At 34.4% G+C, this 72089-nt stretch overlaps 3 protein-coding genes across 7 annotated transcripts; 2 read left to right on the top strand and 1 right to left on the bottom strand.

Annotated features, from left to right (window-relative positions):
• The first annotated feature begins 18467 nt into the window (after positions 1-18467).
• Positions 18468-23085, top strand: LOC112800903 (fumarate hydratase 1, mitochondrial). 2 transcript variants are annotated; one of them, XM_025843356.3, is made up of 17 exons: positions 18468-18804; positions 18900-19017; positions 19259-19408; positions 19678-19788; positions 19985-20068; positions 20410-20508; positions 20640-20690; positions 20781-20830; positions 20918-20999; positions 21112-21206; positions 21321-21387; positions 21523-21573; positions 21747-21842; positions 22137-22235; positions 22332-22361; positions 22445-22510; positions 22709-23085. In XM_025843356.3, the coding sequence occupies exons 1-17, from the start codon at positions 18647-18649 to the stop codon at positions 22793-22795; spliced, it is 1494 nt and encodes a 497-aa protein (XP_025699141.1). In that variant the 5' UTR covers positions 18468-18646; the 3' UTR covers positions 22796-23085. The 2 variants fall into 2 exon arrangements, with proteins under 2 accessions (XP_025699141.1, XP_025699146.1); XM_025843361.3 differs by having other exon boundaries at positions 18505-18804; positions 19692-19788.
• A 7104-nt stretch (positions 23086-30189) lies between these two features.
• On the top strand, positions 30190-31823 carry LOC140181132 (serine/threonine-protein phosphatase 7 long form homolog). The gene is made up of 4 exons (XM_072223843.1): positions 30190-30258; positions 30770-31293; positions 31405-31492; positions 31587-31823. Exons 1-4 carry the CDS (start codon positions 30190-30192, stop codon positions 31821-31823), a joined length of 918 nt encoding a protein of 305 aa, XP_072079944.1.
• A 1614-nt stretch (positions 31824-33437) lies between these two features.
• On the bottom strand, positions 33438-44127 carry LOC112800894 (peptidyl-prolyl cis-trans isomerase PASTICCINO1). Of its 4 annotated transcripts, none has more exons than XM_025843345.3 (22): positions 43759-44127; positions 42886-42955; positions 42473-42610; positions 42305-42389; positions 42141-42210; positions 41637-41734; positions 41236-41358; positions 40570-40602; positions 39670-39728; positions 39489-39573; positions 38653-38811; positions 38075-38132; positions 37666-37814; positions 37390-37487; positions 37211-37280; positions 36844-36903; positions 36215-36271; positions 35070-35138; positions 34891-34968; positions 34408-34509; positions 34254-34325; positions 33438-34061 (listed from the first exon to the last, which is right to left on the bottom strand). In XM_025843345.3, exons 3-22 carry the CDS (start codon positions 42547-42549, stop codon positions 33792-33794), a joined length of 1872 nt encoding a protein of 623 aa, XP_025699130.1. In that variant the 5' UTR covers positions 42550-42610; positions 42886-42955; positions 43759-44127; the 3' UTR covers positions 33438-33791. The 4 variants fall into 4 exon arrangements, with proteins under 4 accessions (XP_025699130.1, XP_072052676.1, XP_072052672.1 ...); XM_072196575.1 differs by having other exon boundaries at positions 42473-42613; positions 43759-44124; XM_072196571.1 differs by having other exon boundaries at positions 42886-43092; positions 43759-44117.
• Between the last annotated feature and the right edge of the window lie 27962 nt (positions 44128-72089).

The following is a 72089-nucleotide window of genomic DNA, read 5'->3' as shown; positions in this document are numbered from 1 at the left end:
TGATGAAGCTTCCACCTCTGGAACTAAAAATGAATTAGAAATAGCTAAGTTAGAAGAAAGTTTTCATAATTGGAATATACCTATAATAGATAAAGATAAAGTATATAAAAAGAGAAACTTCTGGGAAGGAAGAAATTATGAAATTCATATGTTAGAATATTGTAAACCAGGAACAAGTAATAATAAGATTATTACCATCTTAGAAGAGGATAAATTGAAAGAACATAGTAGTAAAGGATATAACTTCATCCATATAGGATTAATACAAGTAGCAGTAAAACCTAATTTTAGAATAGGAATTAATCTGCCTATATTATTAACTTTAAGAGATACCAGATTCCAAAATTTTAGTGACTCATTAATAGGGATATTAGAAAGTAACTGTCATGATGGACCAGTTTTCTTTAATTGTTACCCAAATTATGCTATGAATTTAAAAAATGAATACACATGGCAAGCGTTAAAATTACAAGTAAGATCTGATGAAACAATTATAAATGAGAAATATGATCCATTCGAAATAATCTATAGAATATATTATAAAATTACTAAGGTTAATAATTATGACTTTAAAGCATTAAGACAATTCTCAAAAGAAGAAACGATAATCATGCATGCAAATCTAAAAAGATCTAATATACAAACACCTAGAAGATTAAGACATGAAGAATTAAAAAGTAGAATGCCTGAAGAATGGATAATACCTGATGGTATTGAAGAACCACAAATACAAAATACTAGGATAAGAGAAATAATAAGAGAAGGACCTGATATTAGAATCAGGATGAATAGATCCCAATCATTAAGAATTCCTGATAATGTTGAAACTATTAGCCATAGAAATTCTATAGATAATTCATCAATAGGAAATATCGATGATATTGTAGGAATTGACAACAGAAGGCCACATATAGCCACTGCTTTATATAAATCACCGTCAGAATTTGATCCAAGAGAATCACAAGTTTTATCAGTAATTATAAAGGAAGAACCATTTGAAATTGATAAAGAGTGGATAAGACAAGATTTTAATGCTGATTATAATAAACCACTAAGAGATTGGTATTTTACCAACCATTCAGAAAACGAAGTTATTAGACTAAGAGAACTATTTTATGATTTTATGAAAGAAAATAGAATTAGCTTATACTTCTTTGACTGGTACGTTAATTATTACTCCAAACCCGATAAGAAATTATGTCCTTTAACAAAACCAACTGTTGTTTGGAAAACAAGCTCAGGATCAGTGATAGAATCTGAATACCCTCCTAAAAAAACTATTAAAATACCAATTGGAAAAGACCTAGAAGTTGAAGCAACACCCTATAAAGATAGCAATGCAGATGGAAATATAGAAAAAAGAGATATTAAGAAATTACATCAACAATTAAACTTTACTAATACCATGTTAGATATAATGAAAAATCAATTAGGAAGAATGGAAAATATGGAAAAAGTCCTTAAGGTGGAAAAACCCATAGAAAAACCTATATATAAATTACAAAGTTTAGATAATATTAGCTTAAAATCCAAAGTAGAAACAGAAGTTGAAGAACTCAAAGAAAAACTCAGAAGTATTAGTCTAGGAAAATTGACAATTAATACATTACAAAAGGAAGAAGAATTAGAACTAAATAAAATATCCTATAAAAGAGATTATCCTAAAACCAGAAATTATTATCCTAGACCATCACCAGTAGATGTAGGTCTAGAAGAGCGAACACAATTAGTACAAAATAGTCTTTCAGGATCAGACTTAGTAGAATGGAATATAGATGGATTAAGTGAACAAGCCATTTTAGATCAAATGTGTAATATGACTAGGGCTGCAACTGCCTATAAGATGAGAAAAGCCTCTGATAAAGAAGCAGCAATTATGATAACCCAAGGATTTACAGGACAATTAAAAGGTTGGTGGGATAATTTTCTCAGCCTCCAAGAAAAAGAATTAATTATTAACAGTATTAAACAAGAAGATCAGTCACCAGACGCTACATCCACGTTAATATATACCATTATTAAAAATTTTGTAGGAGATCCCAGTATTTTTAAAGATAGGATACATACTCAATTAATGAATTTAAGATGTCCAACTATGTCTGATTATAGATGGTATAAAGATATTTTTATGTCAAAAGTTATGATAAGAGATGATGCACATGCACCTTTCTGGAAAGAAAGGTTCGTAGCAGCCTTACCAAAATTATTCTCTGAAAAAGTATTACAAAAATTACAAACACAGTTTGGGACCCAGATTCCTTATAATTCATTAACTTTTGGACAATTGCATAATATAATAGTACAAACAGGTATAGAAATATGTACAGATACCAAGATACAACAGAAAATAAAACAAGAAAGTATCACGGGAAAAAGAGAGCTTGGCACTTTCTGCTATCAATATGGAATAACTCCTGAAAAAGCACCTAGTGGACAGCTTAAAGTTAAAAAGAAAAAATTTTATAAAAAACCTAAATATAATATAGACAAACCCCTTTATTATGAACAGAAATATCATAAAAAATTCCATAAAACCCCTAAAGGAAAACCTAAATTTTCTAATAAGAAAAAACCAGTAACATGCTGGAAATGTAAAAAACAAGGACATTATGCTAATAAGTGTACGACGGAACAAAAAATAAATAAAATAGAAAATAAAGAAATTAAGAATGCTTTGACAGTTATACTAATCAATTCAGAGTCAGAAGAAGAATCAAGTTATGAAGGTTCTTCTGAAACTGAAGACTATTTTATACAACAATTAGACTTTATGTCAGAAGAAGAGAGCTCAGGAGGAAATAGTGGAAAGGAGGAACAGGATAATAATAATTGTTTAGGAATAGGATTATGTAATTGTAGAAACTGTGAAAAAACTGTAAATGTTTTAACTAAAGAACAAACCTCTACACTAGTCAAAATAATTGACAAGTTAGAAGATACACTATTAAGGGATGAGTTTATAAGACAATTAGCTGAATTAGTTAAAAAAGAAGAAGAAAGTAAGCAAGAAATAAGACCAATAGAAATAAAAGAAATCTATAATCGTTTTAAAAACCCACAAGAAGAAGTTTCCCTTAATTCTCTCAAAGAAGAGATAAAAAAGTTAAAAAGAGAAGTTTCAGAATTAAAACAACAAAATATTAATATGGACTACAGATTACTAAAAATAGAAGGAGAAAACATAATAAAAATCCAAGAACAATCTTTGCAAAATAATGAAGGGACTAGTAATATAACAATTCCCGAGAATTATATTAACCTAGGTACAGAAAATTATATAAATATTTTAACATTATTAGTAAGTCAAAAATGGTTCACTACGATAACTTTGATAGTAGGAGAAGAAAAATTTGATTTAATAGCTATGGTAGATTCAGGAGCTGATGTTAACTGTATACAAGAAGGATTAATACCCACAAAATATTATGAGAAAACCACAGAAAGAGTCTTAATGGCAGAAAATGACAAAATGACTATAGACTATAAGTTATCTAAGGCAAAAATTTGTAAAAATAGGGTATGTTTTGCCACTACATTCTTTTTGGCAAGAAATATATCTCATCAAGTTATATTAGGAAATCCTTTTACTTTATTATTATATCCCTTTAATGTCGACATCGACGGAATAACCTGTACAAGAATCCCCAATCATCCTGTCCATTTTGAATTTCTCACAAGACCAAAACAGCATGAACTCAATATGTTACAACACCTATCTACACAGGTTAGTGTAACGGAAACAGAAATAAGACAAATTAATTGTTTGAGCCTAGAGAAAATTTTACAACACTTACCGCGTCAAGTTAATATTATAGAAAGGAAGACAAAACAAATTAACTATTTAAACTAAGAAGTTACACATAAAAGAATAGAAGAACAATTACAAACTCCAGAAATACAAGATAAAATAAAAACAATTGAAGAAAAAATTAAAAAAGAATTATGTAGTTTAAATCCCACAGCTTTTCAACATAGAAAATTACATGAAATAGCTTTACCATATGAAGATGGATTTAATGAAAAAGATATACCAACAAAAGCAAAACCGATACATATGAACAAAGAGTATTTAGAATACTGTAAAAAAGAAATACAAGAATATCTAGATAAGGGACTAATAAGGCCTTCGAAATCACCCTGGAGTTGCACAGGTTTCTATGTGATGAAAGCATCTGAAATAGAAAGAGGTGCTCCAAGATTAGTTATCAATTATAGACCTCTAAACAAGGTATTAAAATGGATTAGATATCCTTTACCAAATAAAAGTGATTTAATTAAAAGATTAAATAAAGCAAATATCTTTTCAAAATTTGATTTAAAATCAGGATATTATCAAATTGCAGTAAAAGAGGAAGATAGATATAAAACAGCCTTTATAGTACCTTTTGGACATTATGAATGGAATGTAATGCCTCAAGGATTAAAAAATGCTCCAAGCGAATTTCAAGAAATAATGAATAATATATTTTACCCACATATAGAATTTACTATAGTATATCTTGATGACGTATTAGTATACTCAAAAGGAATAAAGCAACACCTATATCATCTAGAAAAATTTATGGATATTATAAAAGAGCAGGGATTAGTTTTATCAGAAAAGAAAATGAAAATTTTTACAACTAAAGTAAGGTTCTTAGGATATGAAATTTATCAAGGAACCATAATACCTATTAAAAGAGCTATTGAATTTGCAGATAAATTTCCAAATGAAATAACTGACAAAAAACAATTACAAAGATTTTTGGGATGTTTAAATTATGTAGCAGAATTCTTACCTGGTATAAGAATTACTTGCGAACCTCTTTATAAGAGGTTAAGAAAAAACCCACCTCCATGGACAAAAGAAATGACTTCTATAATAATAAAAATAAAAAATGCAGTAAAAGAAATACCTTGCATAAGTATACTAGACCCCTCGGCCAAACTAATTGTAGAAACAGATGCATCAGAATTAGGATATGGAGGAATTCTTAAACAAATACCTCCTAATAGCTCAAAAGAACAAATAGTAAAATATCATTCAGGGATCTAGAATCAAGCTCAAAAGAATTATCCAACAGTTAAAAAAGAAATACTTGCCATAGTATTATGTGTTTCAAAATTTCAAGAAGATTTATTTAATAAAACCTTCTTAATAAGAGCTGATTGTAAAGCAGCTCCAAATGTTTTAGAAAATGATGTAAAAAATCTGGTCTCAAAACAAATATTTGCAAGATGGCAAGCTATTTTATCATGTTTTGATTTTACTATTGAACATATAAAAGGAGAACTAAATTCACTCCCTGACTTTCTTACTAGAGAATTTTTGCAGGGAAAGAATGGAGCAAAAAGCAGCCTCCAGTGAAGATTATGGTCAACCCTTTGACCAAATAAAAGAAACAAAATTATCTATTACGGTTGTACCAGCGAAACAATTATCATTAAGGCCTATGACAATGTCACAGGTTGTAAAAGCAGCACCATCATCGTCATCACCTTCTAAGAGCCCTTTAATTACTACTAATAATAAATTCACATTATTACAACCATCTGACCTCTATAATACTCAACCCTTGAAAGAACATTTTTCTTACTATGAGAAACCCAATCCTATGAAGATATTAGCTATTGAAAAAGAGTGGTTCAAGAAAGACAAAAAAACCTTATACAAGACTATCTTCCCAAATACTTTCCATTATATTCCTATTAACCCACAAAAAATCCAAAAATTTTATGAATTCATATTAGTAGACACCGGATCTATTGAATTAACACATTACAAAGATTCCAACACTAAGCAGCCTATTTATTCAAAAATAAAAATTATAAAAATATTATCCTTGCAAGAATGGGAAATACCCCCATATCAGTCTAAAAGCTTCTCATTAAAATTTGAACCTCAGAACTATACCTACTATGATTACCAAGAAGCCTGGAATCATATTTTATTTCTATCACCAAGTCCCCATTCCTGGTTCATTTGGTTTAGAAAGGGGATATCATTACAATTTCCTAAATGGTTTCAAGCATGGTTCCAAAACTTTGGACCAATAGAAGCCTTCTTCCCAAAAGAAGCCAGTATGGCATATGAATATTTTAAAAGCAAGTCATCATTCCTACAAGAATATAAATTTATTTCATTCATAGCAGCCATGGGAATAAGCTGGATTATGACCTAGGAATATGATTCAGCAGCATATGAAGAATCTCCAAGCATACAATATCTAGTAAGAGTAATAAAAATTAAATGGTGGAACAAATATGATATAAATTTGCTAAGAAGAGCAGCTATTGATCAACGGTTAACAGCATCACAAAAGCGCCCAGCAACAACAGCCTCAAGCACCACCAAAGAACAAATAGCGTATAAAAGAGAAACTCAATTCTTAGCACAAAAGAGACAAATTATGGCAGCTTTAGCTGCAGCAACTTCAGAAGAAGATATCCAAAACTCTTTACAAGCAATACAGACCGTGCCTCTTGGAGAAGATGAAGAGGTCCAGTCCAGTCCAGCTCATTATTATCAAGACTCACAAGACCCATTTGAGATGTAACAAAGTACTGTATATGTAATCAATGTAAAAGCCCAATCATGAAAAAAAAAGAGAGTAAAAAGTAAAAAGTAAAAAGAAAAAGTAAAAAGTAAATGTTGGCAAACAGTAAAAGCAAATAGTGAATGTCGGCAAACAGTAAAAGCAAACAATAAATGTCGGTAAACAGTAAAAGCAAACAGTACTGTCGGCAAATAGTACCCAAATAGTCACCATTTTGGGTCTATAAATACCAAAGCCCTCACTCATTTAAGATCATCAAATACTTGAAAGCTCAAGAAATCTCTCCACTCTTATATCTTCTTACTTCATATATTCTCTAAATATTTGTAATCATCTTCAAGAATTGTATCAACTTTGCAAGCAATAATAGTACAAGTCCATTTCTGTAAGCTTTATTCATCCTTTAAATCTCTTTATTATTATATTCTATTTTCTTTAAATATAATGTCATTACTGCATAGAAGGCTTAAATCTTTAAAGTTTCTTAGAAGAAATATGAAAATGAGAAGATTAGCCTTAGCAAGAAGATACATAGAAGTAATAGTTGAATCTTCTGAATTAAGTCAAGAAATAGAAAAGTTAGATAAAAAAATAATCAAGATGAGAAGTATGTTAAGAAATATTAAAGTAGTAAGATCCGTAAAAAGCTTAAAAGAAAACATTAAGAATAAAAGGATTCATCATGTTCGTAAATTGCATTATCTTCATAGACAAAATATGATAACTTTACAACAAATGGGTCAACCATTAATACAAGCTCAACCCCTACCAGCTCAACCTTTACAAGTGGTATCAGAGCCTGCCCAAGGGGAAGGTATCTGATAACATTTATAAAGAAATTATTGAGAACAATATTATTTATCCCTTGGGCAGGCTCTGTTATTGAGAACGATGAGTAGTTTAAATCTAGGAAAAGATAATTCTTTAGTGATAAAAACAGATAATGATGAAGCTTCCACCTCTGGAACTAAAAATGAATTAGAAATAGCTAAGTTAGAAGAAAGTTTTCATAATTGGAATATACCTATAATAGATAAAGATAAAGTATATAAAAAGAGAAACTTCTGGGAAGGAAGAAATTATGAAATTCATATGTTAGAATATTGTAAACCAGGAACAAGTAATAATAAGATTATTACCATCTTAGAAGAGGATAAATTGAAAGAACATAGTAGTAAAGGATATAACTTCATCCATATAGGATTAATACAAGTAGCAGTAAAACCTAATTTTAGAATAGGAATTAATCTGCCTATATTATTAACTTTAAGAGATACCAGATTCCAAAATTTTAGTGACTCATTAATAGGGATATTAGAAAGTAACTGTCATGATGGACCAGTTTTCTTTAATTGTTACCCAAATTATGCTATGAATTTAAAAAATGAATACACATGGCAAGCGTTAAAATTACAAGTAAGATCTGATGAAACAATTATAAATGAGAAATATGATCCATTCGAAATAATCTATAGAATATATTATAAAATTACTAAGGTTAATTATGACTTTAAAGCATTAAGACAATCCTCAAAAGAAGAAACGATAATCATGCATGCAAATCTAAAAAGATCTAATATACAAACACCTAGAAGATTAAGACATGAAGAATTAAAAAGTAGAATGCCTGAAGAATAGATAATACCTGATGGTATTGAAGAACCACAAATACAAAATACTAGGATAAGAGAAATAATAAGAGAAGGACCTGATATTAGAATCAGGATGAATATATCCCAATCATTAAGAATTCCTGATAATGTTGAAACTATTAGCCATAGAAATTCTATAGATAATTCATCAATAGGAAATATCGATGATATTGTAGGAATTGACAACAGAAGGCCACATATAGCCACTGCTGTATATAAATCACCGTCAGAATTTGATCCAAGAGAATCACAAGTTTTATCAGTAATTATAAAGGAAGAACCATTTGAAATTGATAAAGAGTGGATAAGACAAGATTTTAATGCTGATTATAATAAACCACTAAGAGATTGGTATTTTACCAACCATTCAGAAAACGAAGTTATTAGACTAAGAGAACTATTTTATGATTTTATGAAAGAAAATAGAATTAGCTTATACTTCTTTGACTGGTACGTTAATTATTACTCCAAACCCGATAAGAAATTATGTCCTTTAACAAAACCAACTGTTGTTTGGAAAACAAGCTCAGGATCAGTGATAGAATCTGAATACCCTCCTAAAGAAACTATTAAAATACCAATTGGAAAAGACCTAGAAGTTGAAGCAACACCCTATAAAGATAGCAATGCAGATGGAAATATAGAAAAAAGAGATATTAAGAAATTACATCAACAATTAAACTTTACTAATACCATGTTAGATATAATGAAAAATCAATTAGGAAGAATGGAAAATATGGAAAAAGTCCTTAAGGTGGAAAAACCCATAGAAAAACCTATATATAAATTACAAAGTTTAGATAATATTAGCTTAAAATCCAAAGTAGAAACAGAAGTTGAAGAACTCAAAGAAAAACTCAGAAGTATTAGTCTAGGAAAATTGACAATTAATACATTACAAAAGGAAGAAGAATTAGAACTAAATAAAATATCCTATAAAAGAGATTATCCTAAAACCCAGAAATTATTATCCTAGACCATCACCAGTAGATGTAGGTCTAGAAGAGCGAACACAATTAGTACAAAATAGTTTTTCAGGATCAGACTTAGTAGAATGGAATATAGATGGATTAAGTGAACAAGCCATTTTAGATCAAATGTGTAATATGACTAGGGCTGCAACTGCCTATAAGATGAGAAAAGCCTCTGATAAAGAAGCAGCAATTATGATAACCCAAGGATTTACAGGACAATTAAAAGGTTGGTGGGATAATTTTCTCAGCCTCCAAGAAAAAGAATTAATTATTAACAGTATTAAACAAGAAGATCAGTCACCAGACGCTACATCCACGTTAATATATACCATTATTAAAAATTTTGTAGGAGATCCCAGTATTTTTAAAGATAGGATACATACTCAATTAATGAATTTAAGATGTCCAACTATGTCTGATTATAGATGGTATAAAGATGTTTTTATGTCAAAAGTTATGATAAGAGATGACGCACATGCACCTTTCTGGAAAGAAAGGTTCGTAGCAGCCTTACCAAAATTATTCTCTGGAAAAGTATTACAAAAATTACAAACACAGTTTGGGACTCAGATTCCTTATAATTCATTAACTTTTGGACAATTGCATAATATAATAGTACACACAGGTATAGAAATATGTACAGATACCAAGATACAACAGAAAATAAAACAAGAAAGTATCACGGGAAAAAGAGAGCTTGGCACTTTCTGCTATCAATATGGAATAACTCCTGAAAAAGTACCTAGTGGACAGCTTAAAGTTAAAAAGAAAAAATTTTATAAAAAACCTAAATATAATATAGACAAACCCCTTTATTATGAACAGAAATATCATAAAAAATTCCATAAAACCCCTAAAGGAAAACCTAAATTTTCTAATAAGAAAAAACCAGTAACATGCTGGAAATGTAAAAAACAAGGACATTATGCTAATAAGTGTACGACGGAACAAAAAATAAATAAAATAGAAAATAAAGAAATTAAGCATGCTTTGACAGCTATACTAATCAATTCAGAGTCAGAAGAAGAATCAAGTTATGAAGGTTCTTCTGAAACTGAAGACTATTTTATACAACAATTAGACTTTATGTCAGAAGAAGAGAGCTCAGGAGGAAATAGTGGAAAGGAGGAACAGGATAATAATAATTGTTTAGGAATAGGATTATGTAATTGTAGAAACTGTGAAAAAACTGTAAATGTTTTAACTAAAGAACAAACCTCTACACTAGTCAAAATAATTGACAAGTTAGAAGATACACCATTAAGGGATGAGTTTATAAGACAATTAGCTGAATTAGTTAAAAAAGAAGAAGAAAGTAAGCAAGAAATAAGACCAATAGAAATAAAAGAAATCTATAATCGTTTTAAAAACCCACAAGAAGAAGTTTCCCTTAATTCTCTCAAAGAAGAGATAAAAAAGTTAAAAAGAGAAGTTTCAGAATTAAAACAACAAAATATTAATATGGACTACAGATTACTAAAAATAGAAGGAGAAAACATAATAAAAATCCAAGAACAATCTTTGCAAAATAATGAAGGGACTAGTAATATAACAATTCCCAAGAATTATATTAACCTAGGTACAGAAAATTATATAAATATTTTAACATTATTAGTAAGTCAAAAATGGTTCACTACGATAACTTTGATAGTAGGAGAAGAAAAATTTGATTTAATAGCTATGGTAGATTCAGGAGCTGATGTTAACTGTATACAAGAAGGATTAATACCCACAAAATATTATGAGAAAACCACAGAAAGAGTCTTAATGGCAGAAAATGACAAAATGACTATAGACTATAAGTTATCTAAAGCAAAAATTTGTAAAAATAGGGTATGTTTTGCCACTACATTCTTTTTGGCAAGAAATATATCTCATCAAGTTATATTAGGAAATCCTTTTACTTTATTATTATATCCTTTAATGTCGACATCGACGGAATAACCTGTACAAGAATCCCCAATCATCCTGTCCATTTTGAATTTCTCACAAGACCAAAACAGCATGAACTCAATATGTTACAACACCTATCTACACAGGTTAGTGTAACGGAAACAGAAATAAGACAAATTAATTGTTTGAGCCTAGAGAAAATTTTACAACACTTACCGCGTCAAGTTAATATTATAGAAAGGAAGACAAAACAAATTAACTATTTAAACCAAGAAGTTACACATAAAAGAATAGAAGAACAATTACAAACTCCAGAAATACAAGATAAAATAAAAACAATTGAAGAAAAAATTAAAAAAGAATTATATAGTTTAAATCCCACAGCTTTTCAACATAGAAAATTACATGAAATAGCTTTACCATATGAAGATGGATTTAATGAAAAAGATATACCAACAAAAGCAAAACCGATACATATGAACAAAGAGTATTTAGAATACTGTAAAAAAGAAATACAAGAATATCTAGATAAGGGACTAATAAGGCCTTCGAAATCACCCTGGAGTTGCACAGGTTTCTATGTGATGAAAGCATCTGAAATAGAAAGAGGTGCTCCAAGATTAGTTATCAATTATAGACCTCTAAACAAGGTATTAAAATGGATTAGATATCCTTTACCAAATAAAAGTGATTTAATTAAAAGATTAAATAAAGCAAATATCTTTTCAAAATTTGATTTAAAATCAGGATATTATCAAATTGCAGTAAAAGAGGAAGATAGATATAAAACAGCCTTTATAGTACCTTTTGGACATTATGAATGGAATGTAATGCCTCAAGGATTAAAAAATGCTCCAAGCGAATTTCAAGAAATAATGAATAATATATTTTACCCACATATAGAATTTACTATAGTATATCTTGATGACGTATTAGTATACTCAAAAGGAATAAAGCAGCACCTATATCATCTAGAAAAATTTATGGATATTATAAAAGAGCAGGGATTAGTTTTATCAGAAAAGAAAATGAAAATTTTTACAACTAAAGTAAGGTTCTTAGGATATGAAATTTATCAAGGAACCATAATACCTATTAAAAGAGCTATTGAATTTGCAGATAAATTTCCAAATGAAATAACTGACAAAAAACAATTACAAAGATTTTTGGGATGTTTAAATTATGTAGCAGAATTCTTACCTGGTATAAGAATTACTTGCGAACCTCTTTATAAGAGGTTAAGAAAAAACCCACCTCCATGGACAAAAGAAATGACTTCTATAATAATAAAAATAAAAAATGCAGTAAAAGAAATACCTTGCATAAGTATACTAGACCCCTCGGCCAAACTAATTGTAGAAACAGATGCATCAGAATTAGGATATGGAGGAATTCTTAAACAAATACCTCCTAATAGCTCAAAAGAACAAATAGTAAAATATCATTCAGGGATCTAGAATCAAGCTCAAAAGAATTATCCAACAGTTAAAAAAGAAATACTTGCCATAGTATTATGTGTTTCAAAATTTCAAGAAGATTTATTTAATAAAACCTTCTTAATAAGAACTGATTGTAAAGCAGCCCCAAATGTTTTAGAAAATGATGTAAAAAATCTGGTCTCAAAACAAATATTTGCAAGATGGCAAGCTATTTTATCATGTTTTGATTTTACTATTGAACATATAAAAGGAGAACTAAATTCACTCCCTGACTTTCTTACTAGAGAATTTTTGCAGGGAAAGAATGGAGCAAAAAGCAGCCTCCAGTGAAGATTATGGTCAACCCTTTGACCAAATAAAAGAAACAAAATTACCTATTACGGTTGTACCAGCGAAACAATTATCATTAAGGCCTATGACAATGTCACAGGTTGTAAAAGCAGCACCATCATCGTCATCACCTTCTAAGAGCCCTTTAATTACTACTAATAATAAATTCACATTATTACAACCATCTGACCTCTATAATACTCAACCCTTGAAAGAACAATTTCCTTACTATGAGAAACCCAATCCTATGAAGATATTAGCTATTGAAAAAGAGTGGTTCAAGAAAGACAGAAAAACCTTATACAAGACTATCTTCCCAAATACTTTCCATTATATTCCTATTAACCCACAAAAAACCCAAAAATTTTATGAATTCATATTAGTAGACACCGGATCTATTGAATTAACACATTACAAAGATTCCAACACTATGCAGCCTATTTATTCAAAAATAAAAATTATAAAAATATTATCCTTGCAAGAATGGAAAATACCCCCATATCAGTCTAAAAGCTTCTCATTAAAATTTGAACCTCAGAACTATACCTACTATGATTACCAAGAAGTCTGAAATCATATTTTATTTCTATCACCAAGTCCCCATTCCTGGTTCATTTGGTTTAGAAAGGGGATATCATTACAATTTTCTAAATGGTTTCAAGCATGGTTCCAAAACTTTGGACCAATAGAAGCCTTCTTCCCAAAAGAAGCCAGTATGGCATATGAATATTTTAAAAGCAAGTCATCATTCCTACAAGAATATAAATTTATTTCATTCATAGCAGCCATGGGAATAAGCTGGATTATGACCTGGGAATATGATTCAGCAGCATATGAAGAATCTCCAAGCATATAATATCTAGTAAGAGTAATAAAAATTAAATGGTGGAACAAATATGATATAAATTTGCTAAGAAGAGCAGCTATTGATCAATGGTTAACAGCATCACATAAGCGTCCAGCAACAACAGCCTCAAGCACCACCAAAGAACAAATAGCGTATAAAAAAGAAACTCAATTCTTAGCACAAAAGAGACAAATTATGGCAGCTTTAGCTGCAGCAACTTCAGAAGAAGATATCCAAAACTCTTTACAAGCAATACAGACCGTGCCTCTTGGAGAAGATGAAGAGGTCTAGTCCAGTCCAGCTCATTATTATCAAGACTCACAAGACTCATTTGAGATGTAACAAAGTACTGTATATGTAATCAATGTAAAAGCCCAATCATGAAAAAAAAAAGAGAGTAAAAAGTAAAAAGAAAAAAGAAAAAAGTAAAAAGTAAATGTCGGCAAACAGTAAAAACAAACAGTAAATGTCGGCAAACAGTAAAATCAAACAGTACTGTCGGCAAATAGTACCCAAATAGTCACCATTTTGGGTCTATAAATACCAAAGCCCTCACTCATTTAAGATCATCAAATACTTGAAAGCTCAAGAAATCTCTCCACTCTTATATCTTCTTACTTCATATATTCTCTAAATATTTGTAATCATCTTCAAGAATTGTATCAACTTTGCAAGCAATAATAGTACAAGTCCATTTCTGTAAGCTTTATTCATCCGTTAAATCTCTTTATTATTATATTCTATTTTCTTTAAATATAATGTCATTACTGCATAGAAGGCTTAAATCTTTAAAGTTTCTTAGAAGAAATATGAAAATGAGAAGATTAGCCTTAGCAAGAAGATACATAGAAGTAATAGTTGAATCTTCTGAATTAAGTCAAGAAATAGAAAAGTTAGATAAAAAAATAATCAAGATGAGAAGTATGTTAAGAAATATTAAAGTAGTAAGATCCGTAAAAAGCTTAAAAGAAAACATTAAGAATAAAAGGATTCATCATGTTCGTAAATTGCATTATCTTCATAGACAAAATGTGATAACTTTACAACAAATGGGTCAACCATTAATACAAGCTCAACCCCTACCAGCTCAACCTTTACAAGTCGTATATATATATATATATATATATATATATATATATATATATATATATATATATATATATATATATATATATATATATATATATATATATATATATCACAAAAGCTAAACGAATATGTTATATTTTTATTTGTGAATATTTTTAGATTTTTTACTTTTTATATTTTGATACTAGTATATATTTTTTATATTTATATATTATTATATTTTATATCAAATCATTAAAAATTTTATCTCAAAATATTACATGATTCTTGCAATAGTGAATTTGACAAAATATTACATAATAATGCTTCCAAAACATCATATACAAATTCTTAAAAAATCATAACACTAAAAATTAATGATTCAATATGATTAAATCTCAAACATCAATCCAAGGTCAACACTGTATAAAATATAAATCCATCTATGAAAATAAAAACAAAAATAAAAGATATCACGTATGATTATAGCAAAAGAAAATAAAAGTTGCGTTGATTTTGTATAATTGACTTTTCATATATATATATATTGAAAACACAAAATAGATAAAAAAAAGATAGCACGAAGAGAATCAGAGATTACCAGGGGAGTTGCGGTTTAAGTTGGAACTTGGTTCTGAGGTTCAAGGCATGAAGGAGATATTGAATATATAGTACATTCATCCATGAAAGAAAGGGGGTAAAAAGTGTCTTTTTAAAATTTTAGTAAAGATATTTTTGTCTATCAATGATTACAAAACATTTTTTTTAAAGAAAAAAGATCTTTTAAAAAAAGATGTAAATTGTAACTTCTCAAAAAAGATATTTTTTATATTTTTTTAGTGCTTTTACTTTTACGGCTAAAAATTTGTCAAACACACTAAAAAATAAAAAAAAATTATTAAAAAAGATATTTTTAGATAATTTTTTTGTGTACATGTGATGTACAAAAATATTATTAACTCTATTAAGACATAAGAGTTTAAAATTTTATCTTTTAAATACCTATACATTTTAAGAAAAAATGTATATCATATCGTTATTTTTGAAAATAGTTATTAGTTTAATATTAATTAATATATTATTTATATTTTTGTGTTCTTGTGTCTCACAATTATTTAGAATTAGTGTGTGACGCATGTCTCATGTTGTGTGGTATTTTATATCTTATTTTTGTCTATATTTTATAGCATTTATGTAAATAGACAAGAACGAATGGTATTTTATTTTAAAAATAAATGAATAATTGTAAAAAGATTAAATTGTATAAAATAACAATTTTTTTTTACAATAATGCTATAAATACAAATTTTTTTATTAATTAAGTCGAATCAAATTAATATAACAAATATCAGTTATAAGTTATAACTATTATTCTAAGTCTTATAGTTTAATTTGGTTCGTAAAAGAATTTAGGTGCCAAATATTTTTTTTTCATTATTGTAACTAGTGTATGTTCCCGTAGTTTGTACGGGATAATACATAAAATTATATTAAAAATTAAATAATATATAATAATTATTATTATAAATATTTTATAAAGTTATAATTAAAATCAAACTCTCAAAATTTTTAATATTAAAATATTAAAAATAATTAGTATTTATCTTAATCAATTTGAGTTTGTTAAGTGATCATCTCACTCGTCCGCTTAAACAACTATTAGGAGTTAGAATCTCGCCTTGTGTATATAGCAATTCATTGGCTATCGATAAATCCTTAATAAAAGGAGTCTCAATACATGGTTAGATTTGGGAAGAGTTTTCGAATACGCAGGTACCCGACCTGTCCATACCCGAATGAAAGGGTAATAACTTGACTCGAGTCGGGGCAGATTTTGGTCAAGATAGGTATCGTCGGGCTTAGGGTGTACCCGCTCCAAATATATACATATAAACATTTTTTAGGAATTAGGATTTGTCTCATATCACACATGATTCATAGCTTCAGTCTATACTCTATAGCCATGCAAGATAAACTCAATCATCCTCACCCAAAATCTTCTTCTAATTAAATACAACTTAAATTATTAGTAATTTTTTTAAAATTGTTTAAGATATAAAAATATATTATCTATGTATTAATATACTGTAATTATTTTGGTTAAAAAATTTATTTATACTATAAAAATTATAATAAGTAGATTTGACAATTAAGTAAAATAATTGTTTAAAAATATATATAAAAAAATAATATTTAATCATGTTAAAAATTAAAAAAAGGTCTTTATAAATATTTTTTTGTTATTTTAAATATTATATTATGCGTATGAAATTATATTTTTATTATTTTAAATATTATAATAATGATTGTGTGTATATTTCTAGTTCTTATCAATATGTATTAGATAGTTCTAATTTTAAATTTTGAATATATCTAAACCAATTTAGATTGATCAAGTGATCGACTTAGTCGTCAGCTTAAATAAGTATTGAGGGTTCGAATTCTGTCTCGTATGTATAACAACTCGTTGCCGGCCAATTGTAGATTCTTAAATGGAATTCAAATTCATGACGGATTAGTCCTTAACTTTTGAATATCGTGGGAAGCAAAAAAAATATCTAGACCTAAATTTTATTATATTTTTGTCTCCATTACTAAATTTTTCTGGGTCCGTCACTGTTCACAACTTATGTCATCATCGCTGCTCATCCCGTTACCGTTGTTGTTGAGCACGTCGTCACCATTCTCATGCGAGTTTTTTTTCTCTAGGTAAATTGTTAAGTTCTTCTATTCAAACATTGATATTTAAATTATAAAAAAAATGATTTTCATATTTTATAAAATATCATACTGGCGGTAATTGTAAATATGACGCTACTTAAAATTAAATAAAGTAACATAGATAAAACAAATAAAAAAATAACTTAATCTTGTATAAAATTTACCTATAAAATTCGGTACCAAAAAATGAATTTAATTTTAGTATATTAATAATATAAAATATTTTATATAATCATTCAATTCAATTAGATTTATCTATTTAGGTCATTATTGAAAATAAATTTAAGATACCAACATACAATTACTTTAAATTAAACAACAATTATCAATACTATATAAGAAATACACTATTCCACTAAGAATGATTGCCATAAGGAATAATTTTCCAATTTTCTATACTAATATTAGAAAGTTTATACAATACTATATAATAATATTATCATGATCAATACTATATGATATCAAAACAAAAAAAACACCGTGCTAATATAATATTATTAATATTATATAAATCATCTTTGTATTTATTTTTCTGTACGTATATAATATTTAATTAACACATTAAGACGTATATAATATTTTGTTAATACATATAAAATATAAAGTGATTTATAAATTATTATTAATTCGTATATAATGTATAATTAAATTTAATGAATTCAATTAGAATAAATAATAAATTATTTATTTTATTTTAGACTTTATAAATGAATAAATTAATTAACTAATATAACAAATTACAATTAATGTAGTAAATTTAATTAAGTAATATATATTATAATAAATTATATTAATATTTAAATATCTAATCAAATCAATTAGCTGATATAATTAAGTCATGGTAATAAATTGTATTGAATGAGTTAAAATAATTAAATCGAGAAACATTCTCCAGAGCATGTCACGTCAGCTCCATCGTTTAGTGCAGACATCCGATTTTTATATAATAGAATAGATGTTAGAAAGTTTATATAACACTATATAATAATATTATCATGATCAATACTATATGATATCAAAACAAAAAAAATACTGTGCTAATATAAATCATTATTGTAATTTGGTTGGGAAGCGAGCCTAACTAAAGTCACCCATTCGCCCACTTGTTTTATAGCATTTGATCAGAAGAACAAAGTATTTCATTCTCCCGTGCGGTGTAACACTGATTCAATCCCAAGTCTCAACCATGGCGTTGTACGTGCTATCTCGCCGTTCATCACATCCCTCCACTTCCCAATTCTTCCTCGCTCTCCGTTTCGCCGCATCCTATTCCAGATCCTATTCCTCTTCCTCCTTCAGGGAAGAAAGAGACACCTTTGGACCCATTCAAGTTCCTTCCGACAAGTTCGTTTTCCTCTTCTTCTTCTTCTCTTTACCTCTCTGTCCTTTATTTATAAATCTAACTTGTTCGTTTTGTGTGTGGTTGCTTGCGCTGTTAGATTATGGGGAGCTCAAACTCAAAGATCCCTCCAGAATTTCGATATCGGTGGCCCCCGTGAACGCATGCCTGAACCCATCGTTCGTGCCTTCGGCATCTTGAAAAAATGCGCTGCTAAGGTTTACCATCAGTTAATTATACTCTTCACTAGTTTCTCATGTTCTTGTTTATTATTTTTGTGAATTTTTTCCTTAGCAATTGTTTTTTTTTTCGGATCTAATTATATGCACTATAAATGCCAGCGTAAAGTTTCTGTATTTTTATATTTTACACAGGCATTTTTAGGGTTTGTTCATATATTTATTTGTTTGTTTGTGGTTTGGATTTGAACCTGAGTTTCTTTTCTTTGTTGTAATCCAGGTGAACATGGAGTACGGTCTTGATCCCACGATTGGGAAGGCAGTGATGCAAGCAGCTCAAGAAGTGGCAGAGGGCAAGTTAAATGACCATTTTCCCCTTGTTGTTTGGCAAACTGGCAGTGGCACGCAGAGTAACATGAATGCTAATGAGGTTGGTGCAAACCTGATCATCCTTGTTTGGCTTAGTGGACTTGTGACTATGAATGTTAATCTTCATTGTTTGTGATGATTGCTAATTAAATGAAAACCTGAGACAATTAAGTTTTGGAACATTTACGGAACTGTTATCTTTTTGAAATTTGTATTTTGGGTGTTGTATGAGTGTATTATGACTTACAAGTTACATGAAGCTTTGTATCCATTTGATCATTGCAATGAACAGTTCTTTATGGTGAAAGTTTTTGTGTTGGACTAATTCAGGTTATTGCTAACAGAGCGGCAGAGATTCTTGGTCATAGGCGGGGCGAAAAGTTTGTGCACCCAAATGACCATGTCAACAGATCACAATCTTCCAATGATACTTTCCCAACTGTAAGAACTAGAAGCATTTTTGTATGTCTGTTGATTTTAGTTTCTGGAAAAATCTTATTTAATCGGATCCCTATGTTGGGGTTGCAATGGCTAGACTAAATTGTTCCTTTATTTTCTTTACTCCCTGGTTTAATGTTTATGCTTAAAATACTGATTCTCTTTTATTTCATATAATCCATATTTTTTCCCTTTCCAGGTAATGCACATTGCAGCTGCCATGGAAGTAAACTCAAGACTAATCCCCAATTTGAAAACCTTATATTCTACACTAAATGCGAAGGTTTGTTCATACTTTAGACATTTTATACTACATAGTAGATTACAGGCTCCCTTCTGCAAATCCATGTGTCATCTTGTTAGGTGGGATATTGAATGGTTTACATCATTTTTGCAATTTTTTACATCATATTTGCATCCTCTCTTCATATTATATGAGACATGGTTTCGTTTGACCCCCTTTCTTTTTTGGGCTATCAAGTATGCAATTATGGTGACGCAACAATTTTAGAAACCTCCGACATTTGCCTTTGTTTGCTTTACAGTTAATGACATCTATTTTTTGAACTTCTGTTGTCTGTGTTATTTTTTTTTTCTCGGCCTTCTCTTTTAAACAATTACCAGTCAATCGAATTCAAGGATATTGTCAAGATTGGACGCACTCATACTCAGGATGCAACACCTTTGACACTTGGACAGGAGTTTAGTGGGTATACTACTCAAGTAAGCTTGCTTTCTGGTGGCTTGTGTAGTTTGGTATTCTGTTTACTATTTTTGTTGAAGGGGCTACAAAATTTGTACCATTTGTGGGGATTTTCCTTTTCTTCATTACCTTTTTCCTTTATCTGCTGCAGGTGAAGTATGGCATTGATAGAGTGATTGGCACTTTGCCACGAATGTATCAGGTTAGACATGCAACACAGATATGAAATACTAGTTTTTCACTCATTTGCTTTTGGATTTCTTCTAACCGAGTAGAGATGATTCTTGAGCAGCTAGCGCAGGGTGGTACAGCTGTAGGGACTGGATTGAATACAAAGAAAGGGTATGCGTCCTTTCTGCTAGTGAAGTGGTTTTCTTGTATGGTCTTCTTTTTGGTTTGTTTAAAGAGTATTTTCTGGACGGTAATCAGGTTTGATGCAAAGATTGCAGCGGCAGTAGCTGAAGAAACAAGGCTGCCTTTTATCACAGCAGAAAATAAGTTTGAGGCCTTGGTTTGTTACTGGAACTTATTTTTTGAAGTTAAATTCTTCGTGTGCTATGTCATTGTCCTAGCTTTTTCCATCAATCTTTGCATTGGCTTACGTTCATATTCTCCTTTTGTAGGCTGCACATGATGCCTTTGTAGAAACAAGTGGTGCCCTCAACACCATTGCAGCTTCTTTAATGAAGATTGCTAATGATATACGGTTATTGGGAAGGTATAGTGTATACTTATACAGCATTGATTGCCATTTCTTTTTGTTTCCTTTTATTCTTATTGAAAAAATCACTCATGTTCTTTCATTGACTTTCTCGATGCTATCCTATTATAGTGGTCCCCGTTGTGGCCTTGGTGAACTCATTCTTCCTGAAAATGAACCAGGAAGCAGTATCATGCCTGTAAGATCCTAATTCTCGGTGACTCTATATACCTGTTACAGAAACTAGCTGATTTCTTGTTTCTAATAATATTTGATTGTTTTATTTGTCTTACAAATGGGACTAACTCTAAGTCACAATCATTTTTTGTTTCAGGGGAAGGTTAACCCCACCCAGTGTGAGGCTTTGACAATGGTCTGTGCGCAGGTAAACATCAGTTCACTTCTTCAATGTCATGAATAATTGAGTACTGATTAGCTAACAGTTTCTTCAATGCTTGGAGCTTTGGTATTTCATTCTTAGTACTTGTAATAAAGCTGTGCACTTTTAATTTTATGATGACCAGCAGTTTCTGAATTGTTACAATTTACCTATTGCAGGTCATGGGAAACCATGTTGCCATCACAGTGGGTGGATCAAATGGTCATTTTGAGCTTAATGTGTTCAAACCAATGATTGCAAGTTCTCTGCTGCATGTATGTTCTATATTCATTGTCATGTTATTTCAAGTCTATAAATGATGCAAAGCTGGAACTTCTTGCTATCTTTTGGCTGATATTACACCATTTATTTTTTAAAATAAATTTGAGGCACCATATTTGATATAAATAGTGATTACCCCAAGAAGAAAATAAGGATGGCATGTGTGCCGTTTAATGTACCCTGTTTGTTTTATGTTGCGTACTAATCCATGCTTCTAGGATGATATATCGCCTATAGTAATACCATATTAATGTTCAATAACCTATTTTTGTTCTGATTTATGATAGTCGTTGAGACTGCTTGGAGATTCATCTGCTTCCTTTGAAAAGAATTGTGTTAGAGGTATTCAAGCTAATAGGGAAAGAATTTCAAAGTTGCTGCATGAGGTTAGTTGATGACTATGATTCAGATCTTGCGAGTTTGCCACATAAAATCCCTTGGCTAATGTGCTTTGTCGTTTTCTGTTTTAACTCATTTTGCAGTCATTGATGCTTGTCACATCCTTGAATCCAGTAAGTTTTCACTCATAAATTCATTTTTTCCACTATATATTTCATGTTCCTTTTCATATTGGATGTAATTTGGCCTGTTCCAGAAAATCGGTTATGACAAGGCAGCAGCGGTTGCAAAGACAGCCCACAAAGAGGGGTCTACTCTGAAGGTGACACCGTGTTTTTATTTTTATCTTGTATACTTGATTGAGTATTTTCTGCAACTATCATCATTTCAAAACATTTTATTGGTTTGTCTGACATTAATAGTAGTATTGTCTTCACTGATTGATTCCCTTTGAATATGAAATTTTTTTCTCTTGCATATCCAATTATTTAATGCTGAATTGTTTAAAATGGTTTTTTAGGAAGCTGCATTGAAGCTTGGAGTATTGAGCTCTGAGGAATTCGATAATCTTGTGGTACCTGAGAAAATGATTGGCCCAACTGATTGACATTGCATATAGAGTTGGTTAGTAATTACTCATTTGATAATCTACTACATTGAGGTAGTAGTATTTTTGAACCATGATTTTATTACACTGAGAAATGGCAATTCAAGAGCCAATAATTTTTTACTTCCCTAGTTGATATTCTTGGGGAAAAGTTACCCCAAATTTTTAAGAGATGTAGTATTGCAGGAATTTAGTTGGCCCAAATAAAGGGACTTCCCCCATTTTAATGTCCTTGAACTTACATATTTTAAATTTTCCAGTGATCTCTGGAGTACGGATATTTCCGTTAATAGTGTTTATCCAATCATATACTAAAGTGCTGTTCAAGTTTACTGTTAATATACATGGATCACATACCATCATAATAATAACGTTAACAATAATCCTGACTGGGTTGCCAATTTGACATGATGTTTGAATTTGCGTGATCAAGTCATTGCTCGGTTCACGTGAAAAAAAAAAAAAAGCTGAGTATGGTCGATTTTGGTTTCTGTGTGTTAAAACAACTTCTATTCATGCCGCCGCATCGGAGGATAAAAAATTTGTTTGGGTGATCTTTTACAAAGAAAATAAATAAATAAATAAATAAAAATCTGAGTGATTTTATTTTAAAAGATTTTTTAAAAGAGTAAAAATAATTAAATGTTTAGATATCTCATATAAAAATATTTATTTTTTTATTTAATAATTATATTTGAATATAATAATATAAAAATATTTTTTATTTATAATATTAAGAATATTTTTTAAAATAAAAAATTAAAAAATTATAAATTATAAATAAAAAATTTAGTATTTTTTATTATTAAAATTTTGTTAAACACATTAAAAAAAAATTTTATTAAACAAATTTTTTTTAATAATTTAACGGCATTCAAACAAGCTCAAAATGACTTTTGAATAAATAATGGCTTTTGAGTAATCACCTACTATTCTTACTCAGTGATCAAAATTTTAAGGGAAAAAATGAAGGCAGAAACTCACCTGCAGTAGACTGCAGGTGAAGTTGCTTCTGGATGGCTGACACGTGTTACTATATGGTTTAAAAAAATCGGTTTATTTTATATAAATGGTTTATTTAAAAAAATCGGTTTGAATTGGACCAAGCAGTTACTTTTATTCCCTTCTTCTTCGTTTCGCACGTAAAATTCGTTCTCTTTCGATCCCTTTTTCAGAACTAATATGAAACTTTCAATTACGTATGTTCCTTTTATTTATATTTCTTAATCAAATTTATTATTTCAAATGTATTTCTTAATTTACGTTTTTATGCATTCCTCTGTGAATGATGAAAATTATTTAATAAATACGTACATATTTATGTCATCACACCATTTTGATGTTCAGGATCATAAATACCAAGATAATTCATGGCAATTTCATGTGATGGATGACAAAAATGTAATTATGGTATAACGTAGACTAGTTGATAGCATGAGCATTGTTGAAATTTTGGCATGATCTCTTTCATATTTGTTATATGTCTCTTTAGTTGGTGATGTTATAGTTTATTGTGATGATATGATGGTAGTTTAATGGTATGAGTTAGGTCCTTTTTATTTGGTTGAATTTTTTCTATGGCTATTGGCTATCCTATTCTTAATGGCAATGTCAAAATAAATATTTTCATTAGTTGTTCTTTTTTTTTGTCTATTTTTGAATCAATTTTATTTTGAAAAAATTTATTAAAAATTTTTGTTGTAGACAAAATTAATAATATTATGTTCAATTATTTAAGGAGACCAAATTAATATTTTGATTAGATACTTTTGTTTTATTGAAAATAAATTCTAATTTCATTAAAAAATAAATTCTAGTTGATAAGTAAAAACACAAAAACGTGCATGACAGTGAAATCATAATTTCTAGACAAAGTAAATTATAGTCTTATTATCTTAAAAAAATAATTTATTTATAGAATAATATTGAAAAATCAACAATAATTTGCATGAAAATAGTTTATTAGTAAAATAAAAGTTAATTGATTGATTACCATAAAATTTAATTTAATGATAAATTTGCAATTGAACATATTTTTACAACTTAATTTAAAATCTGTTTACAGCTTAATTTAAAAGCAACTGAAAATGTAAGTTATGGGAAATAAAACAAAACTCATCAAGAAAATAGAAACAGAGATACAAAAAAAAGGACAGATGATATCATTTATGCCATTTCTATAAAAAACCGTAAATTTTGTTTCTTTTTCAGAATACTAAATTTTACTTTTTCAAACAATTTGTATACATATATTTGACAAAAATTAAATAAAAAAAAGTTTCAGATAAATTTAAAGAAAAATTGGTCAATATGAATGAAGAAAAAGAACATATCAAATTCATCTGTTAGGAATTTAGGAATAACACGTAGAAAAAATTTAAATTATTTTAAAAGTAGTTATTTGATCTATTCAAACCGATTTTTTTAAATAAATTATTTGTATAAAATAAATCGGTTTTTTTTAAACCATACAGTAACACGTGTCAACGATCCAGAAGCAACTTCACCTGCAGTCGACTGCAGGTGAGTTTCCACCAAAAATGAAACAATGATACTGTTTTATGATTTCACGATTTCTTACAAATTGCTGAAAAACTGAAATCAATGAAAATGCACAAAACATCTTTACAAAACCAAACTTAAAATTCACTTGCTACTTTTCAATTTCAATGTCTTGTTTTTTTAATTTTTTTTTTAAAATGAAAATAATACACGTGATCCATATTTTTATTGTTTATCAATATTTTCTTCACAAAATAAAAAAAAAGTTAAAAACACTTCAAATGAAATCAAGAACAAAAATAAATAAAAAATCCAACAACCTCTTATATTTAGCATTATCATAATTCTTAATCTTATCCATCTTTTGCCCCAAAAACTATAGAATAATGCCAAACTATCAAAATCAAACGGAAAATCGAATCATTAAATTATTAGGTCACTAGATTAGTGATTCAACTGATGAATCATTGATCAAATCGTTTGATTCGATCATAATTAAATAAAAATTATTAAAAAAACTCTATTTAAATAATAAAAATAAATACGATATTATTATTGAATGATAAAATAATTTCACATGACTTAAATTTAATCAAAGAGTATATAAATTACAATTTAATCAAAGAATTTAAATAATATATATTTTTTAGCATTTAATATAGCAAAAACAACTTTGGTCTAGTGGCAAGAGTATTAGACATAACGCTTTGTACATTGAATATCCAAGGTTATTGCGTTTTTTAAAATTAATTTCCAAGAATACCAACATTGGTGCACTATGGACGTGCACACCGTGATGTGCGTGAGCTAAACGTGGGTCATGCATCTGAACCGCACCCGACCATTTTCAACGGATTTTACCATCGTTGATAGGATTTAAAGAAAACTCAATCCCTTTTAGACTATCCTATGAAGGTTTTATGTTTTAGCAGAGCTCCAATAAGTATTTCTCTATTTGTAAGGAATCGAATTCATCATCATAAAATAAAATCACTATGTTGGGTTTAATAAAAACAAAAAAAAGGTGGTGAATAAATTTGATGTAGTACGAATATGGAATAGTGGTAGAACCAGTTAGAAATTTGTTAGTTTTGTTGGAGCATCGAAAAATCTACTATTAATATAGGATGATTCAGTGTCAAACTTGTTAAATTATTATAAAGGAGATAAGTAGCTATGTGTAAGAATGATAACAAAAGATAATTTTTATTGTGCTATTGGTCTGGTATATAGATTGCATGTGAAAGATAAAAAACTCTTAATGTGAGAAGAATTAAGTTATATTATAGGGTTGTGTCAAGTTTTCTTTTGTTACATAGGAGATTTCAATAAAATTATGCATATGGAGGAAAGAAAAGGAGCGACTACCTTGTCAGCATCTACTGAAGATTCAGATCATGGATAAATGATATGGAGTTGGTTGACTTGACGTTAAATGTTCGCAAATATACGTGGTTTAGAGGTCAATTTGCAATCGCATTGATAGAAGTTTGGTTAGCTTGAGATGGTTAGATGCGTACCTGGATACTCGGCTAAGCGGAAGGCCAAGAAGATTATCAGATCATTTCCCCTTAATATTGGAAGTTAGAAAAATAGTTCAGGGTCCAAGACCATTCCGCAGCTTAGACTTGTGGTAAACAAATGAAGGATTCCTAAGAATGATAAAAGATGGAGGGGATTAGGAGACGTACAATTTTTGGATAAACTGAAGGCGTTGTCAACACCGCTAGGTAGGTGACACAAGCAGCACTTTGGAAACATAACTAAGAAGATAAAGAATTTTGAGGATGAGATAAAGAAGGTGGATGATATGGTTAACAATAGAGTATATGATGGTATAGTGGAGATAAGAAGAAAGGCGTTAGTAAGGTGCCGTGAGATATGGTATGCAAGACAAGATGCACACTGAAAGCAAATGTCCAAGTCTTGATATGCTAACAAGATGGACAGGAACGTAAGGTACTTCTACAATATTGCATCAGCAAGAAGAAGAAATAACTGAATTGAGTCATTGGTGATTTATAGGAAAGTGGTGAGGAATCATGCAAGAATTAAGGTTGCCATTAGAGATTTTTATAGGAACCTGTACCACCAGAAAGCTTCGTGAAATATTAGTTTCCGAGATAGTTTAGTCAATCGGTTGGAGATGGAGGAAGCTAAAGCGTTAGAGGTGTTGCCATCGATGGGAAAAATGGAGGCAGTATGAGATTATGAATCTTCTAAGACTTCAGATAGTGATGGATTAACATAAATTTTATAAAAAAGTGTTGGGAAGAGATTGGAGTGAAATTTACTATAATTGTGATGAGTTTCTTTGAGACGGCGAGGTTACCAGCAAAATCTAATGTCACTTGGGTAGCTTTGGCCTCGAAATTTGCTGGCGCAAAGGATATAAAAGACTTAGACCTATCAGTATGGTTGGATGTGTTTATAAGGTTATATCTAAAGTGTTGACAAGAAGAATGAGGAGTGTAATGCCAAGCCTAGTTGAAAAATCATAGAGTGCGTTTGTCAAGGGAATGAGGATACATGATGGAGCGCTAATAGCATGTGAAACTGTACAATGGTTAAAACTGAAGAAGAACGCCTCAGCAATTATCAAATTGGATCTCCAGAAAGCCTATGATAGAGTCAAGTGGAACTTTGTTAATATTGTGTCTAAGATGGGGTTCGGTAGGAGATTGAGGACATGGATTACAGAGTGCATGAGGTCAGCATCTATTTCCATTCTACTCAACGGGTCACCATCCAAACCATTCAAGATGGAAAGGGGACTTTGACAAGGTGATCCTTTATCACCATTTCTGTTCGTTCTTGTTGTGAATGTGTTGAATAGGATGATTGGGGAGGCGGTAAGAAACAGGAGAATATCTCCTCTTTTAGTGGACATGGATAATATAGAGTTATCATATCTCTAATTTTCTGATAACATTATATTGTTCTGCCACCGGAGGAGGAGACAGTGAGAAATTACAAGAGACGTCTGAGGTGTTTTGAAATGATGTCTGGATTAAGCATCAATTTAGAGAAGTCTAGTTTGATACCGGTAAACTGTAGTCAGAAGTGAATTGGACGGATGTGCCGATTATTAGGGTGTCTGGCGGCAACTTTACCGGTGAGGTATCTTGGTATTAATCTTGGAGCAAATCCGAGACTGGTAAAAATATGGAAGCCGGTAATAGATAAGGTAAAGGAGAAACTTAGCTTGTGAAAAAAAAAAGGGTTCTCAGTAAAGCAGGAAAGTTGGTGCTTATCAAGTCAGTTATTAATAGTCTACCTATCTACTATTTGAGCTTGTATAAGATGCCAATTGCGGTGGCAAAAACAATAATCTCATTGCAAAGGAGGTTCTTTTGGGAGAAGGACTATGGACGACTTACGATGGCTCTTGTAAACTGGGAGTTGGTACAGGCACCGAAGAAGCTAGGAGGTTTAAGTGTGGGAGATGCGATGGTTCGTAACTCCGCCTTATTGTTTAAATGGTGGTGGAGGTTTTCTAAGGAAGATTGTCTGCTATGGAAAAATATTGTATGCTCATGCAATAATCTAAACCCTGGACAGTTATTGTCTATTCAAGCATTACCAGTAAAAGGGGGTCCATGGAGAGATATATATCAACTACAAATAAAAGAGCAACATGTCAGAAAAAAGATGATTGACAGACTTGCTATGGAAGTAGGGGACGATGGTAGATCAACTAGATTTTGCGAGGATACATAGTTACAAGCATAGAGGTTGAAAGACTCCTTTCTAATACTCTTCTTGATTTCAAATAATAAAGGATCTGTAATTGGGGAATGTGGATTTTGGGATGGGATAGAGTGGGTTTAGAACTTCCAATGGAGGAAGAAACTCTGCCAATGGGAGACAGAAAGTTTGAATCAACTGCTTAATATCTTGCAAGCTGTGAGATTGATAGCAAGGGTACAAGATAGAGTGGTGTGAAAATTTGACAAGAAAGACGTTTATACTACTAACTTTTTTGTGCAGGCATTGCAGGAAGAGACCTTGACGGATGATATTCTTAGATACAAATTCATAAGTGGAATCTGGAAAGGACTAGTTCTCCCTCGAGTTGAGTTGTTTACTTGGTTTGTGCTAGTAGATCGGGTTAATACAAAGGATCGACTGAGTAGATTGGGTATCATTGAACAATGTGACAATGTTTGTTATGTGTAATAAAAAAGTTGAATATGTGCAATATTTGTTCGTTACGTGTGAGTATACTTGGCAGGTGTAGTGCGCATGGATACTAATGTGTAACGTGTTTGGAGCATCTCAAGTACAATTAAAGAACATTTTGAGAGTTGGAGGACGTTGCCCTTGAGAAAAAACTCGCGCAAAAAATAGTTAGTTGGCTTCTTCTCGGTTATATGGAATATCTGGATACATAGAAATGAAGTAATCTTTCGGAACAAAGCAACAAATGTGGTATATTATATTGTTAGGTCGTTTTGTTGCTCTAAAAAATATTGTAATAGCTAACTGATGTTGTTAACAGGGTAATTTACCATAATAAATAAAGTGGCTTCCAATATTACCAATATACACAATTTGTAAAATGGATACCAAAATCCATTTTTTCCATAAACTATATAAACTGTGACAGGGGACCCGCAGTTTACAAATACACGTAAACCGCTACAGGTGGTTTACGTTCTAGGCCAAAATAAACATAATTCGTGATAGGGGTGTCGCGATTTATGTGTGAATGAGTAGTGTGCATAAACCGCGACAGGGTTTCAGCAGTTTATGCGTTATTATAAATACGCTTCAGGGTATCTCAGATTATTCATTTGTGGTTGTTTCTAGGTTTTTAGAGAGAGGAGAGGTTTTCTAGAGAGAGAAAGAGAGAAAAGTGTGGGTTGGTTGAGCTTGTTCGGGCCGGGACTATGGCAGAGGAATGCAGTCTTTACAAGTTCAACGGCGTTGCGCACGTTGCTGGTAGCATAAACAAAGAGGTTAGTTTGGTTATTTTTAGTTAATGTATTTCGTATAATATTTTTTCAAGGATTGTGATTTAGGTATTTAAATTTAGATTTAAATTATTATTTTAAAATCATAAAATTTAGTATTTAATTAATTTAAATTAAAGTCTTGAATCATTTATGCAGGTTTTATTGAATTTTGTGATTAGAAAATAAGAACTGCATATTACCTATTTAAACTTTAATATTGTATTTTTTGTGTTAGATTACTTTAAATTAGTGTTGGATTTTTTATTTGTTTGGTTTCTTCTATCACATGCTCCAGCCGACTAGGTGTATTTATAGTGTCTGGAGGCAGCAGAACATGCCTCTGCATGACAAGATCATACCATATCTAGAGAGGGCTGGTTTGTACCACCTGGTGAGACTAAACGCGAGGTGGTTCTAGTTGGACGAGCCCTTAGTCAACGCTTTTATTGAGAGGTGGCGTCCTGAAACGCATACCTTTCATATGCCTTTTGGAGAGTGCACTATCACGCTGCAGGATGTAGCATACCAACTGGGGCTGCCCATGGATGGTTTACCTGTATCTGGGTGCCTTACAGATTTTGAAAAGCTTATGGAAGAAGGCAAACCGGTGTGGGAGTGGTTTCAGGAACTGTTTGGCGAGCTCCCACCACAGAATAAGGTAAAGCAGTACATAGTCCATTTCACCTGGTTTCATGAGAGGTTCAGGGTGCTGCCGGATGATGCTACAGAGGACATCGTACGCATATATGCACGGGCTTATATTATGATACTGTTTTCCACTCAGTTGTTCGGTGACAAGAGTGAAAATCGGGTTCATATACGGTGGTTGCTCTTTGTAGCGAGGCTTAATGATATGGGCAGTTCTAGTTGGGGGTCAGCAGCGTTGGCTTGGCTATATCGTTGCATGTGTTGCGTGGCCAACAGAAACGTGACAAACTTGACAGGCCCCCTGCAGCTACTGCAGTCCTGGATTTTCTGGCGGTTTTCTAGCCTCAAGCCGTGGGGATTCGACGCCTATTCCTTCCCATTGGCTTCCAAGTATATGTATCTGCACAGTTAGACTTGAACCGTAACTTTTTTTATTATGGTTCTACCTGTTAACTAGGTCATTAGCAATTTATACATATGTATAACATTGTATTCGTTCAGGTGGGCCACCTACTTACCAACATCCGACCGCAAGGAGGAGAAAGTTATCCAGTGTCGCCTTTCGTTTGACCGCTTAGGTGATCGAGATGTAAGTTTATTCATCTTGTTTCTATTTTTATCTAGTAATTAACTATATATTTATTAGTTAATGGACTAACGGAGTGTTCTGTCACAGTTTGTAGATTGTTTGGGAGCCTTATACTTTGCTCGACGTGATTGCCGTTGTTCATCCAGAGATTCTCACAGAGGAGCACAGTCAGTTATGGCGCGCATGCACTTGCTTGATATACTTTGCCGTCATTGAGGGGCACCAGGTGGATAGGGTGCTCCCACAGCTGGGTGGCATTCAACACAAGCCTGTCCTGGCCTCGAATATAGACCGACTCCATGCCAAGGATGGGAGGGGTGGGGACAGATAGTTTCCGAGCTACTATCAAGTATGGCACCTTAGTTGGCAGAACAGGGTTGATTCTGTTTTGAGTATTCCCCGGGTGTCTGATCTCGGACCGTTGGCAAACTTTCTGAGATGGTGGTACAGAGTGGCCCATAGGTTTCTGTCATCGGATTCCTTGATTTCCAATCCTAGGGTGAAGGAGATCAGTTAGGATGATGGTTCAGAGAGGTTCGTCACAGGCGCCTTCTAGGGTTCCGATGTCAGACGTGCTTGATAACAGGCGCGTGGAAAGGTGACGACGCATTAGTATCCGGGCTACAAACCGGGAGTGGCGATGGCTGGATGAGATGATTCAGGATGACATAGCTTGTGGCGACAGAGTAGGACATGCTGATCACCGTGTTCAGCGTGGCCGTCCTCAGCGTCGGGGTTGTGCATCAAGGGTTGCATCTGGTGGTCCTGGTGATAGACCCACTGAGCAGATAGGGGCAGGGTCCCAGGAGGTCCCTTTTACACATGTTTCGAGCTCCCAAATATACCATGAGATCCATGGACAGATGTATGATGACCTGACGGGCCTGACTTTCACGATGGATATGGACGATCAGGTCGGCAGTTCACAGTTCTATTCCAACTTTGCAGATCTCGTTTGGGATGACGACCCTCGGCATTTTTAGCACCAGACCCACAGAATTAGGTGCCGGAATCCCAGCCCCAGATGGACGTTGTGCAGGGGTACCGCCCAGATATGGTGGAGATTCAGCGGTACCAACTGCAGATGTTTGACCCTCAGAGGTACCAGTCCCAGCAACAATTTCATGTAGACCTAAATGAGCCTGCTAGCAGCCCGTATGACAGTTGGTTCAGCATGGGAGGGACGCCTCCATCTACATATGGTGTAAGCATGCCCGTCAATCCTCCAGCACAGCAGCGCTAGAGGCCAGCCAGAGTGAGACGGGCCGCTCGATGTCGTACAGGGTCGCATCTCCTAGGCGCATTCAGGGATGACTCTCACGAGGAGGATGACGACAGGCAGGAGCCATAGCTATTTATTTTATGTTTTCATTGATGATACCTATGTATGTCTAATTTGTCGTGTACCTTTGTATTATGTGATGGTACTTAGTTTTTTTCCATGGACTTATGTATGTTACGTATGTTTTTATTTACCATGGACTTAGTTTATTTTATGTTTCTGCACACTGCTCATTCACGTATAAACCGCTAGACCCCGTTGCGGTTTATGCACACTACTCATTTACACATAAACTGCGACACCCATATCGCGGATTATGTTAATTTTAGCCTAGAACATAAACCGCGACACCCCTATAACGGTTTACGTATATTTGTAAACCGCGCGCAGTTTACATAGTTTATGGAAAAAATGCATTTTGGTATCCATTTTGCAAATTGTGTATATTTTTAATATTAGAAACCACTTTATTTATTATAGTAAATTGCCCTTGTTGATGGCTATGTCGGAAATAAGATAAGAGTTACTTTAGTTTATTTTTTCTGACATTTGTATGCTCCCACTCTGTATGTTGAGCTTGTCCTTCTTTCAAAATAATAATAATAATAATAATAATAATAATAATAATAATAATAATAATAATAATAAAGTTAAAAAACAATAGCCACACTAACCCTTTTTTTAGATAGCGCACATGAATGCCGGTCACTAATTCACAATCAAGTCAACAAACTCTCAATTGTACAGTTTAGGAAAAAATCTTTCCTTAGGCTGTTAATATCTATAATTTATTTTCCCAAATCTCTAGTTAAAGAGGAAGGCAGGATGCTATTTCCTCCTTTAATTAAGGGATAGGTGCCCAACTGCCCCTGTGGCTTATGAATTCAGCCTTTGTAACCTCATCAAATACATTAACATCATTTCTCTATTCTCTAAAAGCCAGTGTGATAGAGTGGACCTAAAATATCTCCATTAAGAATTTGTGTTATGGCTAAAATCTCATGTTTTTAAGTTAAATCACAGTATGGTACATCTTTGCAGACCAAGAGACTCAAAAATTCTTTTGCCAGTAGGCCAAAAGAGAGAGATCCAACTCCTTGGACGTGCGTCAGGTGCAGCTTCATGAGAATCCTCTAAATTTGTTCCATCGGCGTCACTGTGTTCTTCACTGTCCTGGTTTTCACTTGTACTTGGATTTCCATCTTCATCAGCTTTGACTCCTGAAATCTCTCCAGGCTTCTTGTCGAAAAGCCCTTTAAATTGTTTCCGAGCTTTCCTCTCAACTTCCTGCATGTGAAATGATATAAGAATAAGGTCAAACCAAACCAAAGACCAAACAGGCATGGCTCCAGTGCATAGATTAATTATTTCAAACAGTTAAAGTTTGTGGTGGAGCAGGAAATAATTGAACCAAAACAAGGCCAATTTATAGTCAAATTCAGTTCAATATTAGAAGATAATAACTGCTTTCAAACCGACCTGTTCCTTCTGCTTCAATTTCGAAAGAGCTGCAGTTGCATCAGGTTCAGCAGACTTGTCAACTTTCATCATCTAAGATAGCGCATAAGTGAGTTTAGAAATGGATGAGACTACATCTTAGATTCTAAATCCAGTACAGTATGAAGATCCGTACCATTTTGAAATCATTCCTTGCTTCTTCAAAATCTCCATTAGCCATGTAGGCCATTCCACGACGATATAAACCCTTGACATGTGCAGGCTTTGCTTCCAAAACCTGCATCATTAAATGAAGAAAGCATATTACGCGGCATTATTTAATATACAGACCATAAAGCCAAATGCTATGTTCAACTTAAGAAAACAAAATAAAAACAAGAGTTTCATAAAGATCCAAGGAGTCCCTAAATCTTAGATGCTAAGCCAAGTACAGTATAAAGATCTACTTGCTAATTAGAAAAACAGTGCTGAGTGCCTACTTGGTAATTAGCCCATACGTTTCTTATATTTTCATTCTCTCTCAACAGGGAACAACAATTATCTACTTAAAAATTAATAACTTCTTTTACCAACAAAAGGCTTACCCTCAAATTCAAAGTAATAAAAATGATCCAAATGAAATAAAGAGAAGATACATGACAGCAGAGATGAAGCATACCTTGTTGCAAGTCTCAATGGACTTTCTGCATTCTCCTACTTTCAGATAGCACGCAGCAACATTAAGGTGTAACAAATTCTTTAATCATGAGTGAAAAAGATATACAAAAAGAATTAGTCTACATTTCTTAAGAATATTAATAAAAATTAAAATAAGGAAAGAGACACAAGATCGCTTACCCGTGTATCTGCAAATATTTTTCCTTCTTCATCATCTTGTGGATTAACATGATTAAACTCTCGTAGCACCTGTTACCAACAACCACATAATGTTAGCGAATTTCAATGGTATCATGGTAGGGTGAGATTTTGACACAGCAAAAAACCAGTTAAATAGTTATTGATCATACTGTTTATCCTGTTTTAACATCAATATCTTGATGACAGAAAAATACTACTTAAGAGGTGAATGTGATATAGACCTCGTATATATAGACTTACCCCATCATTTTACGGACACAAGAGAAAGGCCTAACTAAAAATAGATGTTTGTCACTGTTAAGTACCCAAGTAAAGAAAACAAGAATGACGAAAAAGCAGTTAAGTTAGTTAGAGAAGGGAGAGGTAAAATAGCTCCTTTGCCTTTTATTTACAAATAGAGTGAGACCAGCCGAGGCCACAAATAGGACAGCCGGAAAAAATTTGGTGGGGAGGACACAAGTGAGGGATGAATTCTGTTATAGGAGACAGGATTGCCAGTGTATATAAGGGGGATGAAGGGAATCAACACGGAGAAGGATCTAGGCTGGGGAGGACCTTAGGAGAGTGATAGCCTCCTGAATGCTACCTTGTTTCCTTCCTTTCAATACTTGGTTCTTCAATGAATACATCAGACACCGGCAGAGTATCACCTTGATATCTTCCAGCTCCTCTGTTTCTTATCCGCTCTTCTACTCTCTTCTATAATTCTATACTACAGCTTCTATTCTTATTCTGCTGCTACTGCTAGGCCTTACAGTTTCCCATGGAAATAGTAATACATGGTCCAAAGTTTGTTTTTACATAGGAGTATCTATCTTTTCTCTATTCTCTCACTATCCGATCTACAAGACATCCATGGATCCACTAATTCTGAACACTATTCATAATGACGGTTGCTATGCACGACATCATAAACTAAAAGTGGGAATTTTGAGTATGTGTTTGTTGAGATTTAAGATTCCTACTCAATGAGGACAAAATATCTGGAAATACATAGTTTTTATCTGGCTAAATCCAAAACTTCTGACATCAATGCAAAAAGAGATTTAAGGAAGGTGAATAAGAGCTTTGTACGTGAATTATTGTTGCTTGTATATGATTTGGTATCACAAGAGGACATATACCTTTTCATACTTTGCCTTTGCAAGTTCATATTTTCCTTCTTTGAATAGCCTGTTACCCTGAAATTGGCAGCAGGAGACATTCAATTCTTTGTTCAAAACAAAGGTAAATACATTGCATTCTATTATGCCTACGTAAGGGATTATTGCACAAGTTGAAAATAAATAATATGTACCAACCAAATAAACCATATTGAAGCTACAATTATATAGAACAGATTAGAATTAAAAGCAAATTGAAGAAACAAGAAATCGAACAATATTACACCTACAGTTATCTATTCAGGGATTTCCAACAGATGGTAGATCAGTCATAAATTCAGTGCAACAGTAAAGCACAACTTTGGAATAAATTCAGTGTAAGAGTAAACCACTAATTCATCGCACAATACTGATAGATAAAGTGTCATCTGTCCATTAGTGTGAATATGCATATGTACACAATAGAAATAAAACTACAGGTTTCTTTCACAGGAAGTGGTAAATTGGTTCCTTCCCCATATAGTGCTGCTCAAAATACAGAAAAAAAGACATGCACAAGCATATCTGGTAATTGTGCCATGCACCATCATGTCATAACCAATAACAAGCTAAAGATTGAATGATGAAAATTGTGCATATCTTTTGCATACCGTGTTTCTGATCTTCTCAGCCTCATTCATTATACTATTAAAGTCCAATCCAGTCCAGTCCTGCAATGAGAATTAAATTATAATGCAGAAGGAAGTGGTGTGTAGTTTGTAACATAGAAATAACAAGGGATCAAAGATTTGCAAAATAGAAAAAAGCTAATTTTATATTCTTTGATGATGAGATTTAACTCCCCGTTTGTTGTTTATCACCTGCAGTTTGATATTTGAATTATCATCCTTATCTATAATTTCTACGTTCAATTGACACCTTCATTACATTGGAGCATTGAAGGTCTTATAATTGCTAGATGTAAATATACAACTACATTAAATAATTTGAATTTAACTAAAGTTATTGATAACATACCTTTGGCATTTCAAAACCAAGAAGTTCAATCTCCCATTGAATATGAGCGCCATCAGGGACATTTGCTGGCCTGATCATGAAAGAAGTATGTGGAATTCAGATATTTTGATTGCCAATGCAGTGGAATACTTCAAGAAATATAAATTGAAGGTTGATGTTAAAAGAGTTTAATCGCAAACCTTGGAAACTTATCATATGCATAGTCAGGGGGGCATGAGACAAGAGCTATCTCTCCAGGAAGCATCAAGCGAACACTCATTTCAAATCCTTCTGGCACCTAACAGAAAGGAAATAGGAGATTACAGTGCAACAACATATGTAAAGGAAATTTCCAAGGTTTATAACAGAAAGGGGACATTATTAATTGACTTTCTACAAAAGGATTTTCCAGACAGAAAAACCTATGGAAAATGAATATCCAAAGAGCCTTTTAGCTCATTTATGCCACAACTTACCAGACCTTCTCCAGAGCAGAACTCCAAAGGCTCACCATCATTATCAACTCTTGTATCGTAGAATACTCTATTTTCTTCATTGACAATCGTGCCCTTGTAATGTACACGAAGTAGGCTGTCATGAAGAGGGCAATCCATTGGGAAGTCACCTATTTGTAACAAACAAAATGCAATATGATAATAAATCATCCAAAAAATAAAAAGAAAAAAAAGAACTAGCACAAAGGCTATGCAAATGCAAGAATATAATTAGTTTTTCATGTAAACACAATGAGGATTGAACTCATAGCAAAAAACCATCTTTGGTATGACTCAACAATCAGCAAGGCATGTTCCACAAAATTGTTATTATGTATTTCCATTATAAGACATGAAGTCCTAATACTAACACTAAATTCTTAGTTCGCACCTTTGCCATCACGAATGCGGCGCTTTATTAGGCGCCCATCTCCAAGCATGTCCCTCACCTGTTGATATGTCACCAGCAAGAAATTTCACATCTTTTCAATGTCTTGCTCAGGGAGAAAAGAATATAAAATGTTTCAAACACAACTAGCATCAATACAAAGTATAAGTTTGCTTCAAGCGAAACTGCCTAGGGAAATACCACAAATATACCACACCCAAGGTCATACCAATAACATTACAGGTTACTAACCCATTTCGTGCATCCTAGATTAAGAGCAACCAAGATTACTGGCCAGGAGCTTTCCAGTTAACAAGGAATATAATTCCAACTTCAATACCACAATTGTTTGGCTATTATACGAAGTTATACTGGCATACAATGAAAATACAACTATGCAAGATACATATCAGGAAATAGTTATGGGGACTCAACAATGCAGAATAGAAAGTAAGTTCTATAAATGTATCACTTAAAAAAGAAAATTAGATAATTAAAAAAGAATGCTGAAACATTTTGATTTCATTCCTCAACAAGCTCAATAATAAATCACGATTTATAGTTAGAATGATCTTGCTCACTTGAATAAAGTGGACGAGCTCCACCTCAAACTGCACTTCATCGTAATCTTCTATTACAGGCATCAGTGGAGACTGAGTTAAATACTGACTTGTAACATATATAACAGCCTTCTCTTCCCGAGTCATTGTTCCTATTCCCATTTCAAGACCTTTAGGTACCTGATTTCAACAGAGGTAGGGTAATTGCCAAGTTGAAAAGAGTAGCAATCAACATTGTTGTCAACAAGCATTTTTCTAGGATATTTCTAATGCAAAAATGCCTAAGAAATGTATTATTTTTCCCCTGCTGCCTACTGCTGTTATTAACTTTAAGTTAGCGTTTGGTGAAGAGACAGAGACTAAAAGACAAAGATTGAAATAAATCTCAGTATTCTATTTGGTGCAAAATGGGAGACAGGAATTGAAACAAGAATGAAACTCTAATTTAATTTGCATAAAGGGTAAAATTGGAATTAATTAGTTGAAATGAAAGTATTTTAGGTATAAAATGTTATTAAAGTTTTAGTCTTCATCTCTAAAAATTTCAGTCCCATGTGTCCCTACTTTTTGGAGGTACTGAAATACTGAAATTTTAGAGACAGAGACAGAAATTTTAGTACCAGTCTCTGAACTAACAAACACGATACTGAGTTTCAGTCTCTCAGTCTCTGTCTCAGTACCTCAAAACAAAATGCCTACCAGAATCAAGAAAAATAAATATATAAGCAGAACTCATCAAATCACAGAAATATTTGGCATATTAAAGGTGACCGATTCATTGCAGTACAAGTATTCCATGACAAAACAATTAACAGGAAAATAACAGATACATAAGTAAAGATATCTAATTTAACCACCTCTGATTTTCCAAATGTAAAGAAGTATGGTTCTCCTTTTGTATGTGACATAATCAATTTCCCTGTAGCTGTCTTTGCTGAAATCCTGGTATGACCAAACAAAATATCATCACAAAGTTCCATACAGCCTAAAACAAGTGGGGAAGGACAATACAAAAATGAAAACAAAGATCAGTTTTACCAAGCCTTCACTTCGTAAGGTTCTCTTGGAGATTCCCAACCCTGACCTTCATTAATAACCTGCAGTAATAAAAATAGTTGTATGGTGAAATGTATAATGTAACTCAGATAATGGATTTAAAATGAACAATTCTCATCAGAAGAGGGTGCCTTTTCAGATTGCATCCTAACAAAATTTTGAATCCACGAATTTAACATAAGAAACAAACTAACTATAAATATAATATATGTATAAAATTACAAACTCTGAAATTTCAAGCAGCATTGAACTCTATCTTGAACTGGAACAGTCAAATTAGTAAATAATTTTATTGCTAGCTGTTTTGCACTCACATGATTTAGGAGAACAAGGTGAATGATCATATTGTTATAGAGAGAGAGAGAAAGAGAGAGAGAGAGAGAGATTGTCTATAAGAGAGGAGAAGAGAGTTCAAGGGGTTTTTATCTGGGAAATTAGGCTTGATAGAACTCATAGGAGAGTAGTAGCCTCTCGAATGCTACTTATATCTTCCTTTTCTGCATATCTCAATACATTTACTGAGGCAAGAATGATATCTCAATGATATCATTCATCCCCTCCGCTTCTATTCCATCTTCTTCTGCTATCTACTCTATTCTTCAGATTTATCTACCACTATACACTATATTCTGCTCTATTCTCCATATTATCTGTTTAATTTGGCTGCAATGGTAATCTTACACTAGCATATGACAATAACGACACGAGCAGATGAGTGGCAACCTTCTACTTATATGAAGTGTAGACTCCCATGTTTGAGACACAAGCAAATCTTTTTCGGTTATCTTTGGTTCAACAACCACATTTCTTATTACAGTCATCCAAAACCACATAAACATATAGAAACTTTCGTTAACTATGAAGAATCCAAACCAATTATACCTTTTTCACAACTCCCAAATCATCAGTAACAACCTGGAAATATAAACAAAATCACAAAATATAATTAGAACAAAGGTCAAATACCAGAAGTAGTTATTCTAAAAGGAATATAAATACCACATAAACACCAGAAAACCAGTTCTGCACTACTGAGGAACACAGCAAGAATATTTATGAATACAGTTAACAAACACTACAATATTATTGAAAATATAGACAATAAAAAAATAATATTCCCTCCATTCTCAAATAAGTATCCAGGTTTTTTTTCAAAAAAAAACTATTTCACAAATAAGTGTCCGTTTAGTAAATTAACGTAAGATTACCATATTTTTTTCTAGTCATACCCCTAATTAATGGATGAGAGGGAATAAAAGTAGTAAATAATTAAATAGAGTAATTATTGCTATCAAGGGTAATTTTTGCAACTTACTTTTTAACTTTTATGGCTCCAACACATTGCAATCATTTTATTAATCCACATGAAAACTCAAAAGTGGATACTTATTTGAGCAAAGAGGGAATAATAATCTTGTGATCAGAAAAGAACCACAATTAGCAACTGGAAGTCTTCAGATATGCAAAAAGTAAGCAGAAACCAAAATTCACTAGGATATGACAGATGGAGAACGAAAGTGAAAAGAAGTCAAAAGCATACATCCTTGCCTTGGCTTTGAAAAATTCTATCAGCTCAATTTCAAAGTGAAGTTCATCCTCCTTTGGAAAACTATCAGGAGCAGAAATAGGACAATCATCCTCACCATAGTGCATCTGAGGCTTCATCTTGAACTGCAAGAATAGGTTACACAATCTAGTTAATAAAAAAATAACCAATAGAGTTATGCAATTTTTCAGTTTAAAGAAAATTTTATTATAAGAAAAATGATAAAAATAGAATATCTCTGCCTAATAAAGACAGAAATTGAGACTGTGTGTGTAAAATATATATCATTAAATCCTCATATCAAACCCTACACAAAAGTAGAAAAGCAGAAACAAACCTATTATTTCTAAGTAAATCACATCGATTAGATCAGGAAGACAACATTCAATAATTAGCATGTTACCATTGCCACTTCACCCTTCAACATTGTTGGGATTCCTTCCAGCAAGCCCAATAATATCTTGCTTTTGCCTAAAACATGTCTTATTGGTGTGCCGTTGCCTGTTGCAATGATGTAAACAGTTATCTAACCTAGGAGCTATGTCTTCAACAGGAAATAATCAAAGATATATTGCCATTTAAAGCCTAATTTAAGATATTTGAACATTCAACTTCCAAAATGTTCTATATAAGTGCTTTCCATTATGAATTTGCATATCGAGTTTCAAGCAAACAATGGAAAGCAAGTCGAGATTTACAAATGTCTAGGAGATTACGAAGAAGTAGTACCTCATCCAATTCAATTATTAAACAAAAAAGGACAAATCACGTAATTAGTAACCACAATTACAGGATTAAATCAATCAATTTTTGGAACAAAATGCACACCAATCACCATAGCTAACACTCACCAATTTAATCATGGGCATTAATAAGGCAAGAAACAACTTAAATTAAATGAGCTCACCTCCATAATCAGACCTAGTAGATTCCACAAGCACTCCGTCTAATGTTCGAACTGTGGAATGATAAACAACCTGAGATAGAAAACATATACATTGATTAGCACAAGCATTTATATTTTACCTATTATATACTAGAAAAATGCATATCACATATCACAAAAATAACCTGATCACCATCTGAAGGTCCAGAATCACCACCACCAGGCCTCACAACTGCTTTCATCAAACTCCCAGGCACAATTTTCTTCTTCCTTTATTTTCCCAAAACAAAAACATTTGGAATGTAATCATTATCAAAACTTCAAATAAAACAAAAAGAACCAAAGATATATACCTCTTCTCATCCTCAGAAAGTGGCTTCTTCTTTGATGGTGCAAGGTCTTGTTCTGTGTCTAATTCATTCACAGCCATATTCACTGACAACAGCGAAATTCAGTTGAATTTCCTAAACAGGATTTCCGCTCCCAGTTATCTGCTACCACCGCAAACAACAATCAAATAGGTTCAAAATTGAGACTCAATTTCCAGAATTGTGCTCAATTTATTGATGTTTCTCACATGAAAATATTTTCCAGTTAAGAAACTCAGAATGATTTGTTTACTTTTTTCCTTTATTTTTATATATTGGTGAGTAGCTGTTAGTTGAGGAATTGGTTACCAAACCACGCGCTAGTTTGACATTATTTTTTCTTCTTACATTAACTGGGTTTAAGATCATCAGAGAGAAACAGAGTCATAGAGTGGTACCTCAACTTCTGAGCTTTCTTCCTTTCGGAACAGATAGAACCGTCGAGTCACAGCTTTCTTCCTGTGAGATCTGCAGTGCGAGAGGTTTATGGTGGTGGTTTCGAACATAGTTGTCAGAACTGACCCACTGACTGAACCGATCAAACTACTAAGTCACTGAGTCTCTGGTTCAACTGATAGATCACTAGTTGAACCAGTTGAACCAGTCTTATTTAAATAAAAATATATAATAGTCAAAAACATAAAATTAAAATTTGAATTTTGAAATACATGTTTTCACTAAATTTGAACATCAAGTAAGTCTTAAATTCTAAAAATAACTAATACGAAAATAGACATAAAATTAGCCAAAATTAGCCAACACCACTACAGTAGTATCTTAATTTGACATAATAAAAATAAAAAATCATAATATAAAGTTAGATTTAATACTAGACACCATCCAATTTTTTTTTTTCACTCCACTCCAGAGGATCCACATTAGTCTGGATATCTATCTTCATATGACGTTCTTGGGATGATGGGATTTATGAAGCCATCTTAAAATCCCATAGAAGAAAAAAAATTCATCAACCAAGTAACTAATAGCAAAACAAACCAGCATCATTACAGCAACAATCAACAATCAACAAAACTCATAATCAGCGAAACCAATTCAACAATTAACAAAACCGCTGCATATTCAACAATTAAATCATATTCATGATCAGCAAACCCCTGCATATTCATATTCGTAAACCAATTTAAAAACCAATTCAACATTTCAATTCAACCACTGCCATATTTACTTCTAATCAGCACATAAACCAATCAATAATAAAATTCACAGCAATAACATCAATTAATCAACCTGAAAAAAAAATAAATGCTCACTTGTTGTTGCAGAGGCAGAAGGTGGACGTCAAGCAGCAGTTCAGGCAGCAACAACCACGGAAGAGAGGCGAGGGAGGGACGGAGGCGCGGTGCAGCGAGACGCGAGCACTCACCAGGAAGCACAACTGTAGGAAGAGAGGCAAGACGCGAGCACTGGAGCACACCAGGCGTTGGGTGCAGTGATGGCGGACGACGACGACACGCTGCACGGCTGCAGGAAGCACAGCTCGAGGACTCACCGGCGGAGGCGCGGCGACACGCGAGAGAGAGAGAGAGAGAGAGAGAGAGAGAGAGCTGGGTGGGTGGTGGGTGGGTTGGGAAGTGCCTAGGATTTCTTTCTCGTTTTGTCACAAAAAATCAAACCACGTCGTTTTGGGTTAGGGTTTTTTTTCTAAAAATTATCAACCGGTCTAGGTTTCTCAACCTTCCAGTTCACCAGTTTTACATAACTCGACCGAATCAAACCGGTTCTCACCGTGTTTGTTCGTATCAAGTCCAACATCCAGACCAGATCGATTTAGAATCGGGTCGCTGGTTTTTGTTTTTTCAGTTCGACCATATGGGTCACTCTCAGTTTTTTAACTATGGTTTTGACTTTTGAAGGCTGGTTTTCTTTTGTTATTATTTCTTTTTTTTGTCTAAAGTTAGAAATGAGACTAATCCAAAATCTTTAAATGAGAATAGAAAAATTATGTCATTAAAAATATAATTGGTTGATTTTTTTTAATTATTAAATGAATAAATGATACTAATATGAATATCTAGCCAATTGAGTAATATACTTCTTTTGCTCTTATCCTTCACTTGGAAAAACAAAAGCTAAAATTAACCAATATTGTGAAATAAATAAATAAAGAAGAGAAAATAAATATAAAATAAAAAATATAAATAAAAAATTTTAGTATTAATATATTAACTAATATTGTTATTTTAATATAACATTAACTTTTATATGTTGCATCATATATGAAGAGAAGTGTTTATATTATTGACGTGTGTCTATTATTTGAGACTTAGCTTTCTATTTATACATATCTTAAATTTTTTATTTTCAAACTTCATTAATGCAATTTATTTTGAGAATTTGAACTTTTTTCTTATTGAAAAAGTGAATTTTCCAAGTTATTAAATGATGGACATCTATTTATATCACAACACCTAAAATATTAAAAAATTAACTTTTAAATATCATCAGTTTATAAAAAAATTTATACGAATAAGTAACTGTGTATTGTTATATTAAAAATAATTAATTTTTAAATTTATTATTTAAAATTTTTTAAATATACAAATTTAATCTCTTTATATTATTAATATATCAAAATTAAATTCATCAAAGAATTATCAATATCCTAACAAACAAAATTGCTTGTATATTTGTATGAATAAAAAATACTCATTTATTATAGATAAATCTATGAAAAAATTAATTCCCTTACTCTATTGAGTTATTTTTGTAATGAGATTTACTAAGATATTTGTTAATAATATTTTAACTGAAAATTATAATTTTTTAATGTAAGATAACTACATAAAAAATCTTAATTTATTAAAAACTGTTTAATTCTTTATTAATTATTTTATCAACATATATTGTATGTAAAATTTTAGAAAGATAGACTATTGAAATATGATATTCATATATTTATGAATTTTTTTAATAAATAAATAAATAAAATAAATTTAACATTAAGTATACATGCGACTGAAAAATTAGTATATGGTCAAAATTTTGGTGTATTACACGAGAATTGAGTTGGCCGGTATAATGTAGATATATGGCCAATAAATTTTTGCAGGTTGCAAAAATTATATATATGTAACACGTGTCATTTATTGCCTAACTGACTCATATAAATTTTCAGCGAAAATTAAAGAAAATCATTTTTTTGTCTATGTTCTTCGGCGACTTGGTTCGAAACGATAAAAGTAATGTACGGCTTGAAAGATATAATTAAATTAACCGTGGATTTTTTTATCTACTATTTTTTCGAGTATATGAAAATAGAAATGCTCTTGATTCGACATCGTTTGTTTTGTTCCACTGGAACTGGGTGTTTGGAGAACAAGAGAGAGGTTGATGATCTAAATAATACACGATGGAATTTAAGTTAATTTTTGTTTCTTCAGAGACAAGTATAAAAGAGTAGCGAAAATTAATAAAATAAATTAAAATAACTTATAAAATATCTTTTTTATAGAGAAAGCGAAAATCACAAAAAATTTTTATTGGCCAATTTTTTTTACATTTATTTTTTGTAGCATGCTAAAATATAATTTTATAGAATTAATTCAGCTATAAATAAAGCACTTTTCATACAATATGAAGTGTGATATGAGCTGTGAGTCCAAAATTTTCTTCTTTTTTGTATGTTCTTTATCAAAATGTTGTTAGTTTTGAAGGTTCTTTAGGTGAGTGTGGCAATCAATAGAAGATAGTATAAATTTGTGAGTGTATTATAATAATGAGGTTATACCAAACGCACAAGAAGGTATGAGTTTTATCTGCAAATATCCATTTTTCTTTTGTTATTCTATGCACTATGACGTTTGTGGCGCTACAAAGTGATTTTTGTGAGAGCAGCGAAAGCAATATTTCGAAGAGGGTGAGCATTATATTATATAGGAACCCCGTGTTAATATTTGGCGAGGTAATACAGTTTAAAACCATGTCCAGCCATCATTGATGAAACAAGTATGCAATAGATGTTTTAGATTCATTATCATATTCGATCTCATGTGCTAGTGATAGAGCTATTTGTTGAATTTGAGAAAATGGTTGCGACTGAGGTTGAATATGAGTCAAATCAGGATGAAGGGAGGGAATTGAGCTGGGATGAAAATAATAGTCACAGTGAAGAGGAGTTCGAAGCTAATTACCAAGTAGTTGACAAACCCAAGGAAGATGTGGACGAAGCGGCGGATGCATTCATGCAAAATGCAATAAGTGCAAGTGCTCAGCATACTTTTGGTGTGCCATCATTTATGCGTGCTCTAGATGTTGAAGTCATGCATGCAACAAAATTTTCTGAGTATGCAAACCCAAATATATGTGGTGTCGTTATATCTTTTAATTTTTACAATACTTTTGGACAAGAAAAATAATTACCTCTTGTTTAGTGCAGGTGCCATTGTCGAAGATAGTGAATTCTTTTTTGGACAGGAATTTGCTTCTCGCAAGTCAATGATATTGGTAATAAAGAGTTACACATTTTTTAAAGGGGTCGATTACATGGTGTATGAGTCTGAGCATATAACTTTATATGCTAAACGCAAGACATACGGTAGAGGATGTGATTGCCTTATCCGAGCTAGTTTGATCCAAAAGAAAGATTGTTGGGAGGTCAAGAGAAATAATGAGCAACACACAAGTTCCAAGGGATCGATTTTGCAAGATCATTCCAAGTTGGAGTCGAACATGATTGCAGAGGTTTTAAAGTCATTGGTTGAAGCATACCTGATAAACCACTATTTTATGATTTATCTTATGCTCAATTGAGTGGGTTTTATCAAGCCTTTGCACACTTATTCATACTATTTGCATGGTTTTACAATTCCTTCCCAGAATTTGTTCTATGATTGAAAACTTGCTTCCTAGAGTCTTTAATTTGTGTATTTTAATCATCTCTTATTACCATTTGATGCCTTGATATGTGTGTTAAGTGATTTCAGAGTTTATAGGGCATGAATGGCTCAGAGGATGGAAAGGAAGCATGCAAAAGTGAAAGGAATACAAGAACTTGAAGAAATTGCTAAGCTGTCCAGCCTGACCTCTTCACACTCAACCAATAATTACTTGAGCTACAGAGGTCCAAATGATGTGGTTTCAATCGCGTTGGAAAGCTAACGTCCGGGCTTCGAAATAATATATAATTTGCTATAGTGCCCGTACAGCTAGGCGACGCAAACGCGTGCTTCACGCGGACGTGTTGCAGTGACAAAAATCAGCGTGACAGAATTCGCAATCAGCGATTTCTGGGCTGTTTTTAACCCAGTTTTCGGCCCAGAAAACACATATTAGAGGCTATAAAGTGGGAGAATCCATTCATGCATCATCATTCATTCATAATTCATAATTCATAATTTTAAGTTTAGATATAGTTTTAGAGAGAGAGAGAGAGAGAAATGATCTCTCCTCTCTCTTAGGATTTAGGATTAGGATTAGGATTTAGGATTTATATTAGGATTAGGCTATGATTTCTTCATTCCAGGTTCAATGTTCCTTTACTTTGGTTTCTCTTCTATTTTTATTTATTCTATTACTTGATTTATGAATTCTCATGTTTAATTTGATTTTCTATTTATTGCAATTTGAGGTATTTTATATTTATGATTTTAATTTAGCTTTTTACACTCTTAGCTTTGGTTGAGTAATTAGTAACACTTGAGTTATCAAACTCAGCTGTTGATTGAAATTGGAATTCTTTGCTGATTAATTTGTACTCCAATAACTCTAGTCTCTCCATAGAAGTTGACTAGGACTTGAGGATCAAATTAATTAGTCCGCTTGACTTTCCTTTATTTAGTAAGGGCTAACTAAAGTGGGAGCAGAGTCCAATTCTCATCACACCTGATAAGGATAACTAGGATAGGACTTTAATTTCTTATACCTTGCCAAGAGATTTTATAATTATTAATTTATTTTCCTTGCTATTTAAATAACCTGTTCCTTATTTTAAAAACCCAAAATTATACTATTTTCTTTAACCAATAATAAATCATACCTCCCTGCAATTCCTTGAGAGACGACCCGAGGTTTGAATACTTCAGTTATAAATTTTATTGGGTTTTGTTACTTGTGACAACCAAACTTTTGTACGAAAGGATTTTCTGTTGGTTTAGAAGCTATACTTATAACACGAACTTATTTGTGAATTCTTTACCGATAGAAAATCAGTTCGTCAAAATGGCGCCGTTGCCGGGGAATTGCAAACGTGTGCCTTATTATTGGTTATTGTAAATATTTTCTTTTTTATTAATTTTTGTTTTTATTTTCTCTCACTACTATGAACTCTCACCCCTTTAGCTATGAGTCTGGTTACAATTATGTTGCAGGAAGAGGAGATTACAATGAGAACATGCATCAAGGTTGGGACAATCAAAGATGGGAGGAGCCACAAGGATTTGATCAAGCCTCATAGCAACAACCACCTCCAATGGACTATCAACAACCATTCTGTGATGCATATCAAGGCAATGGCTATGGTGAGCACTCTTTTGATTATCAACAACCACCACCATATGCCTGTGAACCCCCTCCACAACATGACTTTGGACCACCATACTCCCTCACAAGCCCCTTTCCACCATTCACCTCCATATGACCCTAACCCGTATCCACCATACCAACCACCTTATGAGCCAAATGAACCATACATAGAACCACCTCCATTCCAACACAATTACTCTCATGAACCACCACCTCAATATACACCATCTCCTTATCATTATCAAGATGAACCACCTTCCTACCATGAACCCTTTCTTCCAACAAATGAACCCTCCTATCCACCCCAAACCTCCATGGAGAAAGCACTTACCGATCTAAACTCTGTTATACAAGCTCTTGTCGTCCAAATTGGACCACCGAATACCTTCAACAATCAACCCTCAAGCTCTAGTGCACTTCCTTTTCAACCACAGAATGATCTCTCCATCCCATCACCACCATCCATGGAAGAGCATCTACATCCATCAATCCAAGAGTAACATGATCCCAATGATGCTATTGACATAGAACAAGAGAGAAGGGATCATCTTCGCGAATCCATATTCCATAAGGAGCTAGAGGATGCACTAAAGGTGAAGGTAGAAGAGACCTTTGCAGATGAAGGAGTAGTTGAAAGGAGTTGTCATGGAAAGAAAATCGTCAAGGATGAGTATGTTTTTATATTAAAACAACTGGACAAAGCAGTAATTATTGAAGAAGAAGAAGTGGTTGAAGACTTGAGAGATGCTGAACATCCATGGGAAAGTCAAGTCATAGAGCCTCTTTCCAAGACGGTTGCATTTGATGTTGAACAACCTCCAAGGCATGTCATGGTTAAAGACTTGGAAGAGGTTGATCAAGAGATGGATATTCAAGAAGAAGAAGCACAACCTCCCATGCCCTTAGAAAGCAGTGAAGAGGAGATTGAATTGGAAGAAAGCTACCAAGAGGAAGAGGTTGAAATTGAAGAAGCATACAAGGAGGTGGAAGTTAAAGAAGAGCACAAGGGAGTGGAGCTTGCAAGATCATTATAAACACCTCTCCTAAAGCCATTACCGTCCAACACAACATTCAAGTGGGTAAAATTCTTATCCTTGACCTTTACTTTCCCACTTGAATATGGGCTTCTAGAGACTGATGGTCAACTTAGAGCTCTTTGTGGCATTAAGAGTAAGAGGAAGATGGTTAGTGGTTGGAGTTATCAAGCAATGTTCAACATGGTTGTGTGCTCAAAGTTTAAACGCAAAGGTTGGTGTAGAGCTCAATTGAATGGGTCTAGGATGTTGTTTGGCCGCTTCAGTGAGAATTCAGACTGCTTGCCACCCGGATGGAACAATATTGCTCAACAAGAAGACGGGTGCAAAAGCAAAGTTTAGGACCCCGGAATTCATTCTAGCAATCAATACTTTTGGGGCCTTGTCACTTGCTTTCACTTGCTTGAAGGTGTTATGCGCCTAATCTGGGACCTCGGAGGTTACTGGAAGTACAAACATTGGTGGAGATTTCTGGATGAGTTCAAGCACAAGCCATCATAACAAGGGACTCACCAAATGTCCAACTTAAGGACTTTAACTAAAAGTGCTAGGTGGGAGAAAAACCACCATGGTATATTCTTTTATTTTTATTCTTAGTTTTATTCTATTTTATTTTTATTTTTATTAGTGGTCATTCATAAATTTTGCATAAGCATCTGCATTCTGCATTTTTGCATAAAAAAAAACACGCACGTGATGCGTAAGCGTCGCTGACGCGTCCGCATCACAAATACATTAGGAAGAAAAGAAAATTGAACAGAAAGTCACGCGAGAGCATGGCTGGAGGCGTGCCTTAGGCACAACCATACCCACGCGACCGCGTCAATAACGCATCTGCGTCATTCTGAAAAAGAGCCTCCCACGCGTCTGCGTCACCCACGCGAATGCGTGGCCTTGTAAAATCGACATAAACGGGTGTATGGCAGCAAGTTGTGAGGGAGTCGGGCTAGAATCATGCTAGAAGCACAAGCTCTACCACGCGAACGTGTGCTCCACGCGTCTGCGTCGTTTTCAAAATATGGCCATTCACGCAATCGCGTCAACCACACGAACGCGTCACCCTAAAATTTGGCAAAATGAGTTTCAAACAGAGAGTTGCGCGAATGCGAGGCTGCTCTCGCGCCAATAGCACAAATCAACTCATGTGACTGCGTGACCCACACGTTCACGTCACTTGAAAACACCGCACACCATGCGACCGCGTCACTCACGCGTCCGCGTCACATGCGGCGCACAGCTTATCCAGATCAGCCAAATATCTTATCTTTTCTTCCCCAAATCCTAATTTTCTTATCCCTTCTTATTTCTTTCTTCTCCCTTCTTCCTTCTTCCTTCTTTCTCACTTTCTACTTCCTCTTTTTGACCACCATTATCAAGGTTTTTCTTTTCTTCTTCCCTCTTTATTTTTCTATTCTTATTCTTATTTTTATGTTTTCTTTTTCTTTTTCTTCTTACTTTCATTATCTATGTTTTTTTTCTTTCTTTTTTTTTTAATTGGTGTTGGAAATTTATTTGGGTCATTATTTCTATATTTTGCTTGTGGATTATTAAGGAATTATTTGACAATTATATATTACTTTTTATAGGGTTGCTTGCATGTTCAATTTAATACTTTCAATACCTTATTTACCATGCATGCTAAGTGTTTGTGAAGAAGCCCGTATGGCATCATACACTACTTTTATGTTATCCTACTACTTTAATGCCTATTTTTCATAAAACCCCTTTTATATTTTATTAATTAAAATATAATTGTCAATACAAACAGATTGTTAGTTTGAAAGAGATGATAATCTAACTTGGACATTTAGTGCTTGATCTATGCTACTCATGCCTTTGCCAGCATGCCAATAAACATCTTGCATTTAATTGTCATTACATGCACTTGCTATATTTTCATTGATGAACTTTTCACATGAAGTCATGACCATGTGTTAACGACATCCCTCTTTACCGTGCATTGATTATCACTTATACTATCATCTCCCTTGCTCGAACCCTTAGCTTTACATGTACTTATTTTTTTTCCTTTTTAGGATGGCCACCAAGAAAGGAAAAGAGAAAGTTACTCCCAAACCATCAGCAAGAAAAGGAACAAAAAGAGCACTAGCTGCTGAACCACCCGTCCACTTGTACATCTCTGCATGCACCGAGGACAGTGCAATATTTAAGTTTGGGGAGGTCGATACCGACTTCCAGGGGTTAGTTACCTTCTTTTCAACACCAATATTCTATTTTCTTTGTTTGTTCCTTGTTGTATTTGCATATTTGATTGCATGTTTGTTTGATTTTATGCATTTAGTTACTACTTGATTGAAGTAATATTTTCTTTTTTAAGAAACTTTTTATAGCACTTCACTAATTTGAATTAAAATTTTTATTGAACTTGTTTGAAAAAATATTATTCTAGAACATGGTTTAGAGCTCGAACACACAAAACCTGTGAGATTTTTGAGCCTACTTGATTGGTTGCATTTTATCAACCAATATTTTATTTTTAGTGTGTGTTTTTCTCTCTAAAATTGTGATCTTTGTCTTGCTTGATTCTATATTTCCATGGTTTAAAGTATGCATGCACTTATATGATTGAGGCCTTTGTTTTACTAAGCTTACATACCCATATGGCCTTACCCTTTCATTATCCCTTGCAAACCAATTTTGAGCCTATTATACCCCTTTGTTCTTTACTTTAACTCATCACTAACTCTAAGCAAAAAATAATAATGTCCTTAATTTGAATCCTTGGTTAGCTTAGACTAGTGAGAGTGCTCATAAATTAAGTGTGGGGGAAAAGTGGGTTTGGAAACGTTTGGTCAAAGAATTGGGTGTTATATATCTTTATGAAAATGTGAAAGAAATGTTTAGGACATATTCATGCATTCAATAATTTAATCATATGCATTGAGGAAATTAGAAAAAAATAAAATAAAATAAAATAAAATAAAATAAAAAAGAGAAGAAAAAAGAGAAAAAGAAAAAAAAAGAAGAGCAAATAATAAAAAAGGGACAAAATGCTCCAAAGTAAATGATGATAGCAATGCATATGTACTGTACTCAAATCAGGATGCATGAATATGTGGAAAACATGGTTAATGGACAGTTAGGTTTTGCATTGTAATTACATGGATTGTCTTAAGTTAGGTGGGAAGTTGAGGATCGGTTCTCCTATCGGTAAAGAAATTCACAAATATAATCGTGTTGTAGGTATAGCTTCTAAACCAACAGAAAATCTTTTCGTACAAAAGTTTTGGTTGTCACAAGTAACAAACCCCTGATAAAATTGATAACCGAAGTATTTAAACCTCGGGTCGTCTTCTCAAGGAATTGCAGGAAAGTATGATTTATTATTAGTTATGCAAAGGTATATTTTGGGGTTTTGAAAAGGTTTGAACAAGTAATTTAATTGATAAGAAAAATAAATTAATAATTAATAAAACTCTTGGCAAGGTATGAAAACTGGAAGTCCTATCCTAGTTATCCTTATCAATGGTGATGAGAATTATATTTTTTTGCTCCCACTAAGTCAACCTTTAACTATGAAGGTAAGTCAAGTGGATAAATCAATTTAACACCTAAAGTCCTAGTCAACTCCTAAGGAAAGACTAGAGTTATAGGAATCTAAATCAATCAGCAAAAATAATAATTATCAATCACGATGAGTTTGACAACTCAAGAGTCACCAATTAATCAACCAGAACCAAGAATATAAAAGTCATATAACTGAAATACCTCAAATTTAAATAGAAAATTAATATAAACATAAAGAGTTCATAAACCAAATTGAGAAAATAAATAAAATGAACATTGAACCTGAAAATTGAGAAGAAGAAATAATCCTAAATCCTAAAACTAAGAGAAATCCTAATTCCTAAAACCTAAGAGAGAGGAGAAAACCTCTCTCTCTAAAAACTACATCTAAATTACGAAAAGTGAATTATCAATCTCCTCCCTGAATGGATGTATTCCCTCACTTTATAGCCTCTAATCTGTATTTTCTGTGCCGAAAACTGAGTCAAAAACAGCTTAGAATTCACTGACTGTGAAATATGGTTCGTACAGGTCGCGGCAAAGTGACGCGGAGGCGTTGTCCACGCGTTTGCGTGGATTGAAATTCGCAGATGCGACACGTGCGCATTATCCACGCGTCCGCATCGCCTAACTTCAAGGAAGCTATGACAAATTATATATCGTTACGAAGCCCCGGATGTTAGCTTTTCAACGCAACTGAAACCTTGTCATTTGGACCTCTTTAGCTCAAGTTATGGTCGATTTAGTACCAAGAGGTTAGGCTGGACAGCTTTAGCAAGTCCTTCAGTTTCTTGTATTCCTTCCAGTTTTGCATGCTTTCTTTTCATCCTCTAAGCCATTCCTACCTTGTAATCCCTGAAATCACTTAACACACATATCAAGGCATCGAATGGTAATAAGAGAGATTTAAACATAGCAAATTTAAAGTCCAAAGAAGCATGTTTTCAATTATAGCACAAATTCAGGAAGGAAAACGTAAACTCATGCAAATCATATGAATAAGTGTATGAAAGATTGATAAAATCCACTCAATTGAGCACACGATAAACCATAAAATAGTGGTTTATCAGAAGTTTAGGTTAATGAAGGATTCAGATTTTAGTCCACTTGACCAAATACAATCCTACCTTGACCCTAACCCCATTACAACCCTTAAAAGACCTCTTGATTTGTGTATTGGTGCATTAAATTTTTGTTGATTGTTAGATGAAGAGCAAGTCTTAGAAAGCAAGATTAGTAGAGAATTGAGAGAATCGAACCTCAAACACCTGAGCGATTAGAGTGTATTCACTTCCAGTGAGGGTTCGATGCTCGATTCCTTGTTCCCTGCTTTCATGAGCTATTTTCTTTTGCAAGTTTACTTGTACTTTATTGTGTAATTTAAATTAGTGGAATTTGATTTATGTTTGTCTTGAAGAATTTATTTACTTATTCACCAAGTAGGTTGAATCATTTTTGCATGTAGTTGCATTCATATAGATAGGTTGCATTTCATACTCTCTACCATTCCTCTTCACTCTTATAGCTTCTCTTGAGCTTAGCATGAGGACATACTAATATTTAAGTGTGGGGAGGTTGATAAACCACTATTTTATGGTTTATCTTATGCTCAATTGAGTGATTTTTATCAAGCCTTTGCACACTTATTCATACTATTTGCATGGTTTTACAATTCCTTCCCAGAATTTGTTCTATGATTGAAAACTTGCTTCCTAGAGTCTTTAATTTGTGTATTTTAATCATCTCTTATTACCATTCGATGCCTTGATATGTGTGTTAAGTGGTTTCAGAGTTTATAGGGCAGGAATGGCTCAGAGGATGGAAAGGAAGCATGCAAAAGTGGAAGGAATACAAGAACTTGAAGAAATTGCTAAGTTGTCCAATCTGACCTTTTTGCACTCAAACAGTCATAACTTGAGCTACATAGATCCAAATGATGTGGTTCTAGTCACATTGGAAATCTAACCTCCGGGGCTTCGAAATGATATATAATTTACTATAGTGCTCGTACAGCTAGACGACGCGAACGCGTGCTCTACGTGGATGCATTGCAGTGAGAAAAATCAGCGTGACAGAATTTGCAATCAGCGATTTCTAGGCTATTTTTGGCCTAGAAAACACAGATTAGAGGCTATAAAATGGGGAAATCCATTCATGCATCATCATTCATTCATAATTCATAATTCATAATTTTAGGTTTAGATGTAGTTTTAGAGAGAGAGAGAGGCTCTCTCCTCTCTCTTAGGATTTAGGATTAGGATTAGGATTTAGGATTTCTGTTATGATTAGGCTATGATTTCTTCATTCCAGGTTCAATGTTCCTTTACTTTGGTTTCTCTTCTATTTGTATTTATTCTATTACTTGATTTATGAATTCTCATGTTTAATTTGATTTTCTATTTATTGCAATTTGATGTATTTCATATTTATGTTTTTAATTTATCTTTTTACACTCTTAGCTTTGGTTGAGTAATTAGTAACACTTGAGTTATCAAACTCAGCTATTGATTGAAATTGGAATTCTTTGCTGATTAATTTGTACTCCAATAACTCTAGTCTTTCCATAGAAGTTGACTAGGACTTGAGGATCAAATTAATTAGTCCGCTTGACTTTCCTTTATTTAGTAAGGGCTAACTAAAGTGGGAGCAGAGTCCAATTCTCATCACACCTGATAAGGATAACTAGGATAGGACTTCAATTTCTTATACCTTGCCAAGAGATTTTATAATTATTAATTTATTTTCCTTGCCATTTAAATAACTTGTTCCTTATTTTAAAAACCCAAAATTATACTGTTTTCTTTGACCAATAATAAATCATACCTCCCTGCAATTCCTTGAGAGACGACCTGAGGTTTGAATACTTCAGTTATAAATTTTATTGGGTTTTGTTACTTGTGACAACCTAACTTTTGTACGAAAGGATTTTCTGTTGGTTTAAAAGCTATACTTACAACGCGAACTTATTTGTGAATTCTTTACCAATAGAAAATCAGTTCGTCAAGACCCATCCTTAAAGGTGCATTCTGTAATTGCAAAAGTTCAATCTAGATTCAACTATACAATCAGTAACCGCAAGGCATAGCTGGCTAAGCAAAAGTCCATTACAAAGATCTTTAGCGGTTGGGAAGCGTGTGTTATCAATCATTGCCGATATGGTGCACAACAATGTATGATAAAATGTTAGGAGCAGTTGTTCAAGTAGAAACTCTCCCTGCCTATCATGGACAAGAGGAGGGGGATGGTGTGAAGATACTGCATCGGATATTTTGGTGTTTCTACCCGTGTTTAAGAGCATTCAAACACTGCAAACTATTGGTACAAGTTGATGGCACATATCTATACGGTAAATACAAAGGAGCTTTTTTGGTTGCAGTGGCATAGGACGAAAATCAAAATATTATACCCATTTCTTTTGTCATCGTTGAGAGCGAGACCACTACTGTATGGGACTTTTTCTTGACTAATTTGCGGAAGCATGTTGTAACTCGAGATGGTGTGAGGCTGATTTCAGATTGCCATGAATCTATAAGGGCAGCAATTTCTCATAGTAACGGTGTGTGGTCACCTCCAAGAGCATGGCAAATGTTTTGCATCAGGCACATTGCGTCCAACTTCTTAAGGAGATTCAAGGCTCCACACTTGCATAAGCTTATTGTTAATAGAGGTATTTGCAGTTTGATTTAATTTCATATTTGGTTAAATTGAACATGTTTTTACAAATATTGTATTGCACATTTTGTAGGCTATTCCAAGACTCAAGAGGAGTACAACGTGCATCACCAAAGGCTACGCAAGAGAAGTGAGGCATAAACTTAGTAATGTGATGACATTGGACATCAGAAATAGGTATTGGCATTTGACGATGGTCATCGATGGGGACACATGATGACCAACTTGGTGGAATGTATAAATTCAGTGTTGAAGGGTGCACGAAACCTCTAGTGACAACATTATTAAGGTCAATTTTTTATTGATTAAATTGGTTTTTTACCCGGAAGAACGCTAATGCTCATGAGCATAGGCATGCAGGATTTATGTTCTCAAAATTTGTCACTACTCAGTTGGAAGCAAATATACAGTGGATGGGAAGCATAACGGTAACCAGATTTGACTAACATAATGAGGTCTTCGAGGTATATGGCATTACTAATAGTGTCATATTCATGGTTAATCTCGTGTAGTAGGTTTGTTTGTATGGGCACTTCAAGTAGAGAGTTTGCCTTGTTACCATGTGTTTGCTTGTTGTGCAAACCAGTGTTTTGATTGGCAAGTATATGTCCACGATGTATACAAGATAGAAGAGCTTCACAAAGTTTATAGGGTTGAATTTTATTCCCTTGGGTAACCCAGAGATATGGCCTGCGTACGACGAACCACGAATGATCCCTAATCCATAACTAAAGTGAGTGGCAAAAAGATGACCCAAGTCAACCTATTACTTAAATGAGATGGACTCGCGGAAAATGCGTAGTCCTCAGATTTGTAGTCTTTGTGGAAGTCTAGGTCATAGCCATAGTTGATGCCCCAGCGTGCTGGTTCGAGCTTGGGCGATGTTGGTGGAAATGCATAGTATTTTTTTATGCACCTCCCAGTAGTCCTGCATTATTGAACCAATGTATTTTGTTTTTATTATATATGATGTGATATTGTGATGTGTGCAATTTGGTCTACATTTAGCAATTAGAAGTGAAATAAATAAACAAAGTTCTTAAGACATACGTACAAAAATTATATATGAAGTTCCACAACTCTTTTCTGCTACAAAGATGGCACTAAAATTATACAACTCTAACAATATAAAAGTAGTACTAAGGTGACAAATAGTAGTACAGAGCCTTCATTTCTTCCTGAGGCCATTGAAAACCATCTTTTCCCTTTCTTAAGCATCTTCACGAATGACGAGGGACTCAATTTGTCTAGTGGAGCTATGGATATCCAAAGATTATATGTGTCCCACAAGTGACACTGATGCATCGACGTATTACTCAATCGTTCTAACACTCCACACACTTTCTCCGATACTATCATCTTTATTAGGGGTCAACATGTATTCCTGCATATTATCCGCTGCACCCTCCTTAAATAAAGACGACGCTTCAGTATTCAGATCCAATAGAGGTGTGCTATAAACTCACCACGATTGTCACTAACACTCGTCACTGAATCAATAGATTTTCCACCTCCAGACTAATACAAAGTTGTGGGTACATGAGGGCTGGATAATACTAGAGTGGGTAATGGTGTGATACGAGGTTGTTGGTCCTGGACCTATGGCTATTATTGTTCTTGCAGTTGCATCTGTCCATAATAATCCCACCATTGCAACTGATCAGAATAATGCATCATATCCCTCCACTTGCTAGATAACATAATTGTCCACGACATGACGATCATCTACGAATGGGACATAACACTATTCCACATGTGACTGAGGTTGTTGAGGTGGGTTCTCGTACAACAGATGTATTTGTGGTGGGGTTGAGTGTTCTAGTTATGGTAAATACGGTTCATAACATAGAACATACAATGGTCTTGCTTCTAGTTATTGATAAGGTTCATCGAATGGAACATGTTGTGTCGGGTAGGCTGGCACACCTAGTGGTGGGGGATAGATAGGGAAGTCATGATGTGATAGTTATGGTCGTGGCAGGTACATAAGAAAGTCATGATGTGGCGGTGGTGGTGGAAGAGGCAGTTGTTCTACCTGTGGGTCTACTTGACTAGCTAGTAGAGACAGTCTAAGATGCAGCCATATGTTGCTTTATATCAATCATGGTAATCCTCAGTCGGATCAGGTTCATTATCCTTGGAAATTCCAATTATGTGGTCGTAGCGCTCACTCATCCACAAACACACCCAAAGTTTATGCTTGTACTTTTAGTTATTATTCTAGGGTCTGGTAGCCTTCTTATAGTGGGCATTTCTAAGGTTTTTTTTTTTTTTGCTTGGCTATGTGGAGGCTGTGGGAAATTAAATAGGCATCTAACTCAATTGGCTAGATGCTATTCAACACACTTGAAACAAATCAACGGACTTACTGTTCCACATACATGCAAGTGAGGGTCAAGCTCGTTAGGCAGAACGACTTCTGCGTATGGCTGCCAAATGAATTATACAAAATTATATTCATAAAATGACTTAGTAATGTTACGTTACAATAAAAGTGCACATGAAGAATTAAAATAATTCTATGCATGTACCCTGTTTGCAACATATCATCTAACTCCTGTCATATTTGTTCAATTGTTTTTTCTCTACAATACCTTTTTCATCGCTAATGACTCCATCTTGAAACATGTTAGTTAATCAGAATAAATTGTATCACTAACATTGATGCAGCCGCATCTTTAGTTTTTTTTCTTTAGAACTTCAGTCAATAAGCTAAAAAATTTTATTAGATAAGCAATTATTTCATGATTTAATAAGCATTATATTGAGTTAGTTTGAATTTCTGCAGGAGAAACTGAAGGAAAATTAGCAAAGATCAAAGATAAAGAAGAGGCAGCAGAAAGGTTGCTAGATTGAACATAAAGGTTGTTGGATTGAACAGAGGGCTTCTGGACCCAAACAGAGACTCCCTGATATGACAACCTATTGGCACATCCAACATGCCATTTCAACCTCTCCTCTAGTAGCTAAAAGCAAGCTCATGTTCAATCCAAGATAGGGCACATCCAACTTGCCCCTAGAAGGAGCAAGCTCATGTCCAACCCAAGAGTGGCACATCCAACATGCCACTAGTGAAGCTCCCAGGGAATTGCCTCAAAGCCATGTGTCCAATGTGAGGGAGAGCACATCCAACGTGCTATTTTAAGCTCCCTCCAATAGCTCACTCCTTACTTCACATCCAACGCACCAGCAGCCTCCTCACTTCACATCTAATGTGAGTCAATGCACATCCAACATACCAATTAGAAGCACCTCCAGTGCCTCATCTCCAAGGCTTTGTCTACATGCAAAAGAGCACGTCCAACGTGCTTGAAGTGCATCCAATGCATGGGCTTTCCACCCTCTAGGGCCTCTTTATTTTCTTCACCAATCTCTAAGCCTTTAAGCTTAAATGAAGGGGTGAAGATTAGGCACAAGGCCCATGTCATCTAGCATTGATTGAGGATCAATTCGAAAAGGATCTAATGCTTAACTTGAGAAGAAGAACATTAATTAGTGAGAATTGATTCTATTTTAATTTGATTCTATTTTGAATTTCGAATTTAGGTTTTAGGTTAACATATATAAGGATAGGAGCTACATATGGGAGTTTCTTCTTTGGCAGTTTTACAATTCATAATTCTAGGTTTTCTTTTGATCATGAGCAACTAATCTCCTCTATTAAGATTAGGAGCTCTGTTTATTACTATGGATTAATGTTCTTACTCTTTTATTCTTGATTCATGCATTGATGTTTTCTTAAGAATTTGGTTTTCATTCATTATTTTAAGGATTTGAGTTTATTGGGAAATAGTTTAAATTTAAATTGAATTCTATATGCATCTTGGAAAAGATTGTTTGATATAATTAAGCTTGAAAACCTCATATCTCAATTCTAAAAGTTTTGAACTTGACTTAATAAGTGACATTGAATCAATTAGGTTTAAATATTAAGAATTGTGTGGCTTATGAATCAGTATGTGTGCTTAATCTCTTATCATAATTAATTGAACAAGGAATTGACAATTAGTTAAGTTAAGAAAAACTGGATTACCAAGGGATTGATGTTTGGTTAATTAGGGTTTGCCGTAAGATAAATCTTTTCATGATCAAGATAGATAGTGAAAGGCATTCTTCTTAAAGTTTTAAACATCTCCGCATCCCATCCATACTATTTTCTCAACAATTTATAAATTGTTTTTATTTAATATTCTACTTTTGCTATTTGATCTTACTGAAACCCTAAGTTACAATTGTCTAGTTAGAACAATCGATTAACCATTGTGTGCTCAGTCTATTAATCCCCGTGAGAACGATAACCTACTCGCGTTGTATTACTTGATACGATTCGGTGCACTTGCCAAGTTATGGTTTTGCAAAATTCCACATCAAACATATGGATCAAAGGTAAATATAACAAATAATTGCTAATTCCTTTGAGCTAATGGAAAGCCGGTAGGTGCAAGCATGTCTTGAGGAACGGTTGCTAGCCACGGCATGCGCTCCCATGCCCAAACATACAACAGCATTAGGGGGCCATCACAATCCTTAGTAATGTATCGTGATGCTCGGCATAAAACCTATGCATATGCATTAAACATGCTGAACCCCAACTATAGTTCTTGATTGTAGATAGATAACGAAGGAGTGGCAGGTACTTCGAGTTAACTATAGCCGTCGACTTGTCAGGAAACAATAGTGTGTCGAGCAAGTAAACAATATGACAACGGACATAGGTCTCAATGGATGTCAGGTGTCCAATCATTGTATGTCTCTACACTGGCGAACCCATGCTAGCTTAATCGCGCCTGATGCATGATTGTCCAGTCACTGCTCCCTCCCTAAAACTGCCAAACACTGACTTGCCAAGAAAGTAGCATACCGGTTTGTTTTGCTTGTAACGACTTTTTCATTAATTGAGAGACCGAAGATATGTACCACATTTTCAAAGGTCACAGTGCATTTACCAATAGAAAAGTGAAAGGTGTGCATCTTCAAATGCTACCTTTCCACTAAGGTCGTAAGCAGTGGAGGATGTCTTTTTATTTTGACAACTCTCGATACATGCAAGAAACCAATAACTCCTAGCGCTTTCGTTGCTACATCGTTGTATGCCACCAGTGAATTGAGTTTTCAGAACAATAAATTTTTCATTTCGTGTCAAAGAAAAAATAACAATGATTAATTTATTTAATTCGAAAAGTTGTCATTGAAAAATAACAATGTTATATTAAAAATGTTACTCTTTATCAAAATATTTTTTATTTTCATAGTGTAATAACAATGTTAAATTAAAATTAGCATGGAATTTTGTTAGTCAAAATTAATTTAGGTAACTAAATAAACCAAAATAAAAACTAATTTCAAAAATTTATATTGTTTTAAAACAAAATATTATTCATTACACCAAATCAACCTTTCCTTTAATATTTTAAAAGACAAAATATAATAACTAACGAAAATTAACCTTTCTTCTGGTCTTTTATAATTAATTATTAACTAAACTTTTTTTGTGACTAATTATTAATAAACTAAATCTCATTATATAATACTAACGCAATCTTTTATTATCATTTCTTATAACCTTAATAATAATTTTTTATTAACAAAATAGGATCCTCTATAATACACAGTGAATTATAAAATACAGATGTTAGTTGATATTGAGTTATAGATATTTCATTTTATTCACAAACAGACTAATACGTGTAAATTATGTTGCTTGAGAGATGTATAAAAAAGCTGATAATGTCTATCAAGAGTAGTTGGCATAAAGATGTAGATATTCCATTTTATTCACAAACAGATTGATGCGTGAAAATCATGTTGCTTGAGAGACGTAGGAAAAAACTGATAATGTTGGTACACGAAATCGTGATACATAACTTCGTGCAGCTGACCAGCAAGTACACTGGATCGTCCAAGTAATACCTTACATGAGTAAGGGTCGATCCCACGGAGATTGTCGGTTTGAAGCAAGCTATGGTCATCATCTTGTAAATCTCAGTCAGGCAGATTCAAATAGTTATGGGGTTTTGATAATTAAAAGAACGAAATAGAACATAAAATAGGATAGAAATTGTTCATACCCTGGGTCGAGTTGACCGACCCGGGATGTTTAGCGACAAGGCGACTGACCTCTTCAGGTCAGACTATCCGACCTCTTCTCAAAAGAGCTCGGCCAAATCGATAGGAAAGCCCAAATAGAGGAACACGACCCAAATCCAGAGGCAATCCCAGCCTACAGAGATAAAGGCGGTTCCGTTGAAGATAAGCTAACCTCACCTAAAGATAAGATAAGATAAGATAACTAACTTATCTTATCTAGAAGGGTCACTTCTCACCATTATAAATACACTGGAGCACCCAGGTATAACTCATACTCTGATTCTACTCAATACCTGCTTAATACCCTTGCTAACTTAAGCATCAGAGTCCCTTGCAGGTACCCCCCACCCTCCGGGGACAAAGGAATCAGCACCACCACCAAGTCCAACAAGTCGGACACAACAGCTCCGGCCGTCTCCCACCAGCCGGACACGTTAGCACCGACCAGTACAGAAGATCTCATTCGAGATCGACCTCCAGTTTCAGGTAACCCTCGGAACGTTGGCGCCGTTGCCGGGGAACCTGGAAGTCATCCAATCACCATGGCGGACGACCATGACAACGACCACAATTCAGGTCTGGAGGATCGGACACCGCATAAAAACACGGATGTCACGCTACAAAACACTCCCGAAACCAACAAAGACAAAGACTCACCAAATTCAGGGGCAATAGAAGCGCTCCTGGATCGCCTAAAACAACTGGAAAAAGAAACCCAACAACAACGGAAAATTGGAAAAGATCTCCAAAGAGAAGTACGGCGACGTCGGAAGTTGGAAGAAAAACTACAACAATCGGAAGCCGATCTCAAATCAAAAGCCCCGCGGGCTAATCTCGAGGAAAATTCACGCAAAGAGCAAGACCCGTTCACCAGGGAAATCATGAAAACCAAAATTCCAAAAGACTTCAAACTCCCGGATATGACCCTGTATGATGGCACCACGGATCCCAACCACCACCTCAGCAACTTCAGAAGTAGAATGTACCTCACCGACGCCCCAGATGCTGTTCGCTGTAAGGCTTTTCCAACAACTCTCACAAAGACAGCGATCCGATGGTTCGACAACCTACCCCCGAAGTCCATCTCAACCTTTGATGAGTTAGCTAAAAAATTCCTAGCCAGATTCTCCATTCAGAAAGATAAAGCCAAGCACGCCCCCAGTTTACTAGGGATCAAACAAGCAGATCGGGAGAGCCTCCGCAACTACATGGAGAGATTCAACAAAACATGCATGGACATACAAAGCTTACCAACGGAGGCCGCCATCATGGGGCTCATCAATGGTTTATGAGAGGGACCTTTCAGCCAATCTATATTAAAAAAGTACCCGACCTCCTTAGACGAAGTGCAGGAGCGGGCTGAAAAGTATATCAACATGGAGGAAAACGCTCGGTTAGGAGAAACCTCAAAATCGGGGGCCTCGTACCGAGACAGAGACAAGGAACCCAAAAGAAAAGAAGATCGACAAGGGGAGAAAATAAAAAAATACCATAACTACACCCCTCTCAGAGCATCCTTGGTCGAGATATACAAAGAAGTCTGCCATACGGAAAAAATCCCCCCAGCACGGCCGCTCAAAGGCAAAAGGGGAGGAGGAAACCGAAAGGAATATTGTGAATACCATCAAGTCCGAGGACACTCCACAAACGAATGCTTCAACCTAAAAAATATCGTAGAAAAATTGGTAAGAGAAGGAAAATTAGATCGATTCCTGGCCACCCGAGATGATCAAAGAAAGAGACGAAGGGATGAAGATACCGAACGAACAGAACAATCACCTCGGACACCAGAAAGACATGTTCACATGATACACGGCGGATTCACAGCAGGAGGGATCTCCAAATCCTCTCACAAAAGATATCTCAAAGAAGTATATCATGTCGAAGAAGAGGAGAAAGCACTCAACATTCCGGCAATAACATTCACTAAAGAGGACGCATCCGGCATCATCACAGAACCCGATGATCCCATGGTTATCACCATTATATTGGCAAACGCCAACCTACACCGCACATTAATAGACCAAGGGAGTTCTGCCGACATCTTATTCAAAAAAGCCTTTAATAAACTCGGCTTGGAAGAAAAAGAACTTAAAAGCATATCCAAACAGCCTGTTTGGGCTAGGAGATACCCCGGTTCGACCACTCGGATACCTACCACTACATACAACCTTCGAAAAAGGGGACCAATCTAGGACCCTCAAAATAGACTACATTGTAGTCGATGTAAGTTCAGCTTACAATGCTCTCATAGGACGGACAACACTCAATCAACTCGGTGCAATAGTCTCGACCCCACACCTATGTATGAAGTTCCCAACCCCAAAAGGGATAACCATGATAAAAGTAGACCAGAAGACGGCACGTCGTTGTTATAACGAAAGCCTAAACCTCAGAGGCAAAGGAGAAGAGTTCCATACAATCGAGCTGGGCGGAGTTCACCGACGAGAAGAACTTCGTCCCCAGCCAGAAGGCGAGATAGAAAAGATTCAGATCAGGGATACCTCGGAAAAAACAACCAATATCGGCACAATCCTAAAAGGAGATTTAAAAGAATTACTAATACAATTCTTGCGAGATAACGCCGATCTCTTTGCATGGAAAGCCGCAGACATGCCAGGCATAGACCCTAAGCTAATGTGTCATAAGTTGGCAGTTTATCCAGGATCTCGACCGGTGCAACAGAGACGAAGAAAACTTGGGTCAGAGCGATCCCAAGCTGTGAACGAGCAAGTACAGGCACTACTGGAAGCCGGATTCATAAGAGAAGTCAAATACCCGCTATGGCTAGCCAACGTTGTCTTGGTGAAAAAATCAAATGGGAAGTGGCGAATATGCACCGATTACACCGATCTCAACAAGGCTTGTCCAAAAGATCCATACCCACTCCCAAGTATTGACACTTTAGTAGATGCTTCCTCCGGATACAAATATCTTTCATTTATGGACGCATACTCGGGATACAATCAAATCCCCATGTATCCACCAGATCAAGAAAAGACCTCGTTCCTAACACCAAAAGCAAACTACTGCTACATCGTAATGCCTTTCGGTCTTAAGAACGCAGGAGCTACTTATCAAAGGCTAATGAATAAAGTCTTCTCAGATCACATCGAAAAAATTATGGAAGTTTATGTGGACGACATGTTGATAAAGACACAAAGTGAAGATACATTATTATCCGACCTGACTCAAGTGTTTTACACTATACGAAAGCACAACATGCGGCTCAATCCTGCAAAATGCACCTTCGCAGTAGAAGCAGGCAAATTCTTAGGCTTCATGCTCACACAAAGGGGAATTGAAGCAAATCCAGACAAATGCCAAGCCATACTCAACATGAAGAGCCCAACCTGTGTCAAAGAAGTACAACAACTCAATGGGAGGTTGGCTGCCCTATCCCAATTCTTAGCAGGAGCTGCAATAAGATCTCTCCCCTTCTATGCTACTTTAAGAAAGGGAAAACAGTTCGAATGGACGACAGAATGTGAGCAAGCCTTCCAAGACTTCAAGGAATTCTTAGGACGGCCACCTATCCTATCTCGACCACGAGAAGGAGAACCGCTCATATTATATCTCGTAGTAGGGAGCCGGGCAATAGTCTCAGCACTAGTCAGAGAAGACGAACATGGGCAACAACCCGTCTACTTCATTAGCAAAGCGCTATAGGGATCCGAGCTGAACTACCAGAAAATAGAAAAATTTGCCTATACCCTGATTCTAACATCTCGACGACTCCACCCGTACTTTCAGGCTCACACCATTAAGGTTCGAACTAACCAGCCCATAAAAGGAATATTACAGAAAACAGATCTGGCAGGCAGAATTCTACAATGGGCAGTCGAGTTGTCAGAGTTTGACCTCCAATATGAAGCTCGGACGGCCATCAAATCACAGTATCTGGCCGACTTTATCGCAGAATTCACAGATGCCCTAGAAATCCCCACAGAATGGAATCTTTACGTGGACAGTTCTTCAAATAAAACTGGAAGTGGCGCAGGCGTAATAATAGAAAGCGACCAAGAAACCCAAGTTGAGCTCTCCATCAAATTTGGGTTCCCGACCTCAAATAACCAGGCAGAATATGAAGCATTATTAGCTGGTTTGAAGCTGGCTAAAGAGGTCGGAGCTCAAAAACTCAACATTTACAGTGATTCACAAGTGGTCACATCATAAATAACAGGGAGATACCAAGCCAAAGATCCTACCATGAAAAAATATTTGGATAAAACCAAGGAACAGCTCGGATAAATCGGGGAGTATAAAATCTGCCACATACCCCGCGAACAAAATGCCCGAGTTGATGCACTCTCAAAACTAGCTAGCACCAAACCAGGGGGCAACAATAGGAGCCTCATCCAGGAAATGTTGCAAAACCCGTCAATCTCGGAAGAAGAAAAATTCCTGACTATAACAAGCCAGGACCAAGGATGGATAACCCCCATAATTAACTACCTCAAAACAGGAACGCTCCCCACAGAAAAAAAAGGAGGCAAAGAGGTTAAAAAGGGAGGCACAGTACTACACCATCATAAACAACATCCTGTACAAAAGAGGAATCTCAACACCTTTACTAAAATGCGTGCCAACCTCCAACACAAGGGAAGTGCTAGAAGAAATACACGGCGGTATTTGTGGCAATCATTTCGGAGCACGAGCTCTCACCAAAAAAGTACTCCGGGCGGGATTTTATTGGCCAACTCTACAGAAATAAGCTACAGAATTTGTAAAGACATGTCCACCATGTCAGAAACATGCCAACTTTCACATCGCCCCACCAGAAGAGTTCATTAGCATGACCTCGCCTTGGCCCTTTGCAAAATGGGGACTCGATCTTCTCGGCCCCTTCCCACAGGGATCAGGACACGTTAAATTCTTCATAGTAGGAGTAGATTACTTTACAAAGTGGATCGAGGCAGAGCCCCTAGCCAATGCCACCGCCCAGAGAAGCCAGAAATTCTTATATAGAAACATTGTCACAAGGTTCGGGGTTCTATATTCTATAACCACAGACAATGGCACCAAATTCACAGACGCAGGCTTCAGAAAATTAGTAGCCGACTTGAATATAAAGCACCAGTACACCTCTGTCGAATATCCACAAGCCAATGGACAGGTCGAAGCCGCCAACAAAGTCATATTGGCAGGGTTAAAACGAAGACTGCAAGATGCAAAGGGAGCCTGGGCAGAGGAGCTTCCAAAGGTTCTATGGGCATATCGAACGACGCCATATTCGACCACAAAGGAATTCCCTTTCCGATTAGCATACGGAATGGAGGTAATGATTCCGGTAGAAATTGAAGAAGGATCACATAGAGTAGTCCATTATAATGAGGGAGCAAACTCCCAACTTCAGAGGGAAGAACTCGACCTACTACCTGAAATCCAGGAAAGTGCTCGGATTAGAGAAGAAGCTCTAAAACGTCGAATGGCTTCCATATATAATCAAAGGGTAGTACCAAGAAGTTTCGCTGAGAACGATCTCATCTTAATCCGAAACGACATTGGAACAACCCGGCCCGGAGAAGGAAAGCTGGCAGCAAACTGGAAAGGACCCTACCGAGTCATAGAAGTACTTGGGAAGGGCTACTACCAACTGTCCGAACTCGATGGATGAGAGCTTCCCAGATCATGGCACGCCTGCAACCTAAGAAGGTACTACAGCTAGAAAAGGCAACGGATCTCACTAGTGGATGTGCTCTTTTTCCTGAAAAGATTTTTTAATGAGGCATCATGTTGAGATCTACGTCATGCCCGACTTAAAGGGATAAGAAAATTCCCACATGTATATATTTGCATTTTTTTTCTTTGAATAAAGTCTATTTAGATATTTGGTAGCGCGAAATTGTGAACAATACTTTTCACAACTCTCATAATCCCCGGTCATGAACCCCAAAAACTTGGTGTTCAATACCATGGCATTACACAACTTCGCACAACTAACCAGCAAGTGCACTGGGTCGTCCAAGTAATAAACCTTACGCGAGTAAGGGTCGATCCCACGGAGATTGTTAGTATGAAGCAAGCTATGGTCATCTTGTAAATCTTAGTCAGCCAAACTCAAATGGATATGGTGATGAACGCATAAAAACATAAAAGATAAAGATAGAGATACTTATGTAATTCATTGGTAGGAACTTCAGATAAGCGCATGAAGATGCCTTCCCTTCCATCTCTCTGCTTTCCTACTGTCTTCATCCAATCCTTCTTACTCCTTTCCATGGCAAGCTTATGTAGGGTTTCACCGTTGTCAGTGGCTACCTCCCATCCTCTCAGTGAAAATGTTCCTATGCTCTGTCACTAACGCCCCGCCTGCTAGGAGTTTGAAGCACGTCACAGTCATTCAATCATTAAATCCTACTCAGAATACCACAGACAAGGTTAGACCTTCCGGATTCTCTTGAATGCCGCCATCAGTTCTAGCCTATACCACGAAGACTCTGATTTCACGGAATGGTTGGCTCGGTTGTCAGGCGAGCACTCGGTTGTCAGGCGATCAACCATGCATCGTGCAATCAGGAATCCAAGAGATATTCACCCAATCGAAGGTAGAACGGAGGTGGTTGTCAGTCACACGTTCATAGGTGAGAATGATGATGAGTGTCACGGATCATCACATTCATCAAGTTGAAGAACAAGTGATATCTTAGAACAAGAACAAGCGGAATTGAATGGAAGAACAATAGTAATTGCATTAATACTCGAGGTACAGCAGAGCTCCACACCTTAATCTATGGTGTGTAGAAACTCCACCGTTGAGAATACATAAGAACAAAATTGATCATTGGCCTCGGCCCCAGAGAGGGAACCAGAAGAACCAAGATGAAAATACAATAGTAAAAGGTCCTACTTATAGAAAACTAGTAGCCTAAGGTTTACAGAGATGAGTAAATGACATAAAAATCCACTTCCGGGCCCACTTGGTGTGTGCTTGGGCTGAGCAATGAAGCATTTTCGTGTAGAGACTCCTCTTGGAGTTAAACGCCAGCTTTTATGCCAGTTTGGGCGTTTAACTCCCATTTTGGTGCCAGTTCCGGCGTTTAACGCTGGAATTCCTGAGGGTGACTTTGAACGCCGGTTTGGGCCATCAAATCTTGGGCAAAGTATGGACTATCATATATTGCTGGAAAGCCCAGGATGTCTACTTTCCAACGCCGTTGAGAGCGCGCCAATTGGGCTTCTGTAGCTCCAGAAAATTCGCTTCGAGTGCAGGAAGGTCAGAATCCAACAGCATCTGCAGTCCTTTTTGGTCTCTGAATCAGATTTTTGCTCAGGTCCCTCAATTTCAGCCAGAAAATACCTGAAATCACAGAAAAACAAACAAACTCATAGTAAAGTCCAGAAAAGTGAATTTTAACTAAAAACTAATAAAAATATACTAAAAACTAACTAGATCATACCAAAAATATACTAAAAACAATGCCAAAAAGCGTACAAATTATCCGTTCATCACAACACCAAACTTAAATTGTTGCTTGTCCTCAAGCAACTGAAAGTCAAATAAGATAAAAAGAAGAGAATATGCAATGAATTCCAAAAACATCTATGAAGATCAGTATTAATTAGATGAGCGGGGCTTTTAGCTTTTTGCCTCTGAACAGTTTTGGCATCTCACTCTATCCTTTGAAATTCAGAATGATTGGCTTCTTTAGGAACTTAGAATCCAGATATTGCTATTGATTCTCCTAGTAGAGTATGATGATTCTTGAACATAGCTACTTATTGAGTCTTGGCCGTGGCCCAAAGCACTCTGTCTTCCAGTATTACCACCGGATACATACATGCCACAGACACATAATTGGGTGAACCTTTTCAGATTGTGACTCAGCTTTGCTAGAGTCCCCAATTAGAGGTGTCCAGGGTTCTTAAGCACACTCTTTTTGCCTTGGATCACAACTTTATTTTTTTCTTTTTCTTTCTTTCTTCTCTTTTTTTTCGTTTTTTTTTTGAATATTCATTGCTTTTTCTTGCTTCAAGAATCATTTTAATGATTTTTCAGATCCTCAGTAACATGTCTCCTTTTTCATCATTCTTTCAAGAGCCAATATTCATGAACCACAAATTCAAGAAACATATGCACTGTTTAAGCATACATTCAGAAAACAAAAATATTGCCACCACATCAAAATAATTAAACTGTTATAAAATTCAAAATTCATGCAATTCTTTTCTTTTTCAATTAAGCACATTTTTATTCAAGAAAGGTGATGGATTCATAGGACATTCATAACTTTAAGGCATAGACACTAAGACACTAATGATCACAAGACACAAACATGGATAGACATAAGCACAAAGAAATTCGAAAAACAGAAGAATAAAGAACAAGGAAATCAAGGAACGAGTCCACCTTAGTGATGGCGGCTCTTTCTTCCTCTTGAAGATCCTATGGAGTGCTTGAGCTCCTCAATGTCTTTTCCTTGTCTTTGTTGCTCCTCCCTCATGATTCTTTGATCTTCTCTAATTTCATGGAGGATGATGGAGTGTTCTTGGTGCTCCACCCTTAGTTGTCCCATGTTGGAACTCAATTCTCCTAGGGAGGTGTTTAGTTGCTCCCAATAGTTTTGTGGAGGAAAGTGCATCCCTTGAGGAATCTCAGGGATCTCATGATGAGTGGGGTCTCTTGTGTGCTCCATCCTCTTCTTAGTGATGGGCTTGTCCTCATCAATGGGGGTGTCTCCCTCTATGTCAACTCCAACTGAATAACAGAGGTGACAAATGAGGTGAGGAAAGGCTAACCTTGCCAAGGTAGAGGACTTGTCCGCCACCTTATAGAGTTCTTGGGCTATAACCTCATGAAC

Source organism: Arachis hypogaea, chromosome 1 (assembly GCF_003086295.3).
Source record: "Arachis hypogaea cultivar Tifrunner chromosome 1, arahy.Tifrunner.gnm2.J5K5, whole genome shotgun sequence".
NCBI classification, from domain to species: domain Eukaryota; kingdom Viridiplantae; phylum Streptophyta; class Magnoliopsida; order Fabales; family Fabaceae; genus Arachis; species Arachis hypogaea.
Note: the sequence above shows the minus strand (reverse complement) of the source record. Positions and strands in the feature narration are given on the sequence as shown.

What these genes read in the sequence shown, in the direction of transcription:
- LOC112800903 (XM_025843356.3), top strand. Translation starts at nt 18,647, where the DNA reads ATGGCGTTGTACGTGCTATCTCGCCGTTCATCACATCCCTCCACTTCC. An exon ending in TTAGTGGGTATACTACTCAA is followed by an intron (nt 20,509 to 20,639) that starts GTAAGCTTGCTT and finishes TATCTGCTGCAG; the next exon opens with GTGAAGTATGGCATTGATAG. An exon ending in AAAATAAGTTTGAGGCCTTG is followed by an intron (nt 21,000 to 21,111) that starts GTTTGTTACTGG and finishes CTCCTTTTGTAG; the next exon opens with GCTGCACATGATGCCTTTGT.
- LOC140181132 (XM_072223843.1), top strand. Translation starts at nt 30,190, where the DNA reads ATGGCAGAGGAATGCAGTCTTTACAAGTTCAACGGCGTTGCGCACGTT. An exon ending in CTGGTAGCATAAACAAAGAG is followed by an intron (nt 30,259 to 30,769) that starts GTTAGTTTGGTT and finishes ATCACGCTGCAG; the next exon opens with GATGTAGCATACCAACTGGG. An exon ending in ACCGCTTAGGTGATCGAGAT is followed by an intron (nt 31,493 to 31,586) that starts GTAAGTTTATTC and finishes CACAGTTTGTAG; the next exon opens with ATTGTTTGGGAGCCTTATAC.
- LOC112800894 (XM_025843345.3), bottom strand. Translation starts at nt 42,549, where the DNA reads ATGGCTGTGAATGAATTAGACACAGAACAAGACCTTGCACCATCAAAG. An exon ending in GACCTTCAGATGGTGATCAG is followed by an intron (nt 42,211 to 42,304) that starts GTTATTTTTGTG and finishes TTTCTATCTCAG; the next exon opens with GTTGTTTATCATTCCACAGT. An exon ending in AAATATTTGCAGATACACGG is followed by an intron (nt 34,969 to 35,069) that starts GTAAGCGATCTT and finishes TCATGATTAAAG; the next exon opens with AATTTGTTACACCTTAATGT.